General features: G+C 46.1%; 1 long non-coding RNA gene across 1 annotated transcript; it reads left to right on the forward strand.

Moving 5' to 3' along the window:
• Nucleotides 1-31451: 31451 nt before the first annotated feature.
• Nucleotides 31452-38255, forward strand: LOC144167616 (uncharacterized). The gene is made up of 2 exons (XR_013322063.1): nt 31452-31624; nt 37853-38255. It is a non-coding gene; the product is annotated as an uncharacterized LOC144167616 (long non-coding RNA).
• Nucleotides 38256-72089: the final 33834 nt, after the last annotated feature.

Below are 72089 nucleotides of genomic sequence, written 5' to 3' on the forward strand. Positions count from 1 at the left end.
ACGCAGGCGATTAGGCGCGCCGTAGTGGCGAGCTCCCGATCAATTTTGACCGCCTGGGGATCTTTAATGTGCGCCGAAATCTCGTACACACGGGCGTTTTTACTTTTCGCCTTCATCAGAAAAGCGTCCGCCGTGGCCGGGAATCGAGCCCGCACTCTCGTTCTCAGCAGTGCAACGCCTTAGCCACTGAGTCACCGCCGCGTGTTTTCCCACAAAAATGCAGATTTGACTGCAGTAACCCCTGTAATTGTTAAACAATTAAACCTGGATGTAACAAACCTCTATATAATTAATTCTTGGATTTAACGAAGTCTCTCACTTCCCCATTTTCAGCCCCATTGAAACCCGTGTGTTTGCGACCTCCGTGTAACAAAGGCGTTGCGACGATTAACCTTGATGGACCGAATTCACTACGGATATTAGCCATTGTTTTTGCACTTTCTCTGAAAAATCGGCTCGAGAAATTCACTAGTTTAGCGAACTTCGCCCGCACCGCCAACTACCATTCGTTTGCAGTTTGAGTGCGCAGTCAGTCAGGTGCTAGGCCGGCCTTTCGGCGTGTAGTCTTACGTCTCCACTGTAATCTGTTGTCTTGACTCGTCGTTTATGGCTTCTGTTGCCAGAAAACGAAAAAGTTTTCTCCTTTCAAGACAAGCTCCCAATTTTAAATGACGCCTCCCCCGGCGAGAGACAAGAACGTCGCCGCCCGGCAGGCACAGTATCCCAGCTAGCGCCACCTCGCCCATTTTTGAGTGCGGCAAGAAGCATCAAATTCGCTAAAAAGTGCCATTTCGGCATACCGTATTTACCCGATTCTAACGCTCCCCCGATTCTAACGCGCACCCGATTTTCCTGGCAAAAAAACCGAAAAAACTTGCACCTCCGATTGTAACGCGCACGGGACTTTGTGACCCAGCCAAACGAATGCGAGAGAAACGGGCGATTTATTTCCTGAAGTAATCTCACTCATCTCACTCCTCGTCGCCCTCCGCTGACCACAACATCTCGGCCTCGGTGCCTTCAAGCGCGTTCGCGATGCCACACTTCTGAACGAACGTTCATCCATGGTCTATGGGATCGTGGCCCACGCCTCGCACGCCCATACCGAGAGCTTCTCCAGAGGTGCACGCTTCAGCCGACCGCTCGTTTTAAACGCGTGGGAGCCGCTGCTGCCATTACTGTTATCAAGCGCACAAGTGCTTCGATTTGACAATTTGTGTGAACTCCGATAGAAAACATTAGGCGCCTAGGCTTGCTGCGTCCGAAAAATCCTTGCTAAAAGCTTTGGCGCCATCTTGAGATGGCAATGGCGATGGGTTGGACGAAATTTCCGCTGTTTCGGCAGTTTCGGTTTTGTATCCGATTCTAACGCGCATGCGATTTTTCGGCCTATTTTTTCGGAAAAAAAGTGCGCGTTAGAATCGGGTAAATACGGTAAGTTTGGTCCTTCAAGCAGGTTAAGGTAGCAAAAAGTGCCAAACGCAAAATTGAAACTTAAGTTATGGGTGCGAATAGGGGAATAAGTGACCTTGCTTCTGTGTAGTGCCGCGTAGTGACTCAGTTTGTGGGAAAGCAGCAGGCGCGAATCTCGCAGTTTTCCATTGGGAAATAAATACTTCAAGGGTGAGTTTATTATCACTGGCGTATAGCTGTTTTGTTTTGTTTTTGCTTCGTTCGCGAGAGCCTTCACTCGAAACCTGCATGTAACGAAAGACCGCATGTAACGAAAAATGGCGAATTTTTATCAACTTCGTTATATCCGGGTTTAACTGTAGTAACGTAAACGGAGATAATTGGTCGAACAAAATTTTGAAAAACCAAAAAATAAGGAAATAACCGAAAACATAAATACGGCTGTGGCTTAGCTCGACTAACCCTGGATATGCAAACTGGCCCTTCAGCAAACCCTTCCGCAAAGCGAAAGCTTGGCTTAGCCTGGTTCTCTTGGTTTCACTTGGTTGACTTTTGTTTTAGCTGCAATCATTACGCCATTCCTCCAAAGCCTGGCTTTGTCTATGGTTACGGTCTCACTTCCGGCGTTTTCCGAGCCGAACGGGTCACGCTTCCTCAGTCTTCGACTAAGACCTTCGCGTTCTCAGCGTTCTGGACTTTCTCCAGTGAAGCAGCTCGCCGGGCAATATCGAAGGGGTTTCAGTTTCAGTTGCAGTTTATTTTGCATTTCTTACATAGCACAAAAAATATGCAGGGAGAGGGGACAGAAAGCTGATGCTATATCAGCTTGACGGGGTCCCATCTCCCCTTGCAAGGCAGTGAGCTAGGCAGAGTGCAGCTCTTAATGGAATGAAAAACACTTTGTTTGGTAGAGTAACAGACTGTGTAACGTTACTGAGAAGAGCAATGACAGAAAACATCAACTACAGGAATGGAGAAAAAACACGATAAAAACACTGCTAACTTGCATATTTCTAAAAAAAATTACTGCAGTGACACCATTTAGGAGAGAAAGAAAGAAATCAAGTGTGCAAAAAAAAGAAAAATCAAGTAGCCCAAAATATTGAAACATAAGACAACACTATAATGTACGAAATACGAACCGTATCATGTTCAAAGAGAAATAATGTGACAGCAGCCTACGACTCAATCAAGTAAAGCTATGAATTGGAAATAGAAAACCGAGCAAAAACACAACCAAATTAGATCGCATACATGTATTTACGTGTCACTACGCTTTTAACCACAATGTTTATGTACAATTCAAGAATGGCAATTTATAAAATAATACTTTAATGCGGATATGGAAATACTGTCTACGTTAACACTTTCTACAATCATGTCATTTAATAGTCGCGAGATACGGTTATCGATGTTATCTAGCCCATGATTGGATCGTCATAAGCCGCTTTCCGACACCTGACGTTCAGGAACGGTAGACGAGCACTACTGCGCATGCGCCAACTAGACATCAAAAAACAAAGAAAGCGACTTTTTTTTTTTGCCGGATGTGACGTCATGGTTAAAAAAAAAATGGCAGCTGTTGCGCGGTCATTTCGCTGCGCTCTTCTCGTCGTGATTTTTGCCTGCCGTTGCAGCGGTGCATAGGTGTTCGGCTTACGATTGTGACGAAGGTGCTCTCGAAGAACTTCTGGAGAGCACTTACGGTGGTGTGCAGCGTGTGATCGGGACGCTGAGTGTGTGCGACTGCCTAATTTTCGCGTAGTACGTTGCGACGGTGACGACGGGCGCTCTGCATCAGTTCTGTCGCCTCGATTTACGACAGTGATGAGTGCGTTCCCGTCGAACTTCTGCACTGTGTTTTATTAGAGCGCCGTGTTGAGGCCGCTGGGCGTTTCGCCGCCTACGTACCGTGGCGAGAGGCAGCAACGCCGGTCAGACGAGGGCACTGGGATGGCGCATGACCACTCCCATCGTAACCAAGCTAGCCACTGCAAACGTAGACCACAGGGCTGTGTTTTTGTCCCAGTACAACGGAGTTAACCTGTGCGAAGGTATAATTGTGTGTTCGGAATCGTGAGGCAGGCAGGTAATGTTCACCATTGCGAAGGTGTAGTAACTCCCATAATCTGTCTGCTAATCACTTTGTTGGTCTGAAACCTTAAGCCAGCTGATAATAGGACATGCAGCCCGGTGGGAGGTAGGGCTGCGCACAGGACAAAAGTTTTTTTTTTGTTGTTGTTGTTACCGGCTGTAGGAACCAAGCCTTAATCCACATCCAGGCCTCAAGTAGTGAATGAGAAAATATTAACTAGTTGCACTTAGCCCTGGTGCTAAGCATTTTTTTTTTTCGTGGGCCCCCTCAAGTTACCGCTTTTAAAATTATCCCTTCTAAGGCACGTTCAAGCTGGTATAATGCAATGCATTCAACAGATGCTGGACAGTTCACCCAATATGCCCTTGATGTGTGCTGTCACATGCCGAAGAACAATATTGTACTTCAGTTGGTACTTTTAGGAACAGATCTTATGATGTGCAATGCTTTCAAGTTCATTTCTTCTGTGTTTAGCGTGACTGAGGACTTGCCTGCAGCAATCTTACCGCAAATAAGTGATTGCTTGTCGAACAGCACAAAAGTACCACTACAACTTAAAACTGAAATTAGTCAGGGATGAGGTTTTGCTTGTCAGTTTTCTCTCTCCAGCAGTGATGGCAATGGAAGCTGAGCAGTGGCGTTGCTGGGTAAACTTGCACCCGGGGCCCAGAATATTTGTCTCCCCCTCACATATACAAAACAATGATTAATAATAAAACTAGTGTTATTGTTATTATTGATAATATTAATGTCTTCTCTTGTTAGCATATGAACGCTGGTTCACACTTGCGACTAAAGCTACCAAAAGCGATTTCTGTCACTATTGTCACTTGGCATTGCTCTCATCGCGCGACAAGAGCGAGTGGTCTTGACAAATTTTGTCTTTCATTTGGATACCAATGTAAAAAAAAAAATTTTACAGCTACTGAATGCATGGGCTTCGAAACGTCAATGCAAGCATGCATAATATGCGACATGCGATGCGAAATGAAGCCACAGGATACTTGATGTGTAGTTATTTATAAGAACTGGCAATATATTAGAAAAGTAAGCAGCAAGATAAGAAGCCGTGTGTTATTTAGGCAATAATAGCTACACGAGCTTGGTTTAGAGAACCCCAGACGACGACTCTGGTGCAGATCTTGATACACAACACTGACCTTTTCAGTGAATTAGGCATCGATAAAAATCCTACCAGTAAGGAGCATTATGGTGTGTCACTCGTGAGCACGAAAACACCATTAGCAGCCGAGAAAGGAGTGGCCAAGAGCTACTTGCGGCAGCACAGGGTGTAATGTGCCAAACCAAAGTAGGTTAGGGGAAAAGTGAAGGCTGATATGCGGCAGTGTGAGAGTACCACATCTTACAGCCGATACCAAGCGAATGGATGCCTGCAAGAGCAATGGAGGTGTGAGGGAGTCTCGGGCCTCGTCAGACAACGACACTTATTATAAGGTGGTCGCCAGAGGCGTTTGGAAAGCTTTGCAGCCCGCTGTGTTGACTAAATCATGCAGACGTCCCGCGGGCCTGGAGGAGGGTGGCCAGCAATGATAGGCTGTTTAAAGGCAACACATGCAAGACAAATAGTCGCTTCATTCGCATCAATTTTCCTGTGTCTAGGAACACACCTTGAACAAATTATGCTTGAAGGACCACAGGCGGAGCCTGGTGAAAGAAGGCTGGGGGAGAAATAGAAGTTGTCCCAGCAAATAAACAACAGCCGGACTTAAAAAAAAGCTATTTCCAAGTATTGTGCAGGACAAGTGGTATAAAATGTGAAGGAAACGGCCGCCCCATAAATTAGGAAAAACCGCCTGCGCCTGCCCGTTTGTCACTAAAGGCAGCCTCTGTGGCAGCATGCGACTGCTGGAAATTTCTCTAAGTGAGAATTTCAGTACGTTTGAAATAGATACATTGTCGGGTCTCTATTTCTATGGTTATGTGATTACTGAGAATGGAAGCAGATAGAAAGGGAGCATTTAGTGGGGAAAGAGATGACTGGCCGTACATGAGTCGTCTAAGCGGCCAGTGCACGGCTAGTCGTGTGGATGTTTGTCTGCGGCAATGTTGTCGTTTCCTTTCGTACGTTGTAAAAAGATTCCACCACACATTTGCAAATAAGTTAATTGACATTGGCGTCTTGGGAAAACGAACACAGTATAAAGTATAAAATGTGAGGTTCGGGCTTACCAGTGAAGCAGCCACTAGTCAATGAAGGAAATCTGAATCGAAGGAGGTTACGAAGCGATAAAGAAAGAACTCTTGAGTAAAATATCAGATTCGTACGGGCCCGAGTGTATCAGCGCCACACGCTGGGTCACAACCGTTCGGTCGCGCCCATCCCGATTTGTTGGTGACAATTTCATTGACGTCGTTGTACAGTCGACTAGCTCAAGACAGATCCTAGATGAAACAACCTTTTCCCAGTAGCTGAGGAAATAATATCGCCCTCTCCAACCAAAAGTAATAACCAAGAACAAGACGTTTGGGACCCATCTCGATTCCCTCTTCCTTCAGGGGTGACTGGGGTCGCGTTGTAGCGCCAGTCACTCACAAAGTGCTTCGCTGTGGAGCGCGGTGCCTGCATGTACACAAGTGGAGGGTTCGTAGGGAAGGATTTATGTTCTTTGCAACTTTTCCTCCAGTTGGTCACGCTTCTGGAGTGTTTCACCGAAGTCTCTTTTGCGGTCTGATGTTTTGGAGCCAGACGTCGTCGTTGTGCTGCCTGAGTTGTTCCAGTAGATTTTTTCTCCCCACTGCATGCGGAGGGGCACTCAGCTCAAAAATCTTGTATACGACACCGGGCGTCCTGTCCTTTGTCGCACAGTCTTCAAAATTTTTTTTCTAGTAATGTTCACAAAGCACTCAGCAGAACGCTTTCACTAACACAGAAACTGCCCCTCACTCCCACCTCAATTATCGTGTGGTCTCCCGACCATGTTCCGGGATGGGAGCACTCAGCGGATCGAATGCCTAATGATAGAAAGTGGGTGACGTACTTGGTGTTTAACTTTTTGTTATGCACTTAATTTCGTTGTCCTGTCCTTTTTTTTCTCACCCTCCACCTAGATGATGAACCTACCAGAGCAAAATATTTAGGTCATCAGCTTCAACTATTTCTTCACTTAGAACTCCTTGGGACGGTCACTCGGAAACCATGGTAAAATGGAAAGAACATGAACACACGGCTATCCGCTTTATTTATGTGCGCAACGCAGATACTCATTTATATTGCTCTTAACTTACAGGGGAATGAAATAAAAAAACGTAGATTTACCTGATTAAAAGTTTGGTAAATAAAATTAATGCCTACATAACTGTTCTATTTCTTGCATAATTTGTTCAACAAGCTACTCGTCCGTTCTTTTAGTTTACATACACGGGGCCGCATGGGATACGCCCCTTCCATATAATGCCATCTTCGTACAATTGCCATGTGCTGGCTGCGTCACTGGGCACGATGAAGGAAAGTCAACGACATAAAAAATGAGCTATCAACACCCGATATCAGATCCTTTGCAATTGCTTAAATTGCGAATTGGTTGGTTAGTGCAAGCACTGAAGGAATCGGGTGCAACCAAGGGGAAATCGCGACAACCCATTTGTCTCACCTAATGTTGGACACCTGAGCTCCCACCCCTCCTCCCAACACAGGCTTAATTTGTACAGTTAGCTCCCCCGCACCAACCTTCATTGCATGTTTCACACTTACTTTCATTTCGTTTTAATTATCAGTCCCCGCTTCCTCAAGACTCAATCTTCCCCATATTTTTTTTTTCAGGTCATTTTCACCTTTGTTTCCTTCTGAAAATATGACAACCGGACCGGGGTACATGGTCTCCAACGCGTCACTGCGAAGTCTCCAGAAAATGCTAAACATTCACCATGACCCGTACACAACATCTGATGTGCGTAAAAAAAGTCACATAAATAACCGCCGAGGACACATGACCAAAGTCTCGTAGGCTTGGATGCCTCCCCCTTCACTCCTCCCCCCTACTGATCTCGTCCGCCGCCCCAACAGTGGTCCTGGACGTGATGAAGGGGCTTTGTTAGGCCCCTGTTGTCCCATTGGAAAGCAAGCTTGCTCGCTACACCCCTCCGAGCGTCGCAGTCGTATACCGACGCACCCCCTCTCCAGGAATCGTTCCTTGTTTGCCTCCGCTCACTCTGCAGCCAATTAACTCCTAAGCCGCACCCATCCTCGACTACCGCGACATTCCTGGATGCCAAAATTCTCCTCGCTTTCTTCCATTGTACCAGGAAACAAATTTGAATAGACTGGTGGGGACGTAAATTGAACAGGCCAAAGCTTTGGTCTCGTTACAGTTGTCTTCCAGTTTTCGACGTCAGCATTGCACATTGTAGGGGCACAAGTGGCACCTCCCCCCCTTCACCGAGGGGCTGTTACCCGGGGCCCAGGGACCCCCGGCCCCCCCTTAGCGACGCCACTGCAGCTGAGTGTTTCTTGTCACTACAAACGACAACTTACCTTTTGTATATATATTTAGAGGTGTGTGATTATCAACTTTGCGTCTGTGAATTGAACACAAGTTAAACTTGGCTGTGAATTCAATAAAATATTTTTGAATACGAATAGTAAAAGCTGGCTGCGAATTGAATATTTTCAAACCACACTATCTTTGTTTTGGTGTTTCTAGAGTGTATAAAACATAACTACACCAAAAAAGACAGCTTAGGCAGTCAGAACTAGACACATCTCTGTTCAGGTACTTGCGCTTGACATACAAAAAATTTAATGTAACAGAGAAAATAAAACATAGACATGCAAACCAGTGCAACAAGAATTTTGCATATATTGAGATAAAGAAATATGGGCTCCTCAAAATGCTGTGAACACAGTAAGCATTATAGGCATATTTAATATGACAGGCAGCAGTCCCCCCACTCTCCTCAATGATTGAAAGGAAGCTGCGCATGCTAGTTGCCGGTGGGACCTCACCAACAAGCCAGCAATAACGTTTTATTTCTCACTTCTGCTATTATATTTATAGGAAAGCTATTTTAGATTATAAATTTTGCTTTTGTAGTGTGGCACTTGACCTAACATACAGCACAGTTAGTGAACACTTGCTTGGTGCAAGGCTTCTGCATTAGGCTTTTGGCACGGCTTCGGTGTCATGCAGAAAAACCAACCCGCAAGGTCTTACCATGTAGTGAAGCTTGAAAGTTTGCACATCTTCAGATAGAGCAAACATTCGTTCCTCTACTATTTGTAAATTTCAAATATTTGAAACAGAGCTGCAAATCGAATATCAAAAAGTACTCGCACAGTATTCTAAGTTGCGAATGTTCACACACCTTCAAATATACTGCCTGGTCACTTGAGTATAAGTGTATAATTTACACAAATAATTTCATGAACGATAGTTAAAAATGCAGTAAGGTGTTTCATGCAAGTTTGACGCATTTCTTTGAAATCACTGATAAGCATTGGGTGCAGTTGATTGGATGCTTAACCGCTCTGTCTTCCCTTTACTATCTCCTACATACCCTCAAACTCAATGGGCATGGCTTCATTTCTCCTACTCCCTTCTTTAAACACTGCTATGCTTTCCTTTCTTCCTCCACCGGATTCGACCTCCCTCGAAGAATACGCCATTGCCCTTGCAATAGAGCATGCTACTCTTAATGTTCCTACCACCACGCCAGTATATATCTTCTCCGACTGTCAGTCAGCCCTTCGTAATTTCGCTAACCATGAGACCCACCCACACACCACTGATTTCGTCACTCCGATACTTGCATCGAATCCTTGGCCACGCTTCACACTGGTTTGGGTTCCTGGCCACGCTGGCATGTGCGGAAACGCCTTAGCAGACGCGCTCACCCGAGTACCTTTCCCAGGTCCGCCCATGTCCTGGCCAACCTTGTACCACCCGCCGACGGTTCGTACTCAACACCGCGCTTCCCACCATTACCAATTAAACGCCCAATGCCTATCACGCACCCTGTACCCACCCCCCAGTTCCTGTCTAACTCGTGAGGCTGCGTGCCTCATTCGACAGGCTTAAACCTCTTCACTCCCCTCCCATCACATTCTTCACCGCATCTATCGGCGCCCTGGCCATCCTTCCTGCCCCAGGTGTTCTTTCTACCCATCCGTCCCTCATTCTAATTGGGACTTCACCCCACCATCTCCTACCCAATCCCTCACTTTCATCACTTCCTGGGAGCTCTGGCTGTCTCCCCCGCCGACAGTGAACATTTAGGCTGCCCAGGAAGCTCTCTACAAACACGTGCACCGGATCCGCACGGACATTCTGTAGTACTACGTGGATCCGGTGAATTGAACTTTCAAATTAGGACCAGGCATTCAGGAGTACTACGCGGATCCGGTAAATTGAACTTTCAAATTAGGACCTGGACTTAGAAATAAGTGTTTGTTCTCTCTCTCTCTCCTTCCTTCCTTTGCAGGGTGGGCATTCATAGGGGCACGTGTTGGGTAATATGTTGTGTTGTAGTATGTGTGGGTTTGTAGGCATCTGTAAAACGGCTTTGGACTTAGAGGTTCGCGAGGGAATCTGGCAGGTCTTTTCTGCTTTCTACGAATCCGTGGCTAGTAAATTTGAGGGCAGCAGTGTGTGCCGCCTCATTCCGTTGTAGAAAGGCGTGATGTCCAGATGAGGTAGATGATCACTAGCTTTTGTATGCGTCGTAGTGTACTTGAGGTGTGATGCATCCTTCTTGATAAAGGGACATGCTTACTGGGAAGCACGGTGGAATCTGTCATGGCTGTGCTTGCATCTGTTTTTGCAAAGTTGTGGAAGTGGTAGTGGTGAGTGTGGCGGGCATCAAGGGTTTTTTATGAGTGATTAATGGCAGACGTCCCAGGGTTTTGTGCTTAAATATGCATCAAAACAGTGAACTGAATGAAGGTGGCTATGCAGGTTAGTTGAGACTTCATCTTGGAAATTTTGGTCAAATGTCAGGCATGACTGAAGGAAAGGATAGAGGAAAGCTTCATCAACGAAGCTTCATTTCCCTCTGAGAGTGATTACAAAGTAAACAAAACCCTCATGTGACACTGCTTTAACACCACATGTATAAAAAGCAATTACAGCTGCTGCACACTTCACACTAATTATTCAGTATTCTATAGTGCATCTGTCTCCCACCTTTATCACATAGGCCTCAAAGATTTCTCGTTCCTGTTTTGTGCCATACTACTTCAGCACTCTCGTCGTATCAAATTCTGGCATGCAGCCACCTGGCGTGCATTGAGTCTTGGAGTGGAGCACCAAATCGGTTTCTGTTCAAGTCGTCACCAATGCGGCATGCTCCCACCACCGCCTGTTAGGGCCTTGTCTGCCCTATGTACCATCAAGATACATTGAAATAGGAACAACAAACTATGTGACTTTCAGTATATGCTGTGCATCATGGTGACGGGCTGTGTAGCCACAGGAGGAACAAAGTTACAAGAATTCGTGTCCAACAGTGTTATGGAAATAGCATTTGAGAATGTTAATTTGGCCCACTGCCGCATGTCGTGCGGGGTCCCGCTACGGTTATCAAACTTTGTCACTGTGTACGCTCAAGCAGAACACGACGAAGGCTGATCGCAGAAGCACAAACGGGCACCAAATATGGTGGTGGGCGAAATAAATATTTTCACGGACCGAACAGTGCCCTCTCGACACCCACGTGCAAGTTGGTCGAACTGGAAGTACATAATACCTTAGATAAACTGCACGAAGCTTACCATCACTCCCAAACCTCCCGCCTCAACCACCTACCAGACGAGACACCCTTGAACTCCTCGTATATCCAGCGCCCCAAGAACAGCTACAAAGTGTGCCCGTCCACATCCGTCAACACATTTGTACAGCTCCCATACCGCGATATACGCATCAATACGCTCGTCAGGAAAGCAACCCTCTGGAGACCAACGAAACTAACGTGGATAATTACAAACTTTTCATTTCTGCGCGCCAAGAGTCCTCTGCAATGATTTAAGAATATGCAGCAGGACCATGACCTCCTGAATATAATGTCAAGAGCTTATGACAGCACGCAGCGATTACAAGACACGGGGTTCGACGAACCAAAGCGACGCGCAGGAATCACCTTTGTAGCCTGTAGGTCGGAATAGTCTTGTTATTTCTTAGTCAACGACCGTGTGGTGAGCGACAATAGTTTCGTGCGAACGATCGCTCGTGGCTGGCCGGTCGCAATAGTCTTGTCTTGATATTTCTTAGTCAATGACCGTGTGGTGAGCGACAAGAGTTTCGTGCGAACGATCGTTCGCGGCTGGCCATGATAGCACCGCCGTTTGATGTTGAAGGCATACGCGCACTCGCACATCGGAGACGAAACGCCCAGCGGCCTCAACACGGTGCTCTAATAAAATGCAGCGCAGAAGCTTGTCGCGAGCGCACTCATCACTCTCGCAAATCGAGGCGGCACAACTTATGCAGAACGCCCGTGTTCACCGTCGTAACGCACTACGCGCAAATAAGGCGGCCGCACACACTCAGCGTCTCAATCACACGCTGCACACCACCGTGAGCGCTCTCCAGAAGTTCTTTGAGAGCGCCCTTATCACAATCGCAAGCCGAACACCCATGCACCGCTGCAACGGCAGACAAAAATCACGCCGAGAAGATCGCAGCAAAGTAAACGTACAACAGCTGCCATTTTTTTTAATTATGACGTCACATCCGGCAAAAAAAAAGTCGCTTTCTTTGTTTTTTGATGTCTAGTTGGCGCATGCGCAGTAGGGCTTGTCCACCGTTCCTGAACGTCAGGTCTTTCCGACGACGGCTAAAAGCCCCCAGCCTCCGCGCAACGCTCAGAGAAGAGAATACAGCCCCGTCTCGCTCTTACTCATTGCCAAGCTCGCATGCACACCTCGAATCACGTGGCCAGGCGGCGACCGAGCTGTGGAGGGGTAGTGCGCCAGTCGGCAGCGGCGTTGGAGGCGACGGCGGCTAGGGAACGCGGTTGTCGGCGGAGCTCGGCCCGTCAAGACACGTGATGCTTTTCGAAGGGTACGACGCCACTGCGGTCAAGTAAAGGTCAAGTCCTCCCCGATGGCAAAACAACTCGACAAGTTTCATACAGCTTTGCTCCAAAATTTTCACAAAAGTGGCCTGACAAAATAAAAAAACATGCATCTATACATCTCCCCCAAAACCTAAGAATTAACAAAAAAGGGCGCAACAAAACGCTCCAGATAAGAATAAAAAATAGCGAAAATGACGGAACGTGTAACGCCCTGTGATTCCCCAAAACTGCAGGTTTGGTGAAAGTAACACCTGTAATCGTTATAATAGCGTAAATTGGGATAATTGGTGGAGGAGAATTTCGAACAAGTAAAAATAAGGAAATACAAAATTTTTTTATATAAAAAATGAACTGACCTAATGAAAAATACGCATTTTGTACATCTCCCCCCACCCCCAAACAAAAGAATAATCAAGAAAATCCGCAAAAAGGAGGGAAAATAGCGAAACGTGTACGCCATGCATTTCTATAAAAATGCCGATTTGGCGAAAGTAACACCTGCAGTCGTTATAATGGCGGAAATGGAGATAATTGGTCGCAGAGAAATTTGGAAAGCCCAGAAATAAAAAAATAGAGAAAAAGCTTTCACAAAAATTATCCGCGAAATGAAAAATATTCACCTCATACACAAAATAGCGTAAAGAGACCAACTCTGTAGTACGCCTTGCTTCTTTGGAAAAAATATATAATTAGCAAAACAGGCAGTTCAATGCTCAAATAGTATATATTTACATATTGGCGAAAGGATACAAAAAACTTACAAAGCACAAAATAGTCCAACGTATTTCACTACCAATACTCATATTTATCTGTAAATAACTCACGCTGTAGACAAGTGGCCTAAGAATCCTACGCATTAGTAGACAATTGCCTGAATTTCTGCAGATTTTAAAATTAACAGTCATCTGCCATTTCGAGCGTCATGTTTGTAGTAAAGATAGGGAGGTGTTCAAATCTGCCTGATAGTTTGAATTGCCTACTTCGTTATACAAAATTCAGTCATCTTCGAAAAGCTTTATCTTGACGCGTATGTCCCTAATGATGTCATTTATAAAGACAAGAAAGAGGAGCGGCCTTGATACGAATATTTGTGGAATGCCCGAGTCTATGTATAGCGAGTGTCGATGCTGCATTGCGGATTTGAACGAATTCTTTCCGCCAGTACGTCCGTGCTGACAGTTATGCTCCAATCCAGATTACTAAGGTGTCGTTCTTTAAAGGGCCCCTGCAACACTTTTTTCTTATCTTTTTTAAAATTCTTTCAAAAATGCACTACAAAAAAAAAATTCCCCCGCACCTCCCCGAACGGAATCGTGCAGAAATGCGAACGCATTGGGTGCACCGATGAGTATGTTGCGAGTAATGGCGTAATTAATGACGAGAGTGTGAACGTAATCATTTATTCATCAGCACCTGTTTGTGTTATCGTTGTACCTGACGGCCACAATCACTGCCTTGTGATCGCTAAAGTGCACGGTCAAAGGGTCTTTGAGAAGCATACGCGCGTCAGTTTCGCGTAAAGACCAGATCAATGCAACTCCCGTGAATGGTAGTGGGGCACGTGTCGAAGCCGGCAGAGAGACAGTGCATAGAGTGCCTGGTCTACATGTACTCGACCAGCCACTCGCCACTCTTCTTGCTCACGTCAACGTTGAAGTCGCCAACCAAGACTATGGGGTCAGAGGGTTTGGAGCGCACGCGCACACTTTCCATAGCCGCGTCCAGCTGCGCGGCAACGGCGTCTCGAGCGAGGTTGGGCGCGAGGTACACGGTCACCACAAAGACTCCGTCTCCGGTGTAGGCAAGGGTGTACAAGTCATTGTACGGAGACGTGTCTCGAACGGGAGACGTGGCAACGGCGTGCGATATCAAGTTCCCATACACGTTAGACACGAGACTAACACCGCAGTACTCGCCGTCCTTGCCGCTTCGAGCAAACTAGTACAGCTCGCTTCAAGCGCATGCGTTCGGCATTGAGCGCGGAGAGATAACACGTGCGGGCGCACGCCGACAGAGCACGACAACCCCCGACTAAGCAATGCATTCGCATTTACGACGACGACGACGACGACGACGACGAAGGCAGAACTACGAGGCGCGCGCTCACGTGCGCTCGCGCTGGAGGAATGCAGGCGCACGCCGCTCGATGGACGCAAGACAACCCCCGACTTATAAATGCATTCGCATTTAAAAAACACCAAGTAGGGGGTCACAAAGCCCTTCAGCCAAAATTTACTACTCAATGCCTATCAGACTGCTTTAGAGGTTGTCCAAGAAAACTTTCTCTCGTTCCCGATATTGGCGTTCTTTGAGCTCTCAAATTGCAGTGGCATAGCGACTATTGGCCGGCTTTCGTTCGGTTGCAGAAATAAACGCGTTCAATAGTCACAAAAAATACACAAAAGCCAAACAGAAACGGAAGGCGCATCTGCTGCGAGGAACAAATCCCGCAATGCCGCTCCATGCTGGCGATAACTATAGCTATAACAAAGTATTCAGACGCGAAGGAAAGAGTGAAAGTATTTATTGGAGGTGTTGCAGAGTTCGTTTAAAATAGGTTTTAGTTTACGCTGCAATTTGAAGTGAGAGACGTAGTCAAATGCTATTTCAATTCTAGAAATATTAAGTCAGTTTGGCTTTGCGTATCTTCAGCTGTCGCTGCGCTTTGTTTCCACGAGCTAGATTATTGCCGGAAAGCATCGTCGGAGGCTTTGTTGTTGTCACAAACTCGAGCGTACGACGTCTAAAAGTGCCTTATAAATTTTTCATTTTATTGTACAGCGCCTAATTCTTCTTACACTCGTCCGATTCATTCAGTCCGGTTCTATTCGCCCCGAGACAAGGCTAGAACTTTCGCGAACGAAGAGGCGGTAATACGATCACCCGCCGGCTCGCCGGCAAGAAAACCACAAACATAAAACCCCCGCCGCTCCGGTTTCGTCGAAGCTTCCAGTACTTTCGAGGAGGTGCGCGTGGCCTTGCCAGTTCTAAAGAGCGTCGATGATTCTAGAAGGGAGAAGAGTGAAGTTATTCGCTGACGGCGGCGGGCGCGTTGTGTGTTGTGCTCTCCTCCCTCTCCGCACCTGCGCGCCTATAAAAAGAGAAGCCGCGCCTAAGCAAACCAGCTACGTTTGGCAGTCGTGATGTGACAACGGCACCTGTCAGTTTGTACATCACACCATCGGCGACCCGCGCCCTGGAGGACTCCAACGTGCTCCCGGGCCTCGAATCACCGTGATCGTGTCTGACGGCCTGGCCTACAGCGAAGCCACGCTTCCCAGGTAGCCGAATCGCCTCCGACAGCGGTGCATCGTCCGGCCCGGTCGGTGAATATGCTGGGACTCTGTCTCTCATATGCATCGAACTGTTCATTTTCTTTTAGTTAACTGCTCCGATTCGTAATCTTCATTTGTTAACGCTCCTGTTTGTATAATTTTGTCTAATTGGACTGTTTCTTGTATTTGAATTCCATCTAAGTTGCCTGTAATTATCGAACCGTTACCTCGTGCTTGTATTTGTAACTTGCCTGTCTGAATATAAGTCTTTGTGCTGTTTTCCGATCAAGGCTCTTGCTCATTCTTGCTGCTCTGTTCGGCGAAAGCCGCACATCAGACGGCCACCCCCTTTGTCACCTGTGCCCTGTGGATTCGGTGGGGTTTGTTGGCTCTCTTGAGTCGACTCCCCATATCTTCCGACAGTGCACCCTAAATTAAGGAAGCGGGTGACAGTTGTCTAGCGTGAATTATTGCGTTCTCATTTAAGGAGGTCGCGATGTGTTTAAAAATGATGTGTTTGAAACATTATGTGTTTGAGAAATGGGTTTGAAAAATTAAGGAAGATAGTGGCCTGTATGATGTGGGGAAAGGTGGATTTGGTGTTTTTGGTAATGAAAGAATTTTCGCGTATTCCCATTTGCCTCGGATTACCGTGCACGACAGTGATTTCTCAAATAGTAAGGTTAAATATTCCAAACACCACTCGGCGTAGCGGTAAAGAAGTGCATGCAGATTTCTGTCAGCTGCGAGCTAGTCTTTTTTTTGCGTCTAGATTGAGCAAAAGTACTAAAACACCTCGCTCAGAAATTCTGGCATCACTAATTGGCATAATCATATATTACCAAGAAATGTGCTCTCTTGTGCTAAAAACTACAGCGCCTCTGCTCAAGACGATGACTTTGAAAGTACTTCTTCGTTGGATTGATTTATCGATTGATAGCCGTAGGTTCTACCAGTTCAGTTATTTGCGTGCACAAAAACTCTAAAGCCGCAAGACAACAGCCAACAAGACGCATGTTCTGCCGGGCAGGCCAGAGTTTCTTCCCCTCGTCCTCATGCTTGGGCTAGGTAAACATCGCCGTGAACAAGTCAGCAATACCGCCGATAATCCGCACCGCCCTCAGCCCACACAGTTAGTTCGGCATGCACACTCCGCACCCTTCCCGCAGAGTACTCCCGGCTTCGGCCGCAAGAGTTACGACTGCTATAAAGTTCGTCGTCCCCTGTTTCTTCTTGGCACTAACCATGAGTATTAGCGGGCTGCCTCTAAGCTATCCTCGTGGGCGGGTTCTCCGTACTCTCTCTTTACTTTCCGGTTTTTCGCCGCGGTCGCTTCCGCCCTTCTCTCGGTCGGCTATTACGCGTAGATGACCCTTGCAGGCGTAATCCCATCAATCAGGGAAACGTCAAGCCTCTGCATTAAAAGAGGCCGCTGCGGGGCTCCCTTCATTTAGAGAAGCCGTCTTCCAGTATTCCTCTAGTTCCCGCAGCCCAGACGCGGCATAAATAGATAAATGGGCTTTACGGCTTGGCCCTGGGAAGATTTAGGGCAGATGGGCGTAAGAGGAAGCGCTAGAGACGGTATGGCCGGGACTCTAAAAGGGAAATAAGGCGGGCGAAAATGGGGGTTCTGCACTTGAAAGGAAAGCTTATAAGCGACCACTGACGGGCTCGACGTGCCAGTAATCAACTTAAACTGGAGGATGGGGAGCAAGGCTTGTATCTTCTCTGTAATGTCACCTCGCTTACAAAGCACTCGGGCTTACTTCCTTTATTAACATGCCTATGAAGGTGCCCACTACATATCTTTGTCGTAGTGAAGTAGCAGTAGTTCCCTATTCCATGAATCCATGAGATGACGCGCAGCCTTCGCTTTTCAGGCCAGGCGTTGTTGGACGTCGAGAGGGTGGCTGTTCATCTGGCTCTCCCACAGCTCGCCGGTGAAAAGGTGGGACAGGAGAAGGGTAAGCATCTCGGCAATAAATTTTGGATAACTTGCCGTCATCATGAGCAAAGAGAACAGCAATACACATTGTCCTCCTGACGTCCTCTGCTGCAAGAAGCTTTAGCCTGTGGCATCCGCATCTTCGTCACTAAATTTCTAATACAATTTCTCTACGAGTTCTATGTCCCAGGGGGCGGAGAAATAGCACGATTTTACGTTAAATGCACGTACTAGACTCGCGTCCTGGAATGTGTTTGAGAAGAAGATGCGAATGAAGGCGGAAAAATTGTATCCAATAAAAATATTTCAAAAAAATTTCTTAGATATTATACGCCAGAAATTTCAGCGTTACTGTAGATTAATTTTCTAGGCTAATGATTGAGAAATTCAGTTACTCTGCTCAGTGAGCCAATTCCGCCTTAACCCATCGTTCGGACAACATGAGCTATTCTCCAAACTTTTACTCACTCAATGCTATAACACTTGCTAAATTGTACACCGCGTGCATGTGAATCCTGAAGTTCTTGTTATTTCTTAGCGAAAAGCTGTTAATCGACGTGTTTTGCATATGTGCTTCTTTTTTGTAAAGGTGTTGGACAAAGGGAGTGTTTGCCGCACGGCCTGCTGGTATGCAATTACAAAAGAATAGTGGCTTTTGTTGACGTCTCCTAATCGGAAGTTTGTTCCAGAAAAGAAGCATTATCGAAAGAGCCGAGATAACGTGGACGTGTCTCTGCAATAGCTCTATGAATACAGTGCAGGATGAGCGAAGAACTGTTTGTAGGAGAGTCATAGCGGAGTCACGAGTAGGCCGGTAAATTCTCTTTGTGAAGACGAATCTTCATGCGTCTACAGAAATGTTTATACCATAATGCTCTGTAGGCTTCACCTGGCCAATTTTGACGACGAATAAAAGCACAGATATGCGCAAAGATGAGCTGTGCAATTCTTATATGAGGCATCCGGGCTTAGGCACATCCAGGATGGTCACTTCAAAGGTCCTCTGAAGCACCATTTCAGCACTAGACATAAAACTGCGCCATTATTAGGTTACACTGTCCGGTACATCTGGACCGCAATTGCACATCGACGCGCCTCGGGAAGCTCACGAATTCCTGTTATCAATAATTACCATAATCATCATGATCACCACCACCATTATCATCCTCCTATTTAGGTCCACTGCAGTACGAAGGCCTCTCCCGTTGACCTCAAACCGGTCCTATCTTGAGCTTCCAGAGACCAGCCTTTGCCTCCGAATTTTCTTATTTCTTCCCTCCATCGAGTTAATAATGGCCTTCCCCTCTTTCTACAGCCGTCTGTGAAAACTGTGGGAAAACTGAACATGCTCTGTCTCGCTTGTTTTAAATTCAGGACTCGATTGGCGTCCGATTCGGGCCATAGCTGTCTTTAATCGCTATAATCATGTAAATCGTGTAAATTTTGTAGATTATTCTAAACAACCACCAGAAAACAAGCAAATGCCACCAAACAAATAAAAATGTAGCCGAATTCGCCTGTGAATACTGAAATCTGGCACTTAAGCTTTTGATACCCAAACCTAGGAACTAAAAAAAGGATGATAAAAAACAACAAAAGCTGAAAACGAAGTAGCAAAGTCGCAAAGGTCTGCCTAAACCGGCGACACAGGTAAATATTTAAAATACAAAATATATTGAAACCTCGAAAATGAACTAACGATTTCATAATTATGATCATAATGGTGATGAAGATGACGACTAAGTAATTCTCTTAGCTCAGTCTGGAGTTTTAAGCTCCCTCACTTACTGGACGCAAGCCCATACTTGCATGACACTCAGTCCTTGCAAACCATGCATCGTGCACTCTACGAAGAATTAGTGAACTACCTTGTCCCCCCCAGGATCCCACAACTGCAAGGAACAGTTCCGCTTCCTCCTTTTGAATAAAGGACACCAGGAAGCATGTCGGACAAGCCAGCTACAAACTGCCACTCACACGACAAGCCACACAAAGACAATCGAAAAATGGAGTTTTTAGAACACATTTTACTTACCTATAAGGGCAAAGTCTTTTCTAGTTAGAAATAACTTTAATGACGAAGTTACAAGACGAATGGATTCTCAGATAAGCACTGATGATTTTGGCAGACACCGTTCAAAGTGCGGGTGAAGTCGGCGGCCTGCCATCCTATTTGTTCTGGGGTAAAACAGTGAAGGCATATATGCCATCAATGGGAGGTGGGTGGACTAGAGGGGGCAAGAGAGAAAAGGTGTGCAGAATAGGTGACCCCGAAGCCGCAGGAAAACACAGAAATAGAAAAACGTCCTGCCAAACAGGAGATTTACGGTTGATTAGGTGAGTGCGTTTTGCAATTCCCACGTCCGCAATCCTTCGCGAAAGTAGGCCGGAAAAACTTTCGCCAAACCCTTTACCCCTTCTTTGTGTGTTTTGCTAAGCTTTTCCTTGGTGTAACGATCTATTTGATTGTTCCCGTCCACCAAGCACGCACATTCGGTCGGACCAATTTTATTCTGTCGGTTAGAGTGGAAATTTTGAGGAATCATACAAAAAAGCTTTCGAACTGGTAAGCACAACATTACCATGTTGTGGAGGCTAAAAACAGTAAAACATCAAGTATGGGTGGTTTTTCCTCTTCTTAGTTTCTCTAAGGACGAGGGGTGAAGTCACATTTTTAAATCAACCTGCTTTCGGGCCTTTCATAATTAACAAGAAACTGCAGTGCAGAAGTTTTTATGATAGACTCCCCAGTGCAATGGCGTTTTCCCTACAGGGTTGTACCTCTGACGCCCGAGGTCACACTTCGACTCCCGTTTTTAGAGCCTAAACTTCAGACTGCAGCAAAAAAATAAAATAAAATAAAATAAAGGACAACTGTCGTACGTGCAAGATTTGCTCGCAGGTTGGAAACCCTGCAGGTGGTCGAAATACCTGGTTCCCACCTACTACAATCTGTTGTACAGCCTCATTATAACTGGAGTGTATACTTGGAATATACGGGAAGTATTTTATTATGTATAGTTGCAATGTATTCGATGGATTTTATTAAATTTCTGGGACATAGATGCCACGATCTATCGCTCTCTCCCACGTTCCACACATGCGAGGCTAGACGATGGTCGGTACATTAGACTACAACTGGGAGGCTTGTACGATGCAACTTTTTTGCTTGCAGTGTCTAACCCAGGAGTACCTTGCTTCACCAAAAATTCACTTTGAGGAGGTTCACCCCGAAAGCCACATAATGGTGCGCAGAGCTTTAGTAAGCACGCTGTGTAGTACAGTGGTGCTCGCCTTATACTAATTACCTTATGCAGAGAGGCTGTACAACACGGGAGGAAGTGAAACGCCTCATAAAGCCGAAATAGGGAAGGTCGTGACCACGGAGGTCGTGACCAGTTCCGCGTCTTTGCTGCCAGCACGAGCAAAATGAGCAAAAATGACAGGAGGCGTTCTCTCAGGTGACGGCTGTGGGGAGTCCAGGATATGGAGCTTCGATGCGACTAAAAAATTCATAATGGTAAACGTAAAGCATTTGCGTGCCATTCATGAACATAGCAAAGCCGGAGATATCAATATTTGTGAAAGCAACCAAGAAATGAAGAACCCGCAAATTCTGAGGTGCTTTAGTTCTACCGCCAAATGGGCTTTCCCCAATTTGGGTTTGAACACTTCTGACGTTGTTGTCTGAAGTACTGTAGAGATCGCATCGGAATGAATAGAAATGTTGACTCCCTGTGGCAGTACTTTGTTCATGGTGATGCGACTGGCCTAGTGGGACCTTTCTTCGGTGCGTTCGGCTGACGAAAGGTACATATAATAATTCTATTTCCCGTCTACTTGCTTGCTATTGATTTTTTTCAAGAGTGCTACCACGAATGACTGGTTTCGTTTGCATGAAGCATAAGAGGCAATTCAAGTTTGTCAAGCACTCCTTCCCTCTTTACTGCACAAAACTTGGTGAGGGCAAACGTGAATGAGACGCTTCCAAGTCACAATATGAATCCCCAACTTTTATCACCTTATCACCAGACATGCCAAAAATAGAGCGCATTCCAAGGAGGGTGGAGTGGAAAGAGGGAGAGAGAGATGCATAGACTTTCAGCATAGAAACTTCTGTGATAAGATAGAAGGCACTACCGCTTCTCGGACTCAGGTGTCAGAACCAGTGGCGCATTGAGGCTCCGATTACATTACAGCAGAAACTATGGACAAACGCGACCTGGAGGATTATAATTAGGCGAGGGCAAAAGAATCTCGTGCATTCGCATGTTTCCCTGTTTGCCTATGCAAATAAAAAACATCCGTGGGCTGCTTTTCGAACCGCAGCCTTACCCACAGCAGCAAAACTTATTAGGTCACTGCAGTGGTCCTGTTATGGTGCAGTATTAAGAAACTCTCCTACATAATAATAACCATAAGCGAAGCAACACATCACCGCTGTCGCCGCTTAGTTGCGTCAGCCAGCATAAGTAGTGCTTTTGTACAACTCGACAGTGAGGCGGAACTGTGCGCGATTGCGTGACAGCCGTATCGCTAGCAGCGAGAGAAGCATCAGATGGGACAAAAACCACAAATAAAGAAAATCCATTAAATGAGCAGGAAAGAAAGCATCGTAAATGAGATAAAGGACAGAAAGGAGGCGGAAAAGAGAGCCAGCCAGCCTCCTATCGACGGGCTTGTCTCCATGAGAAGCTGTCACGGAAGAAGTGGGCTGGCCCGTGCCGCCAGTCTGCGTCGCTTGCCTGTCGAGTTGCAACGATTCCGGAGTTGGCCGTAGGTCCCAGAAAGAGCCGACGAGGCCTGATCCATAATGCAGGCGGCCAAGTCGGCTGCTGCAAAATAAACGATGCAGCCGCGCGGATCGGGTCACAAAGGGAAGACGCTGTGGCGCCTTGCCCGTATCCCTCCCAGAACCGGTGGCGCTTTGGGGTTGTGACTCGGTTATAAGAGCACTCCGGCCCTGTTGCACTCGGATGCCTGAGGTTGGCGGCTGAGCAGTGCAGCCAAGTAGAGAGAGCCTGAAACGGGCGGCGCAATTGTCACCGTGGTGACCTGTCCCCGCAGAAGCCGCGTATCGCCTAAGTACGCGGTGAATGCAGCGGTACTGCCCAATTCGTGGCTATACTGCGAGCACATAACAGCTCTCTATGCTGTGTTTAGACAGATAAAGTGATCACTAAACCGCTTAAAAAATTTGCGCTGCTTGTCACCCATGACGGTCAAGCAGCTAGCGTCGTCTCTAGCGCCCGAAAGGGGGAATGGATGGCCTTTGGATTTCATTTGACATTCGGTGAAGTATTTCAGTGCACGTTCACATTTTTTGTCTCCATAGACACGTTGGACCTCTGAAACGTTTCAAGTAGAGGTATCAGATAATCATTCAAAGATGTGCTAATCTGAAGTAATTCACTCATTGACGGGAAAAAGCTAACTTGGCTCACTGCGTTCTGTCACGCGCTTATCGCCTGTCGAGTGCAGTTGGCTGTTGTAAGGCATCACTCAGTTCACGGTATTGATTTATAAGGCATTGCAGCTCATCTGTCTTCGCTATAGCGCACCTTGTGCTATTCATGTTAGTTGAAACCGGTGCTAAGAGACACTAAGGGTGGGGGATGTGGCGTAGGCGCGTAAAAGACAGCAGTCTACATTTCAACTGCTACATTTCAACTTCTTTGAAACCCGAAACCTTCACAAAGAAGAAACGTGATCACGCTTATGAAACATGGCGCAGTTGGAATGTTCCTTTAATATATTGCCAGTCCATGAGAGCAGACGTCGGAGTGCGTTAAAAATCTTAAAAGTTAAAAAAGTCCAAAGTGCGTTAAAAAAGTCCAATCACGGCTGTGGTGAAGACATTTATTGGGCAAAAAATGTCGTGGGGTGTTACAGAACCGTATATCAGTTCATGATGTGTCATCTTATGACATGCTATGAGCTGTAACCATATCAGCAGATGCCGGATTTTGAGGCAATGAAAAACCGCGTTTTAGGCACCGAAAATGTGCAGGCAAAACAACGTTCTAGGCCTCCAAGGTCGCAAACATGGGCACGATACATTTTTACATGAATGCAAATGATTTGAAACGAAGACGTGCGTGGCCTGTATCTACGACAGGAAAACCAGTCACAAATAAAGTTTTTCCTAAGCCTTATCGTAAACCAAAAATGTTAGGGTTGGTATCTAGTGTTTATGAGGGCGCAGAGGCCCGAACAGTTGAACATTGCCGTTCAAAATTCCCATAAAATGGCTGAATGAATGAAGATATATTGCCTCGATTCAACAAGCGCACTCATGTTCATTTACCTCTTTTGCTTGCACGAGTGTCGCATATAGTGAAACAGGAATGAAAAAGAATATTGAAAGCTGGTAATAATGATTAAATATTAAAGCCGTTCCACTCAATGTGAAAGTTGTCGGAAGTGCTGAGCAGTGATTCGCCATAATGGGCTGTAGCGCCGTTATCCGCTTACTGCTACCACACAATGCAATTAAAATTTCCCGCTTTCGCAGTGCTCGCCCGCCCCCTGCCTCAAACTGCGCCAGCGGGAGTTTTGTTCTTATTATGTTTGCTTTTCCTCCCGCATGTGCCGGCGCTGCACTGCCACTTTTTTAAAGACGATAGCCTTTCTTGGGCTACTTAAACCCAGAAATTTTGGTCTGACTGTATGTCTGTCTGTCTGTCCGTCTGTCTGTCTTGAAAGGTTAAATTTATTATAAAAAATCCTGGTATCACTGATATAATGTAACAACCTGAAACAATTAAACGAGTGCAGCGCCCGTTGCTACAAAACTAATAGAGCGCGAAGGCTGCAAGTAACAGACACTTATAGAAACATATAAACAGCTTCAAGTTGATTGTAGACAAAATATTAACATAGAAACAATTTAGAGTTGCTTACAACCAAAAGATTAACATGCCAGGTAAATAATGATACAAAAACATTCGCTTCAAGAATGCAGCAATATACAGAACAGGTTTGGTTTTATGTCACAACGGGTACTGTACCGCACTAGCACACAATTCTAACACCAAAATCACTTGTTACAACGACAATCCCTAAGGACACAGGTCTGGAAAACTGGCATGCATAATAACCCTTTTGTTCGAAACCTCAATAAACCGGGTAGACCAATGTCGCAGAAACTCTTCCTCACCCAGAAGGGCCATCTCGCCTTCCAAAAAGGTCACGAGGTGTTGTCTGAAAAAGGAAAGCAAGGGCCACTGCATAAGTAGCCTGCGATTCGGTGCTACAGCCCTGCAGTGATTACGCCATAGTATATAATCGCCAATTACTACGAATAGTTTTTCTAGGGGTGTGCCAGGGCACTGTTCTCTCAGTTGATACCGTGCAAGGCCCAAACTTTGAGTGCCATGGTGTATGATGCGCCAAAAGCAACGCGCAACACTGCAGCTTGAGAAAGTGTGAGCCGTGGATTCTGGTTGCCCGCAGTTGGGATACCAAGAGTTCTGTGTTACTCCCCAGCAAAATAATCTGTCTTTCGTGGGAAGCATTCGCCACGCTTTTTGCCACTGGATGTTTTTGGCGTCCTCTGGCAGCCTACCTGAAGTCAGCCGTAACCAGGGGAAATCTGCTGGATCCACACGTCTGTCTGATCTCGCAGTAACTATTTTTTCACACAGCCTGGCAGGTTGTTCATTCACAAAATCGAGATCCGCATCCAGTGCACGAATTTCCTTAGTTAAAGTAATGACGGCCTTGAAGAGTCTTGACGGGATAGCTGCACTGGGGTGCAGGTTTCTGGCCAAAGTTGGACAAAGAACCCGTCTGGAAGGACCGAGAAAGTATAGGATCAAAGGTCAGCCCGGAGCTTCTAAATCACTGAGAAGTGAAGAGACGACTCTAAGGGCCAACAACTGGCTCATGAGGTCGATGCAAGGGAGACTATAAGCCCAGAGCGGCGTGGGAGGCGCAGGGCATCCCTCGCTATACGCTCCGTGCTTCCATCCCAAAAGAAAGAAAAAATGTCGCGGGACACTGTGTGTAACAGGATTGGGAGGCAGCATAATCCTGGAGACAAAAAAGAATTTAGCAAGAAAAACGCATATAATTAGATACGATTTCTCCAAAAAAGAGAGGTTTAAAGACTAGCCCTGGCAACATTGTTTTGAATATCATCAACTAACTCGGGCCACATGCCTGGAGAAACACCTTCTTCGGTAAATTTGACACCGAGAATCTTCAGGTCTCGAACTATTTTTAATTATGGATGGGGGCGATTGTAGCGTTTCCCAGAGGGAGGACAGCACTTTTTCTGACATTTAATTCGGCACCTGAAAGTCGAGCATAAGACTCAAAGTCCCCTAAAACAGCCGTGAGGCTATCAGTATACCGGATAAAAATAGTCACGTCATCTGCGTACGCAGACACTTTAACCGAACCTTGTCCGGGTAGGGAGAGAGCCCTAATTTTGGGATTATCAACGAGTTTTCTGATGAAGGGGTCTAGACATAAGACAAAAACAAGCGGCGACAAGGGGCATCCTTGTCTGTCACCTCTATGAATTGCAATTTCACCCTGGACCACACCATTAATGACCACGTCACTGGATAAATTATCATACAATTCTCGGAGAAGATGAACAAATTCAGGGGAAAACCCTTATGCCTGAAATATGGCAACCAGGTATGAATGATTGTCCCTATCAAATGCGTGTTTTTTGTCTAAAGAGACACACAGGCCAGCAATACCAGTTTGGCGCGTATAGCCTAGTGTGTCTCGGGTTAGGCTAAGTGCCGAAACAATATTTCTGTATGGGACCGAGTCAACCTGTTGGAGTGAGAGAAGGTCCGGCCAAAGAGCTTTAATTCTGGACACCAAAAGGGAAGTTAAAATATTGTAGTCCGAATTCAAAACGGTTATTGGTCTGTGAGAACTCAGTAGAGAGGGGTCTCTTCCTTCTTTCAAAAGTAAGATTAGACGGCCTCTCTTAAACGAGTTTGGAAGCCGCTGATCTGCTAGGATTGAATTTATAAGTTGCGCTAAGGAAGAGCCTAATTCTGACCAGCAACGCTTGTAGAATTCCGTTGGCAAACCATCCGGACCAGGCGCCGATCCGGTTTTCATTTCTCTTAAAATGTCGTAGAGCTCAGAACAGGTTACGTCCTTCAGTATTTGGGAGTGTATGCTTTGTGGAACCTGAGGTAGGGAATTTGAAGCAGAACATAGTTGTGCTACCATGTGCCTTTCATCTACCTCGAGCGAATCTTCTGCAAAGACCTCAAAAAAGAAAGAAACCCTGATTTTATAGCTGATGGGTCTGTGGAGATGGTGTTATCCGGACAGCGCCCACACTCTATAATGTTTGGAGTTTCACGCGTCGCCAAAATTCTTTGAATTTCTAAACTACCGTTGCAAGGACCATGAATATTGTAAGAAGCGGATGGTTGCATTGTTTCATTTAGTTGGTGTTTGTACCCCTCCCTAAGGATACCAAGATATTCGCTCATTAGAGGCGTTAGTTCTTTATCATATCTAACTATCCGGATACGCTTGAGCGTGTTGTTAAGCTCAGCTGTGTCACGAACCTTTCTTTGTTGGCCAACTATTTGAGCTAGTTGCCTCCATATGGATTTTAAACTATCCCAGCGTTGTATGCTAACTACGACCGTTAGGGAAGAAGAAATATCTGTTTTTAATGACAATAAAGCAACGTCATCTTGCAGTATTCTAGTATTAAGCCTCCAGTGTCGGGCACCATCGAGTCTACGGTGACCTGTACATAGGGACAGGAGCACTGGGTAATGGGTCGGAATACTAGGGAATTGATTTACTTCTATGTTGATACAGCGGTGATTAGGTCTGGAGTTATATAAAACCTGTCTAGTCGGGACATTGAGGAACCGCGCTTCCACGTAGGAGAGAAATAATTCCCGCAATGGAGCAGCCATACATTCTCCAGGTGAAAGTCTTGCACTAAAAACCCGAGTTCCCGCGCGTTCCACGTCGGTCGTCCCTGACCCGGCCCGCGTACATCACGCATATTATCAAGGACGCAGTTGAAATCTCCGCAAAGAATTGTGGGCACGCGCTCCAAAAGATAAACCCCTAGGCAACGAAAGAAGTTATTTGTAGCTGTGACGCGTGCAGGAGTTCAGCCACCCGGCCAAAGTAAAATGTATACTGCGCAATAGTCTTATACACTCACAGCCAAATGTGAGCGTCTAAGCCCGGTTTACATGTTGATGCTTGTCAACTTTGTTAAACATGAACAAGATATTGCGCAAATGTAAGACCGAGAAATAATACACAAGGGATATTTACGATGTTCCTTTATTAAAAAATTCATAGATGCATGGTTTTTCGATACCAAATGATATTCTACATCTACTGCAGAAAACCGCCGACTGCTGTTGCCCGCGCCACCTCCTGGCGGCATATGAGAAATCACGCGGCAACAGCAACGAAAGGTTCCACTAGCTAGGTTCTACGTTCGGCTTGGAAAGCACGTGGAGCGTAGCAACGCGGTTCTATAAACCTTGAAGACGGCCGCCCCTTTTCACGTGCGTCTCCGCCGTACTGTAGCGCTGGCATAGAGGAGCCCGGCCTGTAGCAGTGGAACGCGGTAAATTCAAATCGCCTTGAGAAACCTTTAGCGTGTTTACCTTGGGATGAACATGACGGAACAGAAACAGCATGAGAGGTGAGCGGGAAAGCAAAGAGGGGCATTTCTTTGGCAAATGTCTACAAAGACTATCCTCTTTTGACGACATTTGCAACGAAAGGAGAAAATACGCGGCCAATTATTTCGCTTACTATGGTAAAAATCAACCCAACGAGCGTTCCTAACTGAATGAACGCAGGCGCTGGCGGTTAATTACGTATATTTTGCCTTAAATGTACCTACAGTTTTCTTTGCGCTAAACAGCGGGGGGATGTACTTGAAGCGCCAGCGCTTGACGAGTTTCAAATGCTTATGACTATATAAACCACTTGGCTTTCGAATCCCCTGGGTTACGGCCAGACGACAGCCGCTACGACGGAACGCCGAGTGGCTCTACTCGGGTCCAGCGAGCGAGCTACGACGACAAGGCGAACCCCTAACAGGCTCTGCACTTAAAAAGCGGTCCCTTGTTTCCGCTAGGCGTGATTAAATTACGACACGACAAAAATAGACACAAGTAATAAATGCGAGTAACAAACAATTATTAGAAATTAACATGTTCTTCCATTAATACCCTTAGATACAACTCCGGCAAGTTTCTCCGACCTGTTACCCGAATTCTACAAGGAAGACGTCCAAATACTGCAGAATACCCATCAACATATTTGAAGAGCTTTTTTCGAAGCGTGCTCAGCAGCCAGACAGATTATTGCTTGAAAGGCGCATTTTAGAGCCTTTCAACAATATGGATTTTAAGGAATAAGAACATTGAGCTGCACAGTGATGTTTTGCCATTGGCTCTTCAATATAGGAGTGACCTGCTAACAAAAGCGTATTGAATGCCCGACCGTTGCGTTAAAAATTGAGTTGGGTTGGAGTATGCTTCTAAAAACAAGAATGCAACTGCAATGCACATCTTTGAAATAATCTGTTTGGAGAGTACGCGAAACGTATTCTAAGAATCACTACGAGACATGTGAGAGCAAAAGCAAACTACGCCATCTCCAAATTTCGTAATCAAAACTGTGCCTCTCGTCACTGAGGATTAGCGTCCCATTGCACTAGTTGCTAGCGGTTGCTCTCGAAAAGTTGGTTGAACCCCATAGGGTTCGGAACTTCTGCCAGGTAAGTTGTATAAGAATCTCAAACTGCACTCGAAAGAAAAACTTGAGGCTGAATGTGGTCCATATAGGCGCTGATTCAGGTGAAAAGACGTTTATAGACATATATAAAAATTTAATCCCAAACGCCAGAGAGGCATTTATAAGCATTAAATAAACACCAGAAAATCCCTTGTCAACCCCTAAATTATTCTCACATCTGAAAATGGTGCGATATGAGCGCAAGGAACAAGATAGGCATTTGCTTTAAATCCATTCTCTATTTATAAAGAATTAAAATCAACCGAAGCTTTTGTTGTAAAGGGAAAAACCACAGTACGGCAAGCATTTGTGTCTTTGGTGAACTAGCAAATCGGTCAGCAGCATGACCACACATTTTCGATGGCTTTTTGCTGCATGAGGAAGGCAGTCCCTAGTGATAATATGTGACGGGGATTTGATATCCTCACCTCCACGTTCGAACAGCCACTTGTTTCCTTCCGACTCGACCGCTCCCTAAAATTTGAAACGATTTTTGCAAGAACAAAGAAACAGCGCCATTCACCTCTGGTCCTCAGCCTTACAGAATGAGACACGTTACTCTAAGTCATCGTCGCAGAAACTAACTTATCATCTTTTCAAACAGCGCTATTATATTCTCAAAACGATATGTGTGTGTTTGTGGGCACTTAGAAATGATAATTTTCTTTGTATAGAAATCGTCTGTAACTTATGGGTAAATTTTTTTCCTTTCATGATCCTCCCTATAGACTGCCCTTCGGGGCCTGTAAAGTACCTGAATAAATCCATAGATAAATGAATTTGTTCCTTCTGTAATAGGAATGCTATCGCTCAAATTCTTTAGCTTGCATTTAGTGCGTATTCAGGAACTCCAACTCACTTTCCACGTAGAGCTACTTTATTGGCCATGGAAAGGAAGCATAATACTTGTATGTTTTCCTCTGAATTCAAATAGAATAGCCATGTTAAGGTAATATCCTTTCCCAGTAGTCATACCTTTAAATTTACTTTGAGAATTTTCCGCATGTAACCATATTTTTAAGAAGTTGTCTACTTGACTGATTGATTCGTTGGTTTGACACGCCGAAGCGGCGCCTGGGCTATCAGGCAAGCCATAGTGGAGGGCTTCAGATTAATTTTGACCATCTGGTGATCTTTAAAGTGCTCTCAAACCTCGACAAACGGGCGTTTTAGCTTTTCGCCTCAGTCAGGAAAGCAGCCACCGTGGCCGATATCGAACCCGCGTCGTTAGGCTCAGCGGCACAACGCCGTAGCCACTGAGACACCTCGGCGAGTAACTTGTCTATTTAACCAACACCCAACCAAATGCATGTACATGTGTGGTAGGTAACTTAAGCGATATTTTGGTCTCTGTTTTACGCAAATCTCAAGAATACCACGAAAACTTCAGAGGTCATTATACAGGCAATAGTTGCACGAAAGGGCGTGTAAAAAGAGGTGAAACTGTAAAATGTGTCGACTCTTGCCGTATTTCCGGGCTTTTGTTCTAGCAAAAATTTATCCGTTGATTTGTTTGTCTATTAACACTTTCTACACTGGTCAACACATGCTCGCAGCACTGGTCGTACTACTTGGTGACCCTAGTTCGCATTCATCTCTTCCAATACTAACTGCACCGGCATGAGATGCCGCTTGCCAAACTTCGTCCTTTTAGGTCATTCGAAACGTTAAACAATTGCTGCTTTCCGCAATATGGGTCGCCCGTGCGGAGTTGCAGAGTGGCTGGTAATGGCCGGATGTGTCGGCAAATGGCGGCTGCTTGTTTCTGGCTGCTACGTGGGCGGAAATTGGGAAAGACATTGTTTATGTAATGCCTCTTCGCATCAGCAGCGTTTGACGAGGGCATAAAAGACGCAAGACTGCGTACTGGGACGACCAGACTGCGGGGCTCACGCTGCTATGGGCGCTCTGCATACACTCGCCGCTGTCACTTTACTCGCCGTGGTTTCGGGGACGGAAGTCCAAGTGAGTGGGCTCAGACCCACTGACAATGCGGGCCTCCGTACGCAGGTGGATATTTCGCGTGCTGCCCTGGGAAGAAACCAGGCCTCACTCCGTGACCTGGAGGACTTCATAAACCGGCGGGACTTCACTGGGGTAATGTTTCCTCCATGTTTCAGAAAGCAATTATAAAACAATCAAAAGCGCTCTGCAAAAGATTTGAAGCCCTTCTTTAGAACTAATATAAAACGAAAACATTACGATGTCACTTCTTGAACAAAGTATTACACTTAAGTAGTAGTTCTTAAGGGGCGAGGGTGTCTAAAATGTCATCAGGTTCTTTTTCTGCCATCTGCAGAGAATAATTGCACCTATTGTGAGTAGTAAGCTTGAAACATCGTGCGGCCGCACGGAATGTGGAGTAATGCGCCAGAACCTGTGAGTTTTTTGTTACTCTTGTACAATGATAGCAAGAAATTTCCGATCTGTTAAGTTCATGTTGGAGTGAATTTTTCTATTCAGACGCTAATTTACAGAAAGGCGGCGTCTACAGGGCCGTCCTAGGGGACAATAAGCACTACACTAAAGCGACGTCCACCCGCATCATTGGTGGAAAAATGCCTCGTCTTGCCCTATTTCGCCCTCCATCACCCTAATGTAGCGTAAACTAAGCTGACATGACTTAACGAAAAAAGCGATGAAAATTGTAATGAAAACTAAAGATGTAAAAAAACAGATGATCACAAGAACGGGACTCGAAACAAAGCCTGTCGTAACGCGACGTTGATACGGAACCTTTGTACCTCAACGCATTTTTTTATTTCAATGACACATCACATGCGCAAACTAAACACAACAACGACAAAAACCGCTGGCGGACCCCTTGCGAGAAGAAAGCTGCTAAAGTTGCTTGAGGTTTGTTAGCGTCTCCATTATGGGCAGCCACTCTGCAAGTTCAGACAGAGCCCTGCCCACTTCAATCATCATTCGCATTGAATCAGCAAAATACTCTTTCAAGTGCTTAGCATCAACATCACGATGCGCTGTGAACCTAGCTGTCTTCCAAATGCCGTGCAGGGCCAGAACCACGACAACGGCATATGGTATTGATTGATTATTTTGGGTTTAATGGCGCAAGGCCGGCAAAAGAAAAGAGCGCCATGACAATGGTGAAGGAGATGAGAAGGATTTATAAGAAAGGGTTTAGTTCAAAAATGTACTTAGAGAATTCGTGTATAGGCCCATATTAAGACATAACGAGTAACACGCCCCTGAAGTGTAAAGCTTCAGGTTCCGTCACTGTTTTGCACTACGTCACGGAATCAGGTGAGATCATAGAGAGTATATATGTTTTAAAAGCCAGTATCTGCAAAGTAACTAAAAACGTTCTTGTGAGAGAACATGGGATGGTTTGATAGGAATAACGAAAGGTGCTGAAAAATATTATATGTGTAAACGTCATTAAAATGACCTCTTCTTTCAATGTTGCACATCCTACAATCAATAAGCATATGAAGCATAGATAGCTTGAGTGTTGCCGACGTAAGTCGAAAACGAGACAGTTCGAGGTGTAAAACATTGTTATCGAACCTATTTTAGCCAGAAAAATTGCACAGCTCAGCTCTCCTCCCTGAAGTACACCAATTTTTGAACAGAGGTTTTAAAGAGCGCATTACCCACACTCGCGCGAAATGTGCGATCACAGAGATAGTCCTTATTAACGTTGAACGTATTGCCACTAAGAGAAAATGAGAGGAAATCCAACAATATACTGTATTACCATGTTATCTAAATGCCTTCTTCATATCAAAGAACACGAAGAAGCAGTGTTGTTTATGGACAAAGACGTCTTTCACACATGATTAAAAAGCAACCAGATTATCTGTAGTTCAACTTCCATACCTGAGGCCTGTCTGATTTTGTGTCTTAAAGACCAATAAATTCGAGAAAGTAAAAAAAGTCGCCTATTGATCATTTATTCGAGAAGCTTACATACACAACTAGTGAAGGCAATAGGCATGTACCTATCAGTGATACAAGCATTTTTTTCCCTTTTTCTAGAAGTGGTTTAACGATAGCCTCTTTCCATGTTCTTAAAAAGTCACCTGTTTAGCATATTTTGTTAAAGAGACAGATTATTGTTTACGGAGCGTCACTGTGTAGGTGTCTAATCGTGTCATAGCTGATTCTATCAGCTACAGGGGTTGACTTACCACATGTCGAGAGTGCACTCATCTATTCAAGCAGGGTAAATGGGGCATCGTATCCCTTATTTAACGTTGGTTCAGATGTAGGGGCTGACGATCAGCTGTCTTGTAGTGCTCTAAAATGTGTATAATGCAAAGAACTGAATACATGTTCACAGTGTTTCCCGAAAGTATCTGCTGGATACTTTACTGCGTTACCCACACTTCTTACGCGGGGAACAGGATGATCCTTGCATCCTTTTAGTTTCTTTATTCTTTTTTCCAAGATTTCGTATAAGAACTTACAAAAGATATAAACGTGGTCCAACTTTCATTTTTTGCTATGCGCCTAGTACGCTTTCCTCTGGCTTTTACCCGCCTAAACTTGTGCAGGTGGTCGGTTGTGGGATGCCGGTGTAAGAGTACTCAGGTCATTCTGTGCAGACAGTGCAAGCCCGCAGTCATGATTCCACCATGGTCTGGGTTTTGGGAAAGTTTTAGACGTGGTCTTTGGAATGCTTTTCTGAGCACATTCAAAAGTTGGGCCGTAATCAGTGAACTCGCTGCTCCCATATCTAAATGGGTTATTAATGTGGGGGTAGCCAGTGTATCGTATGCGATGTACCTTGCATGCGCAGAAAGGGATTGTAGCGGTTATAGATACGCATGTGCATCTGGAAAACTGTTGCGTCAGCTAGTTCAGCCTCGATATCTTCGCGCGTAGGCATTTGGTAGTGCTCCCTTTTGATGCAGCCAGGAAAGTTCTTTTTATGTTTTCCAGTGAGATTTTTGTAATTTAAAAGTCCGAAGCACTTTGTATTTGGAGCCACTGCTTACAGGAAGTAGCTTTACAGAGAAATGGTCGCTGCCATAGTGGTTGTAATTACCTTCCACTCAAGCACAGGAAGTAATATACCCGAGCCGATTGCCAGGTCCATTGCTGAATAATTGTGATGCTCGGAGTCGAAATATTTGTGGTTTTTTTAATTGAAGATGCAACACCCGGACGACGTGAGAAACCTTTTAAACAGCCCCCCTCGAGCATCGGCTCGCATAGATCCCCGGCTGTGGCTGTGAGCATTAAATTAACGGTTATGATGTGCGGTTGCAATAGCTCATGGATGGGGTTTTAAAATTCAAATTTGGAGAAGCGATATTCAGGAGGAATGTAAAAAGCGCACACAGTTACTACTTTGCCGGAAATTATGGCTCTAACAGCCACAGCTTCGAGTGACGTCTCCAGCTGAAGGTAGGGACACCCCACCGATTTTTGTAGTACTATTACCCCACCGCCAGACGGGTGGATGCAGTTATCTCTGTCCTTACGGAAAGCAATGTTCTGTGTTAAGAAGTTTGTCTGTGACGGGTGCAGGTGTGTTTGTTGGGGGCACAATATTTTTGGTTCGTGATTAGGAAGGATTTCATAAATATCGTCAAGATTTCTTAACATGCCACTACAATTACAATGCGTAACATTTTCAGCTTTCATAAAAATCAACGAAAGAGAAAAAAAGAATCATCGGATGTTTAATTTTTTAAGTGTTATTCTTTAGTAGTATGTGTTTTGGAGCCCTTCTCAACAGGTTTGTTAGGTTGATAGTCAGTTCCTGGTGCAATGATTTTACGGGCATTTCGTTTGGTTGGTTGACCACGAGCAGTGGCACCGCGGTGCTCTTGTGATGTCTCAGGAGTAGACATACATTGTGAGATATCCATGGCATAACCTCGATTTATAAGGGAGCAACACCATACTGGGGACCGGAGTTTGTGCTAGAGGCCGTAGCCTGAGCACTGGACACAACTGCCACAGCAGGGGCATCAGGGGCAGCCTTCTGCTGTTGCACAGGAGTTTGAAACGAAGAAAGGTCAACATCGCTTACCTGCACAGGAGTCATGTTGGCGGCCATTGCCCCACCACTAGGTCGAAGTATAGCTGCAGAAGCCACGGTACTGACTTTCTGCTGCAGAGTGGGGGCTGCCACGCGACCAGGTGAGCTTCACTGCTCTGGGTACCCGCATACCAGACGACGCCCCACCCCCCGGCGAGCTGCGTTTGCGTAATTTTTTCCCGATAGCAAAACATGTTTCAGGCTTGGTTGTAAAAATGTTAGGATGTCTGGGACTTTCAGTTGAATTATTTCTTTATCTTTCTTGAATGCTGGACATGCGCGTGAAAAGGCAGGGTGTGGTCCACTGCACTTTGTGCATTTAACTTGTTGCCGGCTGCAATCGTCACTGGTGTGGTCAGTGTTTGTGCAATGAGCACAGATGGGTCGACCACGGCACGAGTCAGTGCCATGGCCGAACATGTGTCACTTGAAGCACTTTCGCGGATTCGGTATGAATGGACGCACAGGGCCGGCAATAAATGTACCATGGAGAGATTCAGGAGGTGTTGGATGACTGAAAGTCAAAACAATGTGCTTTGTTCGGATTTCCCCGCCTGCGCGACGCAAATTTATCCTCCTTACAGCTGTTAAGCCTTGGTCTTTCCGTCTTTTAAAGAAATTATTTCTACTTTCATGAAGTTGCTCTCGTTCAGAGATGACGCCTTTGGTTGTATTTAGGCTGCGATGTGGTGTAACTGCCACTTTTAGTTGAGCCAGGGTGTGCTGATTCAGAAGGTTTTCACGTGGATTTTTTTCTTTGTACTTCTATGAGGGCGTCCCCTGAGGTAAGTTTTTTTGCGGGGTAATCTCTCCCAACAATGCTATCAAAGCATGTTGCAATAAGGAACACAGACTTGTAGGGGCGAACCAGCTTACGGGCCCGGGCTGTCGACGTCTCACATAGCCATGGCAGTAAAACACCGGGACATCCGTATCCCAATGCCTCGCGCTAGAACATAACGCGTACTAAAACAACCCACTGGAACACTCGTTTTTCAAAGGCTCATGCTCGAACGTTTCCGACTCGTTTTGAACAGATCGCGGTAGAACGCTCCGTGCTTCAAAACACGAGACTTTTACGACAAAGCTGTATACCTCTACCCACAATGTTTTCATCTCCGTGGGAAAAAACGCCCAGGCGCCAAGGCGTAGGACGCGAGCGCTAAACATCTAGACTGTATTATACACTTCCTCATAACTTCAAAACCCAATCATACATCAAAACCGCATCATCAAAACCACATCATACAGTTCTACACGGCTCGCTTCGTCCCTCCCAGGTCTAACGTTAGTGGAGATGGCCGGGCTTTTTTGGGCTAGAGGTACATTGCCCTTTTCTGAATGTATCAAAATATATTTGCTGAAGCTTTCACCTGTTATAGCTCGTTTGGCGCCAATTACTCCGGTCGGGCGCCTTTTGTAGGACCTACCGGGGATTCTAGAGGTAAAAAAGAAAGCCATAAATTCATGGAGTACATTCCGTAGAAAGGCCGGTTACCCACCACGGAGCCCCACAAGAAACCGTGAATTTGGAGCAAATGCTAACCGTATCTTCCGGCTATAATCATATGTGTTTGTGTTTCTCGAAAAATAAACCAGTCGAGACTGTAACGCTCTCCCTCGGGCTCTTTCTTAAAGGGGCCATGCAGACGAAACAGGTATAGTTCATTCGAAAGATTGTTTTGTGAGTATCATACTGACACCCTTTTAAATTCACGCTTCGCTCAAATAAACTACATTACTAGGAAAAAAGGTAATGGCGAAGTACGCACAAGCGCATTTCCTGCAACGGAACCTATGATATCAAATGCCCAGCTGTGCGATTAGCTGAGGCCGGCAAAAGCAAGCACGTTACTCCTGCAAGCGCTGTGCAAGAGTAACCGAGTGCTTCTGTAAACAATGTTTCTGGTAGTTTCTAGTGGAGTAGAGTGCACTTCATCAATCGGGATTACGGTGGGACGTGCAGCTGTAGCGAGAAGTCAAGGGTGCTCGAAAAGTCCATGCCAAATTGCTTCAAGCTGATTGGAAGTTCGAGTGTCACAGAGATAATAAAAGGAGGCGCAGCCTGAGGTAATCTTGTACATCAGATTGCGGCTGGGTGCAGTCTTAAGTAATTTGAACGGTTGCTGTTGGCCACACGTACGAGTACAAAGAGAAAAATGTGTCATCGAAGGAATCTTGTAATTTCGGTCGCTGTGGAGCGCATATCGATTCTACAAAAGAATACATTTCTGGAATGGAATCAATGAAGACTTTCTGTTCAATAGGGTTATCTTATTGTGGGTGCCTATGCATTTCTGTCACAACAGGTTGTTGCACAGAACCCGCTCGGGGACCACGGCATCGGCACTCTACTGATCACGAACCCTTTGAGGAGCCTGGCCAGCCACCAGCAAGCCCTGTTTCAACAGCGCATTGCGAACAACACGCTTGGCTTGCAGCAGGCGCTGCGGGAACTATTTCTGACACCACCAGCTGGTTCGGTCGGAGCCTTGATCTCGCGCACTGAAAAACCAGCCACGCCAACTTGATTGGATCAAGTACTTGTGCTGCAACAGAAATGTTCTGGAACCACGGTTCTGTAACTGCCCGCAAAGCGTTTGCTGTTGCTTGGGAGATATTAATTGCTGTGCTATTTTCACAGCTCTACGTTCGAACGACATTGTAAATAATGCGCAGCTGAAGTGGGAACAATAAATGTCCTTTTTTGTATTGGCGACTCAGTGGCTGAAACGTTGGGCCACTAAGCACAGCATCGCAGATTATGTGACGTGACCTGGCAGCAGCGTGTCGTGTTAAGGCGAAAAGTAACAATGGCAACGTATTGAATTGTTTGGCACGCTCTCATGAAGCCGCGTTGATCTAACCTGATTCCCAGCCAACTATTTTGTGCGGCTTAGAGACAAATAATGATTGCTGTCGGGCTAATTGGCGGGACATCCTTTGAAGAGAAGTATCGCTGGGTATGCTCACAAAGTCCGCCACAGATCGCCGCATTCACGTGAAAGTTTGCGTTTTGAATGAGTAGCATACTTGGCCGAGTACCCCTACACTTGGACCGTGTAACGCCCTGCGTTTCCACAAAAATTCAGATTGTTCAATGCAGGTGGAACATTGAACTGCGGTCCGTTGTCCGCCAGCGTCTGTGTTGTTCTCTCCGAGAAACCTTCCTGTTTGGACAGTTGGTTATAGTATTCGAAAAAACTCTGCAGAAATTCAGCGAATCGCCTATAATGCGTCGCATTCTTATGCCGTTTTTTATAATCTGAGTTGTCTACACGCAAATATGACTATGAATAGCAAAACACATTGTAATATTTTTCTGTCCTCAAGTTTCCCTTTTTTTTTGCCAATAGGGTAAATGTATAGAGATAGAGTGCCTCTACTTTGGTAATTATTTTTTTACGAAGATGCAAAGCGTTTTGCGGAGATGGCTAGTTTACACAATTTTTTATTCGTATTTCTAATGTTACTTTTCTGACGTGTTTTCGTTAGTCTTCGGTATTTCGGGGAGATGTATAAGATGTATATCCTTGATTTTGACAGATATTTTTGCGGAAATTTTGTTTTCTATATTAATATTTTTTGCCTTTTCAAAATTATGGTCGACCAAGTATCTCCATGTAACGACTAAAGGTGTTACTTCGGCCAAATCTGCAATTTCGTGGGTATGGAAGGCATTATACGGTTCGCTCATTTTCCCCATTTTTTACTCGTATTTGAAACGCTTTTTCGCGGTCTTTCGCTGTTTAGTTTTTGGTTTCGTGGAAACGTATAAGATGCGTATTTTTTATTTTGTCAGATCATTTTTGCGAAACATTTACTTTTTTATTTTTTATCTTTGTTTCTCCAGAATTTTGTGCAACAAATTATCTCCATGCACGCTATTCTAACGATTCGATACGTTGCTTCCGACAAATGTGCATTTTGTGTAAATTCAGGGCGTTAGGCGGTTGACACATATTCGATATTTTTATTCGTATTTTGAACGTTCTTTTGCAGAATTTTTTTTTATTCTTCGGTTTTGGGGGTGGTATATGACATGCATATTTTTGATTTTGTCAGATCATTTTTATTAAAATTTTATTTTGTACTGCTCTTCTTATTTTTTTTTTATTTCGAAAATTGTCCAACCAATTTTCTTCATCACGCTATTTAGCGAATAAATACGTTACTTTCAGGAAATGTGTGTTTTGGAAATGCAGGGTGTTACGTAGTGTGCGCATTCTCACTATTTTCTATTCGTATTTTGAACATTTTTCTGTGGATATTTTGGGGGGGTTCTTTGGGTAGTTGTATAAGATGCATATATTTGATTTTGTCAGATTATTTTTGTAAAAATATCATTTCTTTTTCTATTACTTTTGTTTCGTTTTTCAGAATTCCGTCCGACAAAATATCTCCATTTACGCTATTATAACGATTAGAAGTGTTACTTCCGCCAAATCTGTATTTCGTGGAAATGCGGGGCGTTACACGGTCCTGGCAGTGGGGGTACCTGGTAAAGAATGGTATGCAATAAAAGTTGCCTCAAAACACGGAAGAGAGGAGGGAAGGGCTCTCTTGTGCTATCTGTACCAGGGTAGCTCTAATTTCGTTCATCTAACAGCTGCTTCTTATACGGCACCCTAATGTCCCTTAAAAACAGATACTTGGCGGTCCTTGCGATCAACACAGCTTAGCAAATCTTGCTGAATGTCGTGAGAAGTCAAAGCGCCTCTTATTCTCTCTTCGGCATTTGGAGTGACACGCTTCGTACACGATCATTTGTTCATCGACATTTGTGCCAGAAAAGTGACTTTTCCGACGTGTTCGCGAAGGGAGAAGACCATTCCTTCCTCAACATGCATTCTGCAGAAGACCTTCGTGGTATTTCCAGGCTTTCATAGAGCTTCAACTGCTTCATTGCTCGTGCAACATTAAATTGCTTTGGTAAACAAAATGTTTGAATTCAAGTTGGCAAACTTCCCCAAAGGACCTGCACAACACTTTTCTTTCAGGTACTTTTCGGGAAAAAAGAAGCGAATGGGGAGAATTCGAAAATGCTCATGAGGGTCAGCGCAAACGAAAGAAGGGGACAGGAAAATGTAGTTCAGTGCTTGTATTGTTGCCTCTGCTCGTCTCTCATGTTTTCGTTTGCGCTGACCCTCATAACAATGAGCGCCGGCACGATTTTGTCTGGAGGGGGGAAAACCGTTTGAATTACGTGAGAGAGGGTGGGAAGACCAGGGCAATTGTTCTGGTGTGGCTTGGGAGAAGGGGTGGGAAGTTCCCTTTTGCCCCCTCCACCCTTACCTACGCCCATGACCATGAGTACTATCCGGGCACTACGCCCGGTCTTTATGTAAGGCGGACACAGATGTAAAAAGATATATCAAGGTCCATGCAGGAACAGTTTAAAACACCACCAGCAAATTCAGCGCTGCTGTTTTTCCTTGTTTTTTTTTTTGTTTTTGAAAAGCGGATACCACTGCTCGCTTACCCACTCGCCCCGATGCTATCGCTTCGCGGGATCAATGAGGGCGGGAAAAAATCACGCTTTCCGCAAAGTTTGCGCCCATGGTGCCCTGACCTGAAAACCGTTTTTTCCCCGCTTTTTGACGGCGTCGTTCTTCGTCATCGCGCGCCGATAAGTAGGTTAGTACGAGAAAGCACAGGGGACCGGCGAAGTCACCTGCCGGCCACTGCGCTAATGTGTTTTGCGAGGCTCATTGGTCTGAACTGGCTACTTAGAAAGGTTTTGTGAAGCGATACTTCTAGTCGAGTGGTCAAATGTTATGCGGACCACGAATCCCGATGGAGCTTACGATTGCTTTCATCAAAAGTTTGCAATTACATATGACGATTGCTTCTCGTACAACCCTCCACAGCGTACCGAAAGGCGAGAAACCGCGGATGACTAAAATGTGTTTGAAAGAAACGCACATGAAAATACAGGGTGTTTCAGCAAACACTGCCAAAAATTCTTAAAAATAGGCTCTTCGAGAAAAAAAGAAACCCTCTTCAGAAGGAGATTGCTAGCTGCGGCGGACGCCAGATAGTATCAAGGGTGTGCACATTAGTTAGGTGGGTAATTAAACTCTACTAATTAACTTCTTAATTAGCAGAGTTTGGTGGTTATTGTCAATGGTGATTTTGTAGCCCCGGGGAAGACGATTTCATATCAGGTTTTAAAACAACGAAAAAGTCGGTGTTTAAAGCCCTGTAGCGCGAGGAAACCTGCGTTTGTTTTGCGCTCAAAAACGAAACTCGCCGCTCGATGAGCGCTGGAAGTGCTGAGCGAACGCAACGTCCGCTGGTGACGTGTTTCAATAGATTTGGCGGCCAATTCGAAATGTAAGTGCAATTTTCCCTAGCTAGGGAGCCTCGATGCGAGGCATAGGCAGCAGTGCATCATGCGCAACTTTTGCTTACTCACTGGGCGGAAGCCAAAGTCTAGTAATCGCCAACTACGTAGCTGCGGATTTTAAAATGCTGTTAGGAGCCAACCTGGGGCTCCGCCAGTGCACGTACCTCCGGAGTCAGCCTTTAATTACCATTTACAATGCACTAGCTTTGTTCAAAGAATAAAGGCACACTTTTGTGCCAGTGCAGAGCTTGTTTTGCGGCGCCGGTATTGCGGAATGCAACACTCGAGTTATTTTTACGTGGTATCGGCTTGACGGCTAAAATCGTAGCTGACAACTTTTTGGAATTGCAGCGCGACATTGTTTTGTACCAGCTTCCGTTCCATTTGTTCTAAGAAGTGCTGACATAGGATTAGTAAATCCTGACCTCATACTTTTTTTAGCTGTTTTGAGTCATGTAACAAATATCAATGAACAAAAATGGTTTATTTCAATGTTTCATTTGGTTGTAGGCCTATTTGGGCGCTCCACAACAGTAATATTTTGGACGACTGCGCAGAATATTTTACATGATGTGCTCAAATTGTTTTCCGTCCATTGCAATGCACAGACGAAGGCGCTCTTTCATGGAGTTCATAGTGGATAAAATCATCTGTCTGGGAATGTTGTCGATGGAGCTCCTCACACGTTGCTTCATATCCTCGAGGTTGGCCGGCTCAGTCTTGAAAACCTCATTTTTAACATATCCCCAGAGGAAGAAGTCCAAAGGTGACAAATCGGGTGACCTAGGCGGCCATGGTGTGGTTCCACCACGCCCAATCCACTGGTTGGGAAAGGACTCATCGACGAATTTATGAGCCAGTGAGGAAAAATGCGGCGGGGCTCCGTCGTGCTGGAACCACATTTTTTTCAGCGCAGCCAGTGGAAACTCTGAGGCAAACTCGGAGACGACGCCCTTTAAGACGCACTCTGTGTACTTCTTTCCGGTAAGGTTTCCGTCAATGAAGTAAGGACCAACAATAACGCCGTTATAAATACCACACCATACGTTTACTGACCACCTTACCTGGTGCTTATGCTCACGGAGCCAGTGGGGGTTCTGATCAGACCAATAATGTGCGCTGTGCAAATTGACATTCGAATTCCTACAAAATTGGGCCTCGTCAGTCCAAAGCACTCTGTTGAGGAATTCCCGATCTTCGTCGCATTGAATAAGGCACCAGTTGCAAAAATCAAGCCGTTTTTGAAAGTCGCTTGGTCTGAGCTCTTGGTGAAGACACACATGATATGGGTGGTAGCTGTGTCTTGAAAGTGACCTCCAAACTGAAGCTGGGCTCGCTCCATATGCGCTGGCAATTTCCCTGACGCTTGCTTCCGGCCTGACAGCGACGTATGCCAGCACATCGATGTCAAAATCTTCGGTTGCACTGGCTGGCCGCTTCCTTCTCTGAGCATGGACTGATCCAGTGGTTCTAAACCGATTAAATATCGATACAAATGTGGCGCGAGCTGGCACACGACGGCCAGGATGTTGGGCAGCATACAGCATCGATGCCAGTTGCGCGTCCTTTTGCGCGCTCACATAAGCCAGTAAAATGTCCACTTTCTCGGCAACTGAGTACTGGAGTTGAGCTGGCGCAGCCATTTTCACAATAATAACGCGGTGGCTTTGAAACCTTGATCCTCAAATGGAAGAGGTGACACCAGTGGTACGGTCTTGGCTATGTCGCACGCACACTGCGTAAAGAAGCATTTTAAAGCGAAAAGCCGCAAGCACTACGCAAGGCCGCAAGCTATAGCCGCGAAATCCCTCCTGGCTCAGCAAACAAGCCTTTCCTTTATCTGAGGCGCTTTCTAACACGCAGCGATTATAAACGAGCAGCAGATAAAGCTAACGAAAAAATGAACGGATGGTGACGTTTCGCACTTTGCACGTCTGGTAGCCACTTAAGATGTGGTCAAGACAATAAAAAAAAATAAAAGCAAAACTGTCGGCAACGTCCACTAGGGCTGCCGAAACGGGCGACCGTGTAGTGGGCGATGGCCTTTGTTTCTTGCGCCTACCAACGAAAGAAAAGATAACGCTGAAAAAATACAGGAGGCGATGGCGTTGATATCAGCTGGTTCTCTAGCGTGGGGAATCACCAGCCCCTTCTTGAATTGGGCGACACAGTCACAGCAACACGTCATCAGCGGATGTTGCGTTTGCACTACACTTCCGGCGCACCATGTGCGCTGAGTTTCGGTTTCATGGGGGAAAAATGCTCGATTTTTTGCGGGCTGCAGGGCTTTACAGAGTGCCTTTTTCTTTGCTTTGAAAACTGATCGGTTATCGTCGTTTCCGTGGCTACAAACTCGCCATTGGCAATAACGGCCAAACTTCACTAATTAAAAAGTTAATTAGACAATTTTAGTTATTAACTATGTAATTCGCATGTTTCTTATAACTGCTCACGTCCGCTGAACCTGATAGCTTGTTCCTTAAGAGAATTCCTATTTTTCTTGAAAAGCCTACCTTCAGGAATTTTTGAAAGTGTTCACTGAAACACCCTGTATATTGTAGAAGCAATCTATTCAGATACAAAAAATCAGTTCAAGGACCAAAGAAACAAAGCTAATAGATCCTAATGCGGGAAAAAAAGACAAAACATTCACAATTTGTTTAATACTGACGTAATAATCAGAGCCGATATTACATGCAAGGAAATAAATTGTTCTTTGAATCTCCATATTAATGGCGATGACATCGCGCATGAAGTTATTCAGAACAACGAAGTCTTAACCAATGCAGAGCTGTAAAGGAGTTTAAAAGTTATAGGATACAATAGAATCTATATTTCCCATAATACTGATCATCGTGCTAGAGGCTTGCCGAGAAACCTGCTAAAAATGAGCTTGACGGAGCCACAGGCTTCCACGTTCGGAGCTGTACAGCGCAATAAAAGATAAGTGCAAGTATACATTACGAGTCGTACACTCTAATATACACGCATGTGCCCTACTATTGCACAAACAACAGAGGTCGCACGTAACACATTTCATTAAAGGACTTTCAATAGAAAGATACTATGACTCAGGCATTACAATAGGCGGTACCTACGGCGAGCCTACAAAATGATCCAGGTACGAATTTATTTGTGCACAATGTGCAGACAAGTCATTCTACATTTTTTTATTTACATAACCCTAGTTCTGAATTGGTCGGAGACAAAAAAACGATCGAATAAAAAACAGTAAAGAAGCAAGAAGAAACAAAACGCGAAGTGTACATGCACAGAAATACATCCAAACAGTACATTTACTATGAATAGCGGCCGTTTTCTCTTAGGGCGAGATCTCTTATTTGCGTAGTATTTTTTCTAATAGATACAACAGAGTGTAATTAGATATTTTGTTCAGAACTATTATGCTTTGATATGATAGCACTTGTTTTCCATAATTTGTTATGGTGTTTTGTTCATGTCGCTTTGAATGTCTTAAAGGAGCCATGAAGAGAAAATACAACTTCGTTTAATTTGAAAGAACGAGGATTCAGTATCTCACTGAGCTCCATTAGAGCCACAAAAGATGTTTTTTTAACGAAAAAAAAAGCAAGAAGTATTTGAAAACTTTCAAATTTTGCGCCACACTGACGTGTTAGGAGCAAGAATGACGTCATACGGGCCAACAATAAAACATAATTATCAGTGCGTTAAGTGCACGTTAGCATTCAAGTGATGCGGTCAAATGGAACTAGAGGCCCCATTACAGACGTCCAGTCATGTGTCGTCGCGACAGGTCTCTTAGGCGGCCGCCAATCGCACAAACAAGGTTCCGTGACGTCATAGAAAAGTTGCGGAAAATTGGCTAGGGGGTCGCGACTGCTTCAAACGTTTTCTTTAATATATCCGTTATTTGTTCGAAGATTGCGATGATACTGGTATCATTGTTATCGGGACTAAGCAGTCTTTCTAATAAACCCAACTTGTATTTTGTCTTCATGGCTCCTTTAAGGAATGGTGCGTCCGGTTAGATTCGCTGTCTACAACCTGCCACCTATTTTTATGTACACAGCAGTCTAAATTCATAAATTTTTCCCCTCGAAACATGGAGTACTTATAGAACAGCGGAGCCATCCGCAGATCGCTGGTGCAGCCTTTGTAATTGATGTAAATTTTTAACATTCTTTACTGCCAAATGACTGACATTTTATAACTTTCCTGGTGATAGGTCGCGATAGAAGTGCGCCATAGCATAACTTGGAATAGAACAAGGTGTCACAAAGCTCTTTTCTACCCAGAGTGGAATGATATCGGCAGTTCAGTACAACATTCCTAAAGTTCGGACCATTTCATTGCTGGAGTGCGTTGTATGGGTGTTCCAGGAGAGTAGTTTTTATTGAACCACACTTATAGAAAGTTCCTTCAAGTGTTTGTGTAGGCTCTGTTGTGGTTGTTTTATTTATGGAGCGAAAAGTTACATATTTTGTTTTTGCAGAATGTAGTTGCATATCATTCTGATGACGCCACAAGGAAAGCGATGAAAAATACTGATTAATAAAGGCCGGATTTCATAGAAAAAATAGGCACGCAAAACAACATTTTAGGTTTGCAACGTTGTAAATGTAGGTGCCATAAATTGCTAAATAAATGCAAGTAATTTTAAAACAAGACGTGTGTGACCTGTATCTACAACTGGAAAACCCCAAAAAAAGTTTATTGTTTATGATGGTGCGAAGGATCTAATGGTTGGACATAGCCGTTCAATTGTCCCATAAAACTACTGGGCTAATTAATCATCACCAGTTGGCCTCATTCAGTAAGCGCACCACTCGGATTCGTGTTCGATGGCCACTGTCGCTTGCTCGAGCGTCGCATATAGTGCAACAGGCATGAAAAAGATTACTCGAAAGATGGGAATACTGATTGCAAAAACACTAATTTATGTCTGTACAATGCAATTACAATATAGTGCAGCAGAAACAAACACATATAATAAATGCAAGAGATACAACAATTTATAAAAAGTAACATGTTCTTACATGAAGACTGTTAGGTACAACTTTGGCCATTTTCTCACAAACAATGACATTATCTAAACTCTACAGGCAAAATGTCCCAACACTCCAAAATACACTTCAACACATATGAAGAGCATTTTTCAGAAGGTGGTTAGCAGAGAAAAATATTTTTCGTTTAAGGGAATATTTTAAAGCCTGCAGGCCCAAGGAAATGCAGCGGCGAAGTGATGTCTCGCCGTTGGCTCTTAAATACAGAAGTGGACTACTTATAAAGGCGTGTTGGATGCCCAACCGTTGCGTTGGAAACAGACTTAAATTTGAGTATGATTCTGGAAACCAGGATTCGACTGCACACGTTTGAAGAACACTTTGTGGTCTAAGAATCAGTGTGAAAACTGTGGAAACTATGGCAGACTACCATTATTTCCTGATTTTCAGATCCAACATTGTGCCTCATGTTGCTGAGTATGAGCGCTGAGAACAAACGCTCGGCGTTCACAGGCGTTATTGGAGCATAGTTTTAGTTGGCACCATTCGATGGCTTACCTGGCCCTGGGATCCTAGAGGGCTCACCAGGAAGGACTCCTGAAAGTTCGTTGAGGAGAGAAAACTACTTGTTCTTGTCTAAAATCTAGTGTAACATCACCCGTACTTTTTTGGATTTTGGTCTTTCAGAAACAGCAGCTATTCTTTTCTGTACGCGTAAATTTTGCGCAATGTTCATATTTAGAGTTTCTCATGAAGATTCAAAGTCTTGACGTTGTTCACAAAGAATGTGAAGTTGGTGAAAAAGTATGTGGGGCTCTTGGAGGCTGTCCACAGAGAGGACTGCCTTAGAATTTCTAACTGCAGCCCTCTCGTCACCTGAAAAGCCGTTTATCATGGCCTTTACCTTCCAAAAGTAGCAAGTAACATTGAACAGCTACGAGCCATGTTCCCCAACGTGTGGCGATTGATTGATTGTATGGTTTAACGCGCCGACGCAACTCAGGCGATGAGGCGCGCCGTAGTGGAGGGCTCCGGGATAATTTTGACCACCTGGGGATCTTTAACGTGCGCCGAAATCTCGAACACACGGGCGTTTCTGCTTTTCGCCTCCATCAGAAAAGCGGCCGCCGCGGCCGGGAATTGAACCCGCGACCTCGTGCTCAGCAGTCCAACGCCTTAGCCACTGAGCCATCACGGCGGGTAAACGTGTGACGATGGGCGCTGGCAAAAGGGGTTCGGCATCCTCTTCTTGAACAAGCTATAAAAAGTAAATTCCCTCTTCCTCTCCCCCCCCCCCCCAACAAAAAAAAAAAAGCAGCGGGTACGTGAATTTTTTCTTTTTCGTTTGCTATTCACCCTCCTTTCCCCGGACGGCTTTGCGCAGTTGTTGTGCGGGAGAGTTTAGGAGAGTCATTGTCGCCGAGTGACATGAACAGCGATCTCAAACCCCCTCGAAGGAGACCCTTCAGGCTAAATAGTGTTCATGTGGGCGCCGATTCTGAATAAAAGTCATTTGTAGGCATTTATAAACATTTAGGCCCAAATCACCAAAAGAGACTTTTATAGGCAATATAAATACACCCTAAAAGTCCTACTTAACATCTTATTCATGCTCAGATACCAAATATGGTCGACAGAAACGCAAGGCCCAAAATAAGCATGTTGCCTAAAATCCCGTCGCTAATGATCAGTCTACGAAATATCCGGTTATTATATTTTTTGTTACTATGTCCTGTTTGCTAGCGGTTGTTGCGCTTGTTGCGCTTGTTACCTTGTTACGCTTACTCCTTTTAGGTCGAAGCTAGTTGCTGGCTCTGAAACTTTCAGTAAACCATTACTCCGCTCGAACTCCTTTGGTAATCTCCAAATACTAGCTAGCCCTTTTTTTTTTTTTGTCACGCTACACATAGTGCGCTCTACATGCCGCGCATTGTACGCCTACATTTGCGTACGTCACCAAATCCGAGCCGAAGGGGAGGCAACAGGAGGCTAGCGGAAAGCAAAGCAGCCCGCTCATGTGCTAAGTAGCGCTACAGCACGCTACAATTGTCGTGTGGGAGAAAACTACCTGTTCGGTAAGCATCGTGAAAACAGATGTACATTCAAGTTCGCTGCGTTGCGACGTGGGAACGTCTAAAGAGGCAAGCGTCTGCAAAAAAAAAAAGAAAAAAAGTTCAGAATGCGGCTAAACAAGGTGAATAGGGAGTGCGCGCGTGCGCGAAGCGATGGCAACGCGCTTATTAGCGCCGCCCATGTTTTATGCACAATCGCAGCGCCCTCGGCGTGTCTCGCAGGCGCCGCTGGTGCATCAGAGCGGGTCACACACGCGCGCTTCATACAAATGCAATCAAGGCAGCTCGCCTCGACGCTTGTGCCCGTAAGGGATGAACCGGAGCGCTTGGCGGGAGTTGCGAAGAAATGCGCCGCATAACGGAGGACGCGCGAGCGGGAGTTTCCGCAGGGGGGCTGTAAATAATGGTCGACTAACATCCGTCGCTGCGAAGGCACGCGGAAAGATTAGGTTCTCCGAAAGAGATGAAACAAAAGGGAGAAAAAAACTCGGGTACCGGTTTTTTGTTTGTTCTGTTTCCCGGGGAACACCATCATCATCAGGAGGGATACCGACGGCACGCCATCGTCATCAAAGGGAAGCGACAGCTTTTGTTCACCCTCGACGTGTGGAAACCACCTCCGTCGCTTCGGCCAGCGGCTCCGTATCATATTCAATTTCCCTTTTGTCGTGTCCTCAAAGCTTTGCATTTTGAAATATGCGTTGAAAGCATTGCTTGTTAAAGTATGTTTCGCCAAGTCCCTTGTGGAAAGCAGAAGAGTGGGGAACATGATGTTGTTTGCTTACGCCACCGTAAAAAAATTCCTCGCTCTCAAAATAAATGCTGTTATTGCTAAAAAGAAAACAGGGCACATGTGCGCGCACTGCTGCCGGAATGGCTAGAAACCTGCAGAAATTTTGCGACTGTCTCAAGTTTAACGCTTTCACTACGAGTTCGAAAATTGACGTACAGTTTCGCGGCAGGGTTTTGGGGTTCGTCGAAGCACTGCATACCGAGAAAACCAGCGCTCACGGCGATACTTTCCTTAACGTACGGATGTCTCGTAGTTTTTTACATCTAAGATCTTTGCTCCCAGCACCAGTATGCATCCCCCGCAGTCAAAATATAGGTTCCTGCGCGTATGTGTGTACCTTCCTTAACAGTTACCGCGGTCAACGCTTAAGAAAAATACGTTATCTGTACCGTCCACCAGCATTTGGTGTGCCATTATGTCGTGTGCTAAGAAGCTTCGCTGGTTATCCACCTTCATAGAGTAAAACTGCTTTTTTTTTTTAGCGCGGCGGCATTGCTAAGCTCTTCGAACAAATTTCCGTGGCCGCAAGGGGTGCTCAGGTGCCGTGCCCCAGTGTCGGTCTCCTTTCGCAGCGCTTCTGGATCGCAGCAAACAAAAACTGGAGTGTGACAAACACTGTTGTGAACCAAAATGTGGCGAGACAGAAACGTATATTAAGATGTAAAAAATACAAACAAGGCATTTAGCGAAATTGGTGCCTTACCTTGATTCCTAAAAAGTTAGCTTAGCTCAGGAGCTGCCACAGACAGCTTCAGCTTTGGAATGGGTAATTCCGCTCGAACATTTCCAGCGACCACTTTGAATAAAATTAGTGCGCTGTATTGTTGGTCGGGACCGCTGTCTTCAATGGCATCCCTTGCCATGTATTTGAATGGTTTTCATTCAAGCGACACTAAACAAAGTGATTGGCCCTAATTGTTTTCGTTTCTCTTTCTTTCAAAGCGAAGCTTTACTAACCAGCTCGAGCTGAGTGTCGCCGTGCTCAGCAATTTAACTTTACTTTCACCGCAGCTACGCCGTAGCCTTGGCAACGCATCACTTGTCGCGTCGCGCGGAGCTCCGCCGCCGCATGCTCTAGCCGCCTGCGCCGACTTGGCGCATTCGCTCTCCTGAGCTGGGTCAACGCTTGACCACGTGACTCGCCGCGCGCCTGGCTGAGAAAAGCGCCGTGCTCGCCTAGTCAATGCGAGCGTGGCCATGGATGAGAACGAGGCCAGGCCGTCTTCTCTGAGGGTCGCGCAGAAGCGGGATGCCTTGAGCCGTCGTCAACAAGCGGCGTCTGAACACCCCGCGGATATCGCAGGAGATCTGCTTCACTTGAGGGGGTCCGGAAGGCGAAGCGCGCGTAGCTAGCGTTAGAGACTGAGGAAGTGTGTGTACCAAAGCATAATCGCAGTTGTGTTTAGCACCGACCCAGGCACAGCCGTCACACCTGGCTGAACAATGAGTGTATACGTAAGTATACTGATTAAAGATAAATGAAAGGGTAACGAAGTGGAACCAATACTTAACCAGGGTAATACAAGCTTAAAGGAGCACTGACACCAATTTTCGGCGTTAATATTATTGCACAGATCGCTTCCTTCACTCAACATAATACCCTGGCTGAAATATGAGCGGCCTGCGACGCGAAGAACGTAGTTCAATTGGATCTCATTTATCGCGCCGACGGAGCAGCGCGCGGAGCGGCACTCAGCAAATGGACATCAGCGTGACGTCAATCCAAGAGCGGAAAAGAAGTGACGCGACAGCGCTCGTCAAAAACTCGTGACGTCCCTTCACGCGCGCGACCCCACGAGCGGCGAGCGGGCGCAACACCCTCTCAAGCGGGCGCCGGTGACGTCCGCACAAAGCGGTGACGTCTGTCCGGGAGTCTGTCATATGCGCCGTTCGGGATGAAAGCGCGGGAATTTGAAACAAACGATTTTCAGGCCGTTCAATGTAATTAACTATCGCGCGCTGAAGTATTTGAAGGGCTGTTTCGGGTTCGCCAGACCATTAAGCATCGATAAAAACAATAAAAGTGGAACATGAAATTTTCGTGTCAGTGCTCCTTTAAGCTCAAGATTTGCATATCCAGCGTTAGTCGAGCTGACCCTGTATTGCCGCAGGTATCTTTTTGTCCGTCTTGCTTCTTTTTTTTTGTACAGGGCACAAAACTAATGTGCCCAGGTTGAAACGGACAGAACAAAAAAATGATACAAGATATCCTGGAAATGAAACGTTCGTAAAACAACGACCATAACCCGCAAAAGTGTAAAACTCAGCCCATGATGAGAATGCAAGGAAAGAGCATCAGCGGACTGACTAGAAAGAAAAATTGCTGGTGGTGACCATGTTCTGGCAGCTGTCTTGGACGTGCACTTTTTGTTCCCAGTTTCCGCTGTCAAGCAGTATTCATACGGCTAGTCACCGGCTTGAAATATTTGTACTGGTTATGGTGGTCTTTCTTTCATTATTGAGTTCACAGAATTCAGAGTCCGGCTCATTATGAATAGAAATATGTCAGATTTCGGGCTTCCGACGATCCGTTCGCCCGCTACCTCCTTTGTTTCACCGCTGTATGAACACGACCTTTCATCAATGTACCAAACGCAGGTATCGTACAGTTCGTATATAAAAAAGAAAGTAATTTCTAAAAAATGCACTCTCAAAAGCTCCAGTGCTTTTTCCTTTCACTGATTAGATGATGAAACTGCGCACAGTCCTATTATGAGAAGCAGCAGGCTTGGGTAGCCAGAAAATTAGATGAGAAAAAAATAAAACGTTTTCGTTCGGTGGGCATAAGACCCGAGATCGGAAATAAAATTTCTCGCTGTTTCAGGTTTGCCATGAGCGGAAAAGAGAATAATGTAAAAAGGCGTTAGTAATTAAAGCCCCGTTTTCAGGACTCCCCAGAACGATTAATTTCTTTCAGCCTGGTTCGCCCAAGTACGAAGAATTAAGGTGTCAGGGGTATGTCATAATTATTAAAACTGGAGACAACCAAAACTGCTGACAATGGAGTTTGCGTCAAAGCAGCAAAACAAGCCGAGGAGGATGTTGAGACTACACGTAAGATAGATGTTCGCAAAATATAAAGCAGAGATCAAAAACACGCCAGAAGTCGAAGAGTTTCATAAAGGAGACTGCAGAAGAACCATGTAAAAATAGTACATAATCCTTATGCTCACTTCGGTAGTCATTGCCACGGCTCCGACCTTTCCCTCGTAAAAATGCTTACAGAGATTTAATAAACTTGTTATAGATATTGCAAAAAAGAATACTATAAACATTTTGTCAACATTTTATAGAATATTTCTACTGAGTTTTCATTGCAAATTAGCCACCGCGTTTTAATTAAAAGTCTATAGAGCCGAGTCAACAGACCTTACCTGTTCTGAATGTAGTTTCTTATGAGTTTCTTATACGTTTTTTATAAAAACAATTCAATAGGCTTTCTATGCAATTTTTACTGAGTATAGTCGCAACAGCCTCTTGCGTGTGAGTCAGATTTGAATACAGTTTCTGACGATTTTTTTAGATGCGACTGCATCTCATTCACTCGCCTTGTCCTTCCATACGGCGTTGTTGTCCACCCACACCCCTCCCCCATTCTCCTCTCCGCGCGAGCTGCGCCCTCCGCCGCTCACCCCCTCTCCTCTCCGATAGCGAACACTCTCTCACGAGGGGCATTGGATTGGATTCGATTGGATTGGCTTGGATTGGATTGGATTAAAGTGGATTGTGTTGGATTGTGTTGCGTCATAGCCGCGCCACGTTGCGTCATAGCCGCGGCAGATGGTTCACAGCACGTTTCACGCGATGGGAGATTCAACCTAACGGAAACAACAACGGAACCCCCTATGCGTCGCATCTACACAGGGGTTCCCGCGAGGGGAGGTGGGAGTAATTTTTAATTTATGGCAATTAATTGTTATAAAATTCATAATGCGTATAGTCGTAACATCCTGTTGCATGTGAATAAAGTTTGAACAGAATAATTGATTAGCTTTTATTTAATTTGCCTGAATTACGTTTCTGAAAATTATCATTCAGTATAGTCGTAACATCCTGTTGCGTGGGAGTCAGCTTTGAAAAGAGTTTCTGACGGGTTTCTATTAAATTTATCTCAATTAGATTTCTATAAAATTCCTATTGTGCCCAGTCATCACAAGCTGTTGCATATGAGCTAAGTCTGAATAGAATTGCTGATGAGTTTTTATTAAATTCACCTCTATTAGCTTTCCATAATATTCTTATTGAGAATAGCCGTAATATCCTGTTTCCTGTGATTAAGGTTTCCTTTAAAGTTTTAACAGAATAGCTTTGTAGGGGCTTGGACTTTCCGGCGATGATGTCGGTCACCACAGGCCCCACCGCTCCCAAGTGCTCCCGAGAAAAAGTGATGGGACGTCCATTGCGCCATCTCGGTTGAGGCGGCGGGGCGGGCAACGCAGTAGCACCCCGCGTACATGCACCGATAAGCAACCAGACCTCCGTGGGTCAGCTATGGAAACGCAATACAGAGTCTATTGAAACTCAACTTAACTAAGGCAATAAGATACTTACTGCGTGTTGGTAATAAAAGTTTATTGCCTGTCTAATGACCACGGTCCGCACATTAGGAGTTCGATCGACCCTATAGAAAGGCAATACAGAGTCTGTTAAAACTCAACATAGTGAAGGAAACAAAATGCATTTTATATTTTCGGAATAAAATGTTCATTGATTTTATATTGGCCGCAGTTTTTAAGATGGGAGATTTTTTCACTCTATATAAACCCAATATGAAGTGTTTGAAATTAAATGCCTTGAAGGCAATAAAATGTTGGTATAGCTTTTGCCGCGAAAAGTTTGTTGACTTTCTAACGAGCGCAGTCTATAAGCGACGAGTTTTAATGGACTTTTTATTGACTCTGTAGAAACACAATAGGGGGTCTGTTAAAACTCAACGTCCATTTTCATGAGGGTTGCGCAAAGCAAAAACGAGAACAAATAACATTGAGACAAAAACAATGTAGCACAAGTTCCAATATATGCTGCACTGCTATTTATGTCCACAAAAATAAAAGTCATTCGAAATTCCACATCCCCTTTCTAGAAAAAAAAGACGACATTCAATGGGAAGTCGTCTGACAAATGGTCACCGCATAGTTCTCGCGCAGGCCGAGGTACAACGCCTGAAGTAAGGAAACAAGAGAATATGGACATGTGTGCGCGCACTAGTTCTCACAAATACTTTAGAAAACACAGATAATCGACAATGAGATCAAGAAAAATATACAGCAATCTTAGATTACTCAAGAAAAGAAAGAAGACGTTGGGAGAGAACGCGCAGGCTCGGCTCGGCAGCATGTGCACACGTCCTGCGTATCTCGGCGGGGCCCGCTCGACTAGCGGCGGCGCCCAACGTTTGCGTTCTGCAGTAAAGACCAGGAAAATAAATTGGCCACAGGCGTCCGCGCCCAGACCTGGTCACGGCACGAACAAAGGCACAAAGCGAACCCCATCGTGAGCCAGCGTATCGGGAAATGGTATGGAATGCGGCCTTTCGCGAGGGACAGGTTAATTAATAACGCTTGATTAATCTAACCGTAATGCCTGGCGTCGCTGATTCGCTTCTTGGCTCCTCGGTCTGGCTTCGGAATTTAACATTTGTATTTCTTCTTCTTCTTTCTTTCTTTCTTTCTTTCTTTCTTTCTTTCTTTCTTTCTTTCTTTCTTTCTTCCTTTCTTTCTTTATTTCTTTCTTTCTTTCTTTCTCTTTTTCTCTTCCTTTGCTTCTCCTTCGGTCAGGCTAGCTAAATCGGTCTTAGCCATAAAGGGGAAGTGGGAGTAAGCTCAACCTTTATTCTTCGCGAGGAAAGTTCTTGGTTTTAGGGCGGAGTAACTGCGGCAGATTTCGAGCCGCGAGCATTATCTATGGAGTGAATGTTTGTCCCCGCCGAACTAGAGATCTATACGCGTAGATTCCGAAGGGCAATATTTATTATCTCACTACGGTCCAGTCGGTCCCGTCATAATGGCGGCGAGTACTCTTAGATTCGGCATTGTTTTGTTGTCACTGTCCTTACAACGAACGCTGGAGTCATGGTGTACTACAAGAAAGAGGGGCGTCATCCGGGGCTTGTCGTTGGGGGCAGGGGTGAGGAGGAAGGGTTGATTTTGGGGGGAAAAAATTCTGTTGGGGAGCGTTTGTTGTAAGCAGCGCACCTGGTGGCCTCTGTGCATCGGTTTACATCACAAGTTTTGCTTGTTAAACTCATCCTGATTTTCTCCCGTAAAAAGTCTTAACTTCTCTATTGTATGACATGAAGGTTTATAAAACACCCTAGATAACTGTTGAGTTCGGTTAAACGACTTTTAGGTGGCGCTCGTTGCAACATGAGTTCTCTGGGGAACGCCGGCTTTCCATACAATTTTTATCCCAGAAAAGACAGCGTTCCCCATTGGTTCGTCTCTCTCCCCCGAATGGTACGCCTCTAACTTCTAGTGCACTGGACGGTAGTTACCAACAGTCGGTTTCTAACGCAGTTCATAGGGAGTAAACTCTTGGTGGGAGGTTAGAAACGCGGCTGTGGTAGCAAATAGCTGGAGTTTCTGAAACACTGACAATGCAGGACAGAAAAAAATTCTCTTGTTTAGGTTAATACGCTCAGTTGCGCGGATCGCGCAAGCAATAATGCAGGCTGTTGAAAAATTCCATGCTTGTCATATAATTAGGCAGCTGTGAGTGAAAAAAATCAAATCTCAGTTGCATAGGGCAATCAATATTGTAACGATGGCTACGATTGAGAACTGATAAAGGTTTATTTACAAGCCAAACTTGTGCCCCCAGATGATGCGCTACTCGTAGACTCAGAGCTGGACCATCGTCTTTTTCCTTTTCCGCCCGTAGCGTGTCCGGCCTTCTTTTTCCTTGGCTACCACTTGTTTAGTGATGACTGACGTCAATGTCAAGCCAAGGCGCCAGCTGAATCTGAAATAGGAGGGTTATTGCAATAAGCTTATATGTAAAAGACGAAAAGAACGATAAGTGCCCATAGCAACAGCTACAAATTAAAAGGGCACGCAATAGTGAAGCGCCTTGAAAGCTGTTTATTTTCCATTTCCGGAACACAAATGCCTGGCGGAACACCGAGTCCAACAGCCGTTAGAGCCGTCTGCATTTCTAACTGTTGATCGTCGGCCAAAGTTAAATTTCGCCTCTCCATCTTCTTGGCGAACTGATGGAGGCGAAATTGTGATGTTCTTTTGATGCGCGAGCCGAGAGGACGATCTCGACTCGCTCCGATGACCGACGACCGATGCTTGGAGCGGGTGAGGGATGAGGACTGCCTTCCTTGCTGGATATTAGGTTTATTTACACTATTTACATTACTCCAAGTTTACATCAGGTCAGAGTGACGGTTACATTGTCACTCTGACAGCAGCAGCCGGTTTGGCCGAGATCTATACTGAACTAGATCCGCTATCGACCGACCTCCGACACAACCCAACACTGCGGTTTTGATAGCAAAAACCCCGCCTCCAAAAAGCGGGCGTACAAGAAAGAGAGAAAAACATTTCAAAACAATTAATACAAACCATTGATTGGCCACAGGAATCAGCCAATCACACACATGTCCTCACCTGCGGTCACGTGACCTAACACTCTTTCTTGCACACAAATAGTGCGTTTCCCACGAACGCCATAGTACCCGACAAGCAAACACAGGACATCTGTGGCCTAAGTGGACACACATTACGTTCAGCGGGCGGCATCTGCACAGAAGCCAAGCCGAGGGCCCGGAGCGGTCCCCGCGCGGCTGACCTCCCTCCGCGCGACGCCTCCCACGAAGCGTGCGTCTGCGCGCGCGGCGGGACAATGAGGGTTGCTAATTCCCTCTCAGACTAAAGGGGCGCCGCCGCCCACCTGAACAGACCACGGGGAGAGACGCCGCCAGCCGAGGCGACCATCGTCGAGGCGAACGACCCGTCGACGAAGAGCGCCCGCCGCCGGAGTCGAAGATTTTCCAAACTTACACCGCGCGCGCTTTCAACACTAAGAGATACGATAATCTGGCCTCCCGTCAGCTTGTTATGCCGAATGCCCCAGCCACCTCCGGCGCGACAGAGGTACTCAGGCTAAGCACCCCCGTCCTTTGACACACAAAAGGACGGGCACAACACACGCTCTCCGCGGCTCCGAACTTGGCGTCCGTGTGGCTACATACACAGGATCGTAGATACCAGCGGAGGCGACGGCAATACATGGGCCACCGGCGGCCTTCATTAATTACTTGCGGAGCCCGAACTTAACAGCCAAGGCTTACTTTAAGTAGACAAGTTGTACGCAGCTGAACTTCGGTTTCGTCTGTGCAAGACAACCTATCTCTCTCTTAATTATTTCACTCTTACAGGTGATGTCCTCCCTGTGCGAGAGCGGGTGTACTAAGAAACGTAGCGAGCACTAAAAGCTGCCTAATTTATTCTATTTTCTTCCGAAATAGGTCAGTGGTTGACAGCCAAGTCAAGCAAATGAAAATTTTTACTAAAAACTACGCTTCTGAATTTGTACTTGCGATCAAAGCTAAGCATTATACCATAGGGTAAGAGGCGCGGATACTGCTAGCAGATGCATTGCGAGAAATGTTCGTATGTGCAATTATACAGAGCACAACGAAAGCGATAAACCACACGCTTCCCCCTTCGGGAGAAAAATGTCCAAGTGGTGCTGAGTCTGCTTATGTGTGAGGATGTAGAAAAAAAATGGCCGGCTATCTTCTTGCTTCACTGCAAATGTCGTCGAAAGATGATAGCCGTCTGCCGCCCCTAGCACACAACTCAATCTCGGCTCTCCGCTCCAACCCCTCACGCTCTTCCACTCCCCTTGGCTCCTCACGTGATGAATTAAAAGAAGTTTTGTTCAGCGCAACTCAATTATCCTGCCTTCGCACTATCCGGTCGCCCTCTGTTGAGATAGACCTATCCTTTTCCTTTATTTTTGTTTTTAGTTTTCCTTGAAACCGCCCGAATGCGGGAGGAGTAAATTTGTATGGCGTCTTCAGGAGGTGGAGTCCTCAGCCCAGGACCCTATATGCTTTGCCAGCCGCTACAGGCCGCTCCACCAGTCGAAGCTGGTCGGACAAGCATAAGCTTGACAGGGCGCACCTCCAGAGCTCGGGAGAGTTTACGGATTCGGTTTGGGGAGAGGGTGGCAGGGGTATCCACCAACCATGTGGAAAAGAGTACAGTCTGCTCCGCAGAAGGGGCAGCTGGGGCCGAATGCGGGAGATGTGTTCTCGTTCTCATTGCGGTTATCTGGCTCGAGCTGGAGCGTAGCTGGGCTATTTCGAGCGTTTTTTTTTTTTTGCTGGATATCTTAAAAAATAATACAACGCATATTCCGAACAAAATGAACACACCAAGTACCCTTTAAGCCTTAACATTTTGCCTCGAATGTGCTGCTGTTTAGTTTGCGCTAACTGATGGGTACATGTGTGACTTGCTGATTGATTGATTGATTGATTGATTGATTGATTGATTGATTGATTGATTGATTGATTGATTGATTGATTGATTGTGAGGTTTAGAACGCTGACGCTGCACAGGCGATGAGGCCCGCCGTATAGTGGAGCGCCCCAGACTAATTTTGACCCCCTGTGGATTTTTAGCGTGCCCCGAAATGTCGAACACGCGGGCGGTTTCGCTTTTCGCCTCCATCCCCGCTGCCCTGTCCCGCCTCACCGACTCACAGCAAGCCTGCCGGCTCTACCGAGCCAGCCAGCTTCACCTCCTTCAAAGCCTCCCAGAAGACATCGACCGCTCCATTGTGTGGAGCCCCGGCCACACCGACCTGGCAGTGAATGAGGCGGCCCATGCCGCAGCCGGTTCACTCATTACCCGAATACTTTCCTCACCACCGTCCCTCGACCAAACTTCCCACAACCGCCAACCCACCAGCCCTGACTCCACTCCACCTCACGTACAACTCCATCCTGTTTCACTACACCAACTCCCGACGGTGACACCCGCAATCCTCTCCTTCAAACACTTACGTCACCGCCCAGCAAGACAACATCCTCCGCCGACTACACACCCAAACCTACTACAACCACATAATCGTGTCCCACATTATCCCTTCTCTCTTCCCGCCCGACTGCCCACACTGTCACGTCGCCCTCAACACCTACCCTCCGCTTCCCCTGAGCTGTGGGAGTCCCAGCTGACCAGCTGCGCACCGGAGCGCCAAGTCGCCCTGGTGTGGCGCTCCCTCGAAGGAGCCCGGACAAGAGGCCTCCGGGACTTAGGCTAACCACCCCCTTCTATCTCTTCCCTTCAAGCTCAATAAACGTTTTTCCAACCAACCAACTATCAATTACCGGCCGCCGCGGCCGGTAATTGAACCCGCATCCTTCATGCGTGATTGAACCAGGAGCTTTAGTAGCTTGGAATGGTTCTCCCCTATAAACATGTTTGACGAATTGTTTCAACTTTCGGCCGGCAGGCTAAATCGAGGGGCGGACGGAAGGACAAACAGACAGACAGACAGACAGACAGACAGACAGACCGACATACAGACAGACAGACAGACAGACAGACAGACAGACAGACAGACAGACAGACAGACAGACAGACAGACAGACAGACAGACAGACAGACAAATCTCCTTTGTTTAGGTAGACAAAGAAGGACTGTCATCTTTAAGAACATGCTTCCAGCATTCGGTATTTGCAGGATGCGTTAGCGATTTGGTCACACGCATTGAACGTGCCTCTGGGTGTTTAAACCGTTAATTATTCAATAATAAAACGTTGCGTGATACATCTGGATAAGCGCAAGGCCTACGGAGCCAGTAAGTATTCTTTTTTCTATTTCCAACTCCAGCACGGTCCTCCATCAGCATCTTTAGAGTTTGTGTTATTGTCTCGTTATATTAGTTTTTGGGACCCCGTAACAACTCGGAAGGTGTACTACAAAACCATTCCGCACTCCTTGGGTCAACAGCCAGCTTTAGCTACGGCAACAAAAACTCCGAATATTGCGAAAGAAAGCTGCACTGCCTTTCTGTTTACTGATGCTCGGGTTCATCACCCGTTCGCCTGTCCTTGTATAAAAATTATTTGCTCATCGACGACTCTAGTTCCGTGATATGGTAAGATATCGCAAAAACATTTTGCTTACAATTTCCTCTGCTTCGAAACCTCTCAAGCCGCTTCTCTGCATTCTGAGCAGGGCTTCCTCAATGTCAGCTATTTGCACGACAGCTGTGTAGTGATCAAGGACGCTTTTACAGGCCCAAATATTTCGCAACATAACACCGACTTCCACCAACGTTACCAGAAAGCCCCTCGGGATAGCAACGGAAAGCTGGCCAGTCGCTGTCACCATAACGTTCCCGGGAAGCAATAAAATTCTTGTTAGTGCGCCGTTTCTTCTTGGACGATTGGAGACATTTGTTCTGGTGTGTGTATCTATTTGAGTGGGATCATTTGGGAGCAGGGACGGAGGGAACGCCCACCTTTTGATCTCTCTTCATCCACAAGATCTCCTTCCCTCCACCCCTTCCCTTAAAATGAGCGGGCCCTAAAGTAAAGCGGAAATAGATCAGAAGGTCAACGACGACCAGCTTTCGCTCGGCGTCAACATTGTTTCGATGCTGGTCACGTCCTCCTTGCTCTGCTCCGTGAGACGCCTGCCTGGGGATACGCCCAGAAAATGTCCATTTTTGTGGTCCTTAGTCTCATTTTGGGCAACCGGAATCCCCAATATGTAGAAGGGGCACAGAACCCTCTACGCTCATTGTCTACGATATGCCAAACATAGCAAAGACTCACTACGTCACCTACAGAAAACACAAGGCGGACTAGTTTCTAGCTGCTTTGTTGTGTTCACGTACCCGGCTAACCCCGTGCCGTCGATCACCACACAGGCCACGTGACCGCAAGTTCCTTTGCTCCCACTCAGGCCGTTTTACGCCAATACGCTCTCCTAGAAAAGAAACTTTATCTGACGATATTTATGAAGGATTATTGGTAAAGTGAAAGAAAAAAATATCCGCTGCCCCTCTGTTTAACGACAACGATGGGAAAACGCGACGCTTCAGTCATTGAGTTCCTCGTTTCATTGTTGAGATTAATCCCGATGATGATTGAACGTGAGCGAATGAGTGGAAAACGTCTTATTGAGCCGGTAAAGTAAGAGTGCTTCCCTTTTACAGGAAGCCATGTGATGAGCGGGCAGCCTTCGCTCTGGAGGCGAAAAATGTCTGGGCATCCATATCGTTGCTGGTCACCAGGTACTCCTACAGCTCAGGGGTGGGAAGGGGGATGGGAGAGGGAGGAGGTTTTGGTTGTGCTTTCAATATGACCTGAGGAAGAGTACCGGGTTGTAAGCACCACTTGCATTCGGCCGGAAATTGCGTTGGGAACATGCGATGGAGGCGGACTGGGTGAGGGAAGGTATTGCTCTGCAGTCGGCGAAGTAGGGATTCTTCTTCTTTTGAGAGTTTAGAATGTTGAGGAGGGAAGTGAAGCATTCTTGTGGTGGATTCTTTGGTTGGCCGATACCAACCAAAGTGTTGCGTACCTCCACAGTAGGACAGTGTGGGATTGGTTGTCGTAATGGGTAGACCCCGTGCGGTTCGTTCAGAGGAAGACCAGGCTGTCTTTAAGCAACGTCAACGCGAGCGAGCCCACGAGCACACCCGTGCTCGTCTAGAGGATCAGCAGTTTCGTCCAGCCAAAACGATAAGGACCAAATGACGTCGAGAAAATCCTGAGGTTCGAAAGCAGGATAACGAGTTTCCGCAGTTCCTCCATAAGATACGCAACTGTGAACCATCGGATGTGATGCGACGCCCAGCACCAGCTCGAATACGGCATCATCATCGTCATCATCGCTGACGAAGAGGGACCCGCAGGAAACCTTTGCAGGATCCACGACTCAAGCGCGAGTTCCTCAAACAAGACTTTTGAACACCCTGCGAATTGTGCGATAGACTATGATAGGACAATCAAGTGGCCCCACTGTCAGGCATATATCGTTAGATCGATCAGCTCACCATGGCGTTATTCCAAGTCGTTTTAAAGAAGGAACTGACATACTCTGCTCTCCTCACCAAGATCCGTGACAGACGGGCGTTCGACGAAGACGAAATCAGCCTACTCGAGAGTCGGTTCGTCTCACCGACCGAAGCCCTACTTTGTGCGCCCGAAGCGCTTCGTCCTCACTACTCGAACAGCGCAGTGGGTGAATTCAACACCGAAGTTGCCTTGCGAGGCGTCACCGACGTAGCGCTGTGCCGGGCCTCCGACGTCCACCTCGGACACAGATCGGAAGAGGAACTGCAGCGCCCAAAGATCAAGTTCCAGAAGTTATATACCTGAAGTTCTGACTGGTAAGCACGCCAAAGAGATCGCGTTGTCGAGGAACAAGGCCTACGCGATCACCGCCAACATCGACGTCACAGACAGGCTGGTCAATGGCTTGGTCGTCGTACGTAAAGCCCTGGAGTAGAAACCGGGGGGTCGCTTGCCCTGCGATTCATTGCCCTGCGGTTCAATTTAGAAGTCCCGGGAAGAGGAATGATTACCATACGCAAGGGCAGAAGGTTGGGTCAAGACGTCGCCATCAGAGGACTCATGATCGAGAAAGATTGGGTGCCCGTACAGGAGAGGAACGTGACCGGGACCATAGACAGGAATGCGGGCCTCGCGCGCAGGAGGAAGCAGTTTCCCCTCGTCCAAGCAAGCCCCGTGACCATTCAGAAATCACAGGGAGCGACCTACTCGAACGTCGTGTACGAGTACAACTGCGCGAATCCGCAGAACCTAGTGTACGTGGCTCTCAGCAGATGAACCGATGTCAATCGTCTCTACTTGACCAACTGGACCATACCCCTCAAATTCTACCACACCGCAGAGAACGTCGACCACGATCTGATTAACGCGTTCTACCGCCTGAAAAAAGCGTCCCCTGGCCACCCTCACCAACTATGTGCTAGAAACCTAGAAGTGCGAAGAAAACGAGCACGTGGACCTGATCGTCGGTGCACTCAACATTATGTCCCTTCAGCAGCACGCGGAAGACGTCCTCTGCACGGGAAACGCTCTGTGCTTCTCAGAAATATGGTCGGACTGCACAGTCGAACTCAAGGGGTACCGATCGGTAACCACGTCGTCCTACCTACATCACCGCGCGGGTGGAGTGGCCGTCTACGCGAAAAGCGACTTGGCCGATGCCTTCCTGACCCCGTACGTCTCCGAAGCACCCAACGTCAAGGGGAAGGCGTGTGCGGGCGTCGCGCGGAATGGGCTTGTGATTGTCACCGCATACATAAGACCAAACACGTCACAGAGCGACGTTCAGAGTTTCCTTCTGTATCTTCTGTCCGTACCTTCTGTATCTTCTCTATCTTCTGTCCGTACCTGTATGTCTGCATTAGCAGACATACAGGTACGGACAGAAGATACTTCGATGCTGCTCTGCGGAGACTTCAACGCGAACGTGACCAAAAAATCCCGTATATGTATCAAGAGTGTCATGATACTCATTGCGTCTAAAGATCCCACTTCGACCCACCACCCAAAGCCATTCCTGCATAAATCTCGGGTTTGCAAACACACTGTATCGAGTCGCGATGGCAGAACCTCTCAGTGTCTACCACAGAGATGACAAGGCAATACTGTATAAATGTGAAATCCTTTGTTCCTATGTGCACTAAATGAACTCAAGACTTCCAGACATAAGGAACGTGTCTTTATACTGTCATATGACTACAAACAACGATTGGAAAACGCGAAACTTTATTGAGTCTACCCGCATCGAACCCGCCGAATTAGGTCATAGAGAATGAATATAGAATGTAGCGGTCTGCTTTCGTAGTATAATTCGTAGTATAATAATGAAGAACAGGAATTGATTAATGTTTGGTGCATATAGTGATGCAACAACTTTGCGCCTAAGCTTTTTGAAAATTATACCAACTCTCGGGCTGCCACTGACCTTGACGGCGTAAAATTTCAAGAATGGGTTATTTTTGAACGCACTTTGTGACGTTAGAACTTCTAATAGTAAGCACGAGAGCTTTATGGGCAATTATTCTGAAGTCTCAAGTTACCATTGACATTGAAAACATAGAAGCGGCACCGCACTATTGGCGTGTTTCCACCTGCATTCCCCTCCACAAAAGGAACATTTTCTTACTACGCTACTGCTAAGACAACCATTTCTCCTTCTATTTCTCTACACGTCAGGGAGCAAACTAAAGTTGACTAGTGTAAATAGAACATCTGAATTGATCAAAGGCATTGGAAGTAACATGAAACAACGACATACACAGCACAGATAAACGTAAGCAGTGGGGCCTCTAACGCCTTGAACGCACATCAACATTAGGCGGAATAGCGTGGCCTACCTTTCACGCCCTCCTCGGTGCTTTCTACGTTTTGTGCGCGCGACGGGCAAGGTCCAAGCATCCCGGTTTGATTAGCAGAGTAAATTTATGCTACTCAGCGTACCAACACAACGCTATTAACACGAAAGCGGGAAAATACCGATAAGTCCAAAGACAGACGCTCTGACAAACAAGTTGTTTAGTGTGCGCGCGCGAGATGATAGCGAGTGACTAACCCGAGAAAATTCATTACCACCGACAGGTACAGCAACCATCAATATACAACTAAACAACACTATACCGGAAAGGGGCATACAGACTCGAGAAACGCGCGCACCAGCAGCTTTCTAAATAGCCCTGGATAACGTACGCGGTCATAAATGTCAAGCCGACTCCTACCCATGAACACGCAATCTTAGGTGTATTACGGCAGCAAACGTTTTTCGCACACGAACAACGGTCAGCGGAGCGGTATGTTTATCGGACGCAGTGAGGAACAAGTTACTGAACAACAACCTCTACCAGAACAAAAAAAGCAGCACTGACCTTTCCTGCGCCTCCTGGCAAAAATACACTTCGCCGAACAGTAAATACAGCTCCAGGATATGAAAAAAACCCGCAGTTTCACGCCACAACCAAACTAATAACGGTTCCCGCCAGTCTGACCACAGTTTCTTTGGTACATCAGGCGCATACGCGAGCAATCGAGAAAACCGCTCTGGAACGCCACTGGTGGCGCTGCAAGAGGAATAACTAAAACTAGCGGCGTAAACCATGAGAAATAGGGGTGCTGCTGTTCTTTAATGTGTTGACGCAGTACCATTTTCACTCATCGTCGTTGTACCCGTTGGAGTCCCATTATACCTTGCATCAACGCAAACGGCGCTACCTTGTGACTTCCGACGCATGCGCATGGCAGTAGTATTAACTCTATGGCGATGGCATGCCGCACTGAAGTGGCGGTCGTTTCGTAATGGCTTCGGCGAACTTTTTCTTCCTCCGTGTCTGGGGCGATGCGCGCCAGTCCGCGTAAAAGGTCAGAAAATCAGCACCCTTTATCGCTTTTATTTGCTTTGGAAAATGAGAATATGCCTTTAAGCGGCCGTCTACGTGGCTTTCAGGCTGGAACAAAGAGCTCAGTATTAGCTAATTTACCTCGTTAATTGGGCTAAAGTTGTTCCTCGCCGCGGGCCGTGAGCGCGTGCGATATGTGTGCATAGACTTTTATGACAGCTTTTCTGCGTTGTTGTTTGCAGTGCACACCAAACGACACTGCTTTATCGACTGCGTTCTCTTGACAACAAGCCTTTCCAAAACCAATAAAATATACTGCGACGCTCTTTGATACCAAGGTTATAGAAAACTACTTCCGTATGGTAAAGTCAGTGTGACATAGCCAATTACCGAGTAATAACACATCTGCCCATTTCCATACAGTTTTTCCAACACCAATAGTGCCGGAAAACAGCAACCGGGGGACCAGCAGAAGAAGGCAGGTCATTCGGTGAACTTGAATTACTATGACAAGGAACAACACAAAGAAAGGTAACACTGCGGATTTTCCCTATACTGCAATGCATAATTTGAAATAACAGTGCCATGTGAGTATAGAATGTAAGGCAGATGCCGGGTGGTAGATTTAGTTCTCCTAGTTTTGTGTCGTTCTCCTTCCGAATGGCACCCACTCAACCATTTCCTGCAACGAGGCTTTTGTTTTTGCTTGTGGAAATTGATAGCCGCCACGTGACGAAAAACACAAACTTTAACTTCTAAGCATATATCTGCATGAGTAGACCGCTGCGTGCAGTGTAAAATTTGATGCAATGGGCAACATTACCTAGGTATTCCATCACTGCATAAGTAACGTGAAATAAGTACCTATTCCACCGCAGGCTGTAGCCATTTATACATTCCTATGAAGCACTTACAATTGTGCGCGCACTACACCACACCATGATGATGGGAAGCACTTAAAATTGTGCGTGCACTACACCACACCGAGATGATGGCTGAGCGTTGGACAAAAACTGCCGCTTCTGCGATGCTTTGTATACCAAATGCATAACATGTAACAGTCTCAACAAGTATTTCGCATGAAGGTGGTCATCAAAGCACCATGAATTCTTTAGCACTACAGCAGTTATGGCTTCACCCGAACGGTAGAGAGGGAAACGAAAGACGTTTAGTCCTTCTCAAACTCAATTCACTGGTGATTTTGTACTGCACGCCTCAAATTAGCAAAATACGATACCCAAGAAAGCGATCTGGGCGCCGCAGGACACCTGGAAATGGGTTCCAGCAATTTCTGTTTTTCCCTATGATATCCTTCTCTCGACATTTGTAATGCTTTGTATGGCGTTGCAAAGAAGTGGGGTTTTGTTTTCTGTCAAAGAACATCACTAATAATACGCCTTAGCTGCCTGATAAATGCGCACAGCTGCAAGGCAGTTTCATAGATGTCGGCGAAGTTTATTAAATTTTATATCCGGCGTGCGCGTGTATTTTAAACGCGCAAGTGCATCTTCGGTCAAGAAGCACCAAATATATGCGGTTCATCGTTCCAGTTGATGCACGAAACAGGGTATACTTCACTGCCGTGCACGAGTTATGTGGAACAAGACACAAGAGAAAAATATACAAACGCACTCTCCACAAATGTTTACTGAAACATAAGTGGAACAGTAACTGGAACCGCCGACAGCGCATGACTCCATTTATTCGGTTCCAGATAAAAACCCCGAACATAAAGAAAACAAGTGGACGGTTCCAGATAAGATCCACCAATATGTCTCATTCCAGGTATTTTTCGTTCGGATCCACATAAAGTATGTGGATCACCCTTTTTAACTGGAACTTACATGGAACCAGATTAAGAGTGTATAATGGAGCGGGCGGGCTCTTCCTCAAGAGCAAGAGAACCCTGAAAGGCAAAAAAACACAACTAATTTGCTGCACCTGCAGCTGCGCATAAAAAAAACTAAACAAAAGTGGGTTTTAGAGCGCGCATTTTCTGCGATGAGCCCAAATTTAGAAGCGAAGGCACGAACTAAATGTGTTCGCCGCGCGTAGAAGCCGGAGGCTGGGGGTGGTGTAGGAAGACAACGCCAAGTGCGGCTCAAACTTTCCTGAAATATAGAAGCAGGAAGCTGGGCGATATAACAGAGAGTTCTCTATGAGACGTAAAAAAGAAAAAATGAAAAAGGATGACGCCATAGAACGACAAAGCGAATAGTAAAGGAAAGGAAACAAGAGGACTTCTGATCAAACAGTCTTCTCTTGTGCGCATACGTTTTAGGAATTTTTGTTTTCTCGAGCCTTCGCCATTGATCCAGCGCTGCATTGCTATACGAGGCCGCGTTGATGTTGCTCTGTGCTCGGGAGCTGCTTATTTGCGACGAAAAGGCTCTGCGAAAGTGGGTCATTGTGAGCTTCATGAGAGAAATGGGCTTCAGGGCGCCTTCGCCGAGTAGGGACATAAAAGGGGGCGCTGGTTTTCCATGCCTGGCAAAACAATAGGCTAAGGCTTCGGGCATCTTTCTTTTTTATCTCGCAAAAGCAAGTTACATTGTCCCTGACAGTGTTCCGCAATGCCCGTTCGGTAGCTCTAACTGCTCGCAGAGATAAGGGCAAGAAGAGGTGACACGTGCCGTTTACGACTCTTAGAAAAAGGTGCGGTGTTTTACTGGCCTTGTTTGCCTCCCATCGTTCCTGCGTTGTGTTCTGGGGAAATCGCTGTTTTAATACGTGAGAGGGCCTTTTCGATTCTCAAGTACACGCGGATACTATGAATGCTCGTTTCGCACAAGTTGTGTGGTTCTTTCTAACCTGCTCGACGTAACTATATAGGGTCAAGAGGTGCTAACGCTATAAATGGACCACTGCATTTATTTGTAGAGTATCGAATCGGAACCGAACCGAACCAGTATTTTTTGCCGGAACTAAACCCGAACGTCAACCATTATTTTTTGAACACGTTGAATCCGGACCGGAACTGAACCGAAAAAAGAAATAACAGTTACCGATTCACGACGAAACGGTTCGATCTTCGGTTGTAGATAATACGTGGCTAAGTCATTCGGGTTCTTTATTTTTCACGCGACATTCATATCGTAACCTCTATAGGGCTATTGCCCTTCCGATCAATCACAGCACTATCAACCGTCTACACGCCGCCGTAATATGAGCAACAGTATGCGGACCAAAGTTGTAATGGTATGTTGCTGCTGGTCACGTGTGCAGAATGCGAGGCTGAGCAAAACAAATGGCACATTTTCGGCGTCCTGCAGGAGACATGAATCATCGACTGGGCCCTGCTGTCGCTGCTGCAGTATAGGGACAACCAGGCCGCAAGATTACTGCACTGCGCGACGGCGAAGGCCCATACTCTAAACGTGCCTCCTTATTGCGTTTCGTAATTTGCCTAGAAGGATTGAAAACTTGGAAAGTGTAAATACTTGACAAGTGTTATATCCATGAGTGGTTCAGTGGCTAAGCCATTGGCAAGGATGCATGTTCGATCACCGCCTCTGGCGGCAGTTTTTTCAATATAAACGAAAAACAATAGCGCGAATGAGTGGATATTTCTACACTCGTTAAAGATCTCCATCTGGTCAAAACTTTTCTGCCGCCCTGCAATACAAAGGGCTCCTAATAGTACGGGCATAACTTGAGAGCAGAAAATGCTGTAATATTTTTACTGCAAAGTAGCATATGAGCCCCGTCAGCTAACCTCCGCCACTGAGCAGTTTGGGTCTGGGTTCGTGTGTTGCACAGACAACGAGATGCCTACGACTGGGCAGCGAAAGGGACACGTGTGTGCCCACTAGCAGAGAGGGCAAAGCCCTCGAGTTGTTAACTCGCTATGGGACGGACGCATGTCGCTTGCTTGGAGGAGGAAAAGCGGAAACTTAAGAGGCGTGAGCCCGAACAGAAGTGTGAATGGGCGCGAAAACCATGGAAAGCCGCTGCCGCTGCCGCCGCCGTTGCCGCCTCAAGTTTCAGGTGGTCTAGTAGCTTCGAATCCCTCCCTGATGAGCATCAACTGGCCCGCTTGGAACGCCGACGCGGGCCAATATCACTCGTTCAGCTTAAAGGTCTTTCAAAGCGGCATGTTCGATAGCATCTTTCACTTCCAAGCACCCGCTCATGACCACCGGTTCCTGGTTTATGCGTGCACCCAATGCGACCGGTCCAGTGTCATCCGTGGTAGAGTGGATTGGGTTGGCGCGTTACACAAACGGTAGGATGCATACGACGCGGGAGGGATAGAGACAGCTCTGCGTTTGTCCAGTAGGATAAAGCTCGGGTATTTTCCAAATTTAATATAGGCAATTGCCTAGGAAGCATGCTCAGTCGTAAATTACAAACAAACGTGTTTTGTTTCGTGGACTCCGTGGAGGGCGTGCTGCTTTCCAGGTCATCCTTCTTCACAGAGTGGAAGGGCACTAACTTTTTTTGACAGACGGGTTTCCGCAGAAAAAAAAAAACACAAAAGGCGCATTGCTCGCTGTTAAATTATTGCCCGCAATGTTCACACACTAAATTTCTGCTCCTTTGGCTGCCTTCAGGCATTGAAGAAAGCACACAACCAAGAGGTAGATTTTTCTCTAGACATCCCTTGCCTTGTCGACCTTTCCCATAGCCAAATTTGTCATCACTGTGAAGGAAGGGGCACCATGGTGCCCGGTACATTCGTTACTTTGTCAGGACACATAGAGCAGACAAGTTTGCACCGGCAATTCCTGGACTTACGTCGACGTCAGAAGTTCTTTACAAACCATTGTAGTATGTCCCCAAAATACAGCATACAAGGTCACATCGCGTGCTTTGTAGCTACAAAACTGCACAAATAATGCAATGTGTGATAAAGAACAACCTTGGAATCAATTTGTGGATGCTTGCAAAAAATCCAAGAAGGGCTTTTTCTACATCCAGAAAACTAATTAGTGAATCGTCACAACTTGATCTGTTCTCCATGTTATTGTGCCAAATCATTTAAAGTTGTCTTTGAAATTGCACCACTTTATTTGGAAAAAGCTGTGTATTGAACTTGTTTTAGATGCTGTTGTGCCAGAGCGCTTGGCCCAAAGGCGTTGCACGAGGCGACGCGCCGACAGCGAGGCTGAGTTGGCTGAGTCACGCCTCTCCCTTTCGTCGCTGCGGCGCGGCCGAATCCTGCATCTCGAAACGCTGCGACGCGGCCGAATCCCGCATCCCAGGACGCTGCGGCGCGGCCGAATCCCGCATCGGCGAACGACCAAGCAAGGGCATGTCGCTACGCCCGGAGGAGAGGTCACGGAGACTGCGGGCGCATCGCCCTTTCTTTCCCCATTGGCGGCGCAGCTGACTCACCGCTTCGCTACCATTCGTCGGAATTCAAACTTCAGGCAGCGAGAGCCCTGATTGGAGCTTTTCGAACTTCTTGGGGCCACAACGAACTTCCCGGGCTATAAAAGAATCCCGGAGGCTCTCATCGTCGGCATTCCTCGGTGGCTTCTCTCCGGCACCAGTCTCTTCGGAAGCACCGAGTGAAAGGGGTGCTGTCGCCTTTGTGCGAGTTATGTAACGTTTGCTTACCCTGTACATACTGTATATAAATGTTACTTTAAGTTCTCGTCGGCTCGAGAACTTCTTCGCTCTGCTCTGCGCCGCGTCGATAGCGGACGGAGCAAGGCAACGTCGCTACACCGGTGACTGCGCTCGGATGGCCGGTCGCAACAGTTGGAGGCTGCGGTGAGATGGCCGATTCCCAACGTCGGTGACGAGCTGAAGGCGATTCACAACCTTGGCGACCGCCCTGGGATGCTCATTCCCAACCTTGGAGGCAACCGTGGGATAGTCATTCCCAACAGTGGTACCAGCGGTGGGATCGTCAATCCCAACAGTGGTGGCAGCGGTGGGATAGTCATTCGCAACAATGCAAAGCATCAATTGCTCTCGGCTCCGTCGTCCGTCGTCCGTCGTCCATCGTCCATCCATCCGCCGGCC

The sequence above is a fragment of the Haemaphysalis longicornis genome, unplaced genomic scaffold (assembly GCF_048455015.1).
Source record: "Haemaphysalis longicornis isolate Haplotype H1 unplaced genomic scaffold, Haemaphysalis longicornis Haplotype H1 scaffold_2, whole genome shotgun sequence".
NCBI lineage: Eukaryota > Metazoa > Arthropoda > Arachnida > Ixodida > Ixodidae > Haemaphysalis > Haemaphysalis longicornis.